The sequence below is a fragment of the Capricornis sumatraensis genome, chromosome 6, assembly GCF_032405125.1.
Source record: "Capricornis sumatraensis isolate serow.1 chromosome 6, serow.2, whole genome shotgun sequence".
Lineage (NCBI taxonomy): Eukaryota > Metazoa > Chordata > Mammalia > Artiodactyla > Bovidae > Capricornis > Capricornis sumatraensis.
This window is the reverse complement of record NC_091074.1, coordinates 72788449-72860537: the sequence shown is the minus strand read 5'-3', so window position 1 is coordinate 72860537 and position 72089 is coordinate 72788449. Positions and strand designations below refer to the sequence as shown.

The window sequence follows — 72089 nt, the reverse complement described above, 5'->3', positions numbered from 1 at the left end:
GCAATATGCTTTATTTCCCCTCAAAACTATATCTCCTTCATATATCAGTGAATAGCACCATCATCAACTCAGAAACCAAGCTAGAAACCTGCTACTCAGGTTTCCTGTGTCTTTTTCCTGGATTATTACAGCATTCATTCTTCCTAAAGTTCCAAAGATCCAGCTCAATAATACAACTATAATGTACCACAAAAGTCTATGGTTAATCTTCAATGTAGATCCGTATTAACCCTGAGAATATGGGGCAATAGATCTCCATGTTATGGGAGAAGTTGCAGCTAATAATGGGCTAAGATGAACAGGGAAACACACTTGCACAATAGTGGACATTGTCAGTGTGTTAGACCTGATGACAATTTTATTCTTTCCACAAATATTTATTAATTTCCTACCATGAATAGGAACTATGCCTGCAAGAGATGCTTCCAGGGAATTGAGTCACTGTGTACTTTTTCTGGGTCCTGCATATATATGCAGGGCATACAAAGAGATAAAAAAGTCATTATCTCTATGCTTAAAGGGCTCTCAGCTCTCTTCATCCATGACCCATGTCAAATGATACCTCAGATGGCCCTATCTAATGCTGAGCTCCTCCCACAGACAGTAAAATTCCCTCCAGGGCCTATTATTTCAAAGAATAAATTAATTTCAGAGGAAAATAAAAGGTCAATCTAGAGACATAAGTAAGCTGTTGTCCAGATACAAGGATTCTGGAAAACCACTGCGATTTAAAAAGCTATATGTGTATGCTTAGTTGCTAAGTTGTGTCTGATTCTTTGTGATCCCATGGACTGTAGCCCACCAGGCTCCTCTGTCCATAGGGATTCTCCAGGCAAGAATACTGGAGTGGGTTGCCATGCCCTCCTCCAGGGGATCTTCCCAACCCAGGGATTGAGCCCAGGTCTCCCGCATTGTGGGCAGACTCTTTACTGTCTGAGCCATCAGGGAAGCCTGAGAATACTGGAGTGGGTAGCCTATCCCTCCTCCAGGGATCTTCCCGACCTAGAATTGGACTGAGGTCTCCTGCAGTGCAAGGGGATTCTTTACCAGCTGAGCTACCGGAGAAGCCCAAAAAGCTGTCTGCAAGGATACTTTTTTGATAACATAAAGACCACCTCCTTGGGACCTAAGTTAAACTGCAAGCAATCTCAGTAATGAATTCAGCCTTGTACTCAGCCCATTTTCAGAACCTTTGGCATAATTATGAGAAAAAAAACCTATTTATTCTGGGACATCACCACTTCGGGATAAATTCCTGGAAGCCATCAGAAAAGCAAATGGAAGATCTTTCTCAGAGTCCCTTCTCTGGATTTCTGAGAAAGAAGTGTTTCATGTTTAGCATGTCAACTTGCTTTTCATTTCAGTCCATGAATTTGCCCTGTTTTGAATACTTAGTTCTCCCTGTCCATCCAGAGGCCTGGGTCTCCTATGAGAAGGTAATTCAACCTTTTCTTATGTCTTCCTCAGATATCATCTTTCTCTGAGCACATTCTTCATATTATTAGTCAAAAAAATAATGATATTTATATAGTACCTTATATTTCACAAAGCTCTTTCCATGTGTTTTAGTTCATTTAATCCTAACAGCATCACAAAGAGGCAGAGCCATGAGGAACCTGAGGCTCAGAGAAAAGAAACCTAAGATCACACAGCTGTTGGATGACAGACCTCACCAAGAACCCAGATATTCTAACTCATATCTTCTTTCAGCTATTTCTCCCTATATTCATCCAGTGACCAAACTCATTTCTAGTCCTGATCCATTTCAAAAGTATTTTAAAATCTGAATACAGCTGTGTTCATGAACACTGATGTCTTTCCTGGGGACTAGCCTTATTGTAAGGACCAGGAAGCCCCTCATGAGCCAGGACTCCCAGGACCTACTGAGGGCAAGAAAATACAGGAGTTCTCCTGAGGCAGTGGTTCTCCATTTTGGCTACACACTGAACACACCTGGGGATATTTAAACATTACTGAAGCCTAGGTTCTAGCCCCAGAGATTTATATTTAATTGGTCTTGTGGACAGTCAGGTCATTAGATGTTTAAAAGATTCTCTAAGTGATACTAATTTGCAGCCAAGATTGGAAACATTGCCATAAGGCTTCCACAGGTTTACCTGTTCCTTGCAGGACTTATAGCCTCATTCTCTCTCTCTTTTCTAAATGCATATTACATCAATCGTGTATGTTGAATAAAATCAAGAACCTACAATAGATAGGATCAAAATGGAGGAGTAGGAAGACCCTGGACTGACCTTTCCATAATGAACTCATAAAAAACTACAACCACGTATAGAGCAACTATTACTGAAAATGACAGGAAAACTGGCAGAATGACTCTCCTGTGATCAAGGCTATAAAGAAGCCACAGAGTCTGGTAGGAGGGAAGGAAAAGTGATCTAGTCGGGACTCACACCCTTACCTGGTGATGCAGAACAGTACAGGATATCACAGGCTTGGGGATCCTCCCTATGGAGTGAGGGCTTAGAGCCCCATTTTAGGCACCACAGCCCTGGGGTTCAACACTGGGAAGATGAACCAGTTTGGAAACCAGTGGGGCTGCCTGAGGGCTGTAAGAAACTGAGACTCCACTCTTAAAGATCATGTGCACAGACAGACTTGCTTGCTCCCAGTCCCAGTGTGGAGGCAGCAAATTGAAACCTGCCTGCCCCTCCAACCTGAGGGCCTGCCAACCGCCCCCTCCCCCCGCCCTGCCCCTCACCCAACCCACGGCTTCTGCTCCAGCATTTCCTGCTCCACCGCAGCTCTCTGTTAAGGCTGAGGCCGCCACAGCTGGTGAGTGTGCCTGCACTTGGAGGGAGATGAATCAGCTCAGTCCCCTACACAGGCTGGAGACTGCCATTGCTGGCCTGCACTTATGCCAGGGAGAAAAAAATCAGCTCAGTAGCGTGGCTCCAAGCACTTTGGCTCCAAACCCTCTGACCTCAACCCAGCCTCTAACCAAGCCCAAACACTGGGGACAAAGTGGAACCAGCTCAGTGTTAGTCACTCAGTTGTGTTCATCTCTTTGTGACTCCATGGACTGTAGCCCGCCAGGCTCCTCTTTCCATGGAATTCTCCAGGGAAGAATGCTGGAGTGGGTAGCCATTCCCTTTTCCAGGGGAATCTTCCTAACCCAGGGATCGAACCCACATTTCTCACACTGCAGGCAGATGCTTAACTGTCTGAGCCACTGGCTCAGAAGTGCCGCCCCAAGCCCTCAGGCCCCGACCAGGCGCCCAGCCAGGGTGGAGATCTCCTTTTGGCTCTTGCTCCAGCCCCTCAGGCCTTGGCCCTGTCCATAATAGGGCCATAGGGCAGGGACTGCCACGGAGCCTGGAGAAACTCCTATTGACACTTGGCTCTGGCTCTAGAGCCCAGTGACTCCAGCCGTCCCTCCCACCAAGGTGGTGACTGCTGGTGCAACCTGGGGGAAGATATGGCCCACAGTCTCACTTCAGGTCCAGCTTTCCCACTAAAGTCACTGGAGACCCACAGATCCCCTGGGGATACCCCCCACAAAAGGTCATGCCTTCAAGACCAGGATACGTAACTGTTCCACCTAATTTCATAGAGACAAACAAAGAAAGGTAAGCAAAATGAGAAAACATATGTTTTCATATGTTTCAAACAAAAGACCAAGATAAAGTCCTTGAAAAAATCCCTAATGGAAGAAGAGAGACAAATACTGATAAAGACTTTGAAGCAATAGTGATAAGAATACTAACTGAACTTGGGAAAAGTATAGATGGACACAATGAGGAATTCAGCAAAGTACTAGAAAATATAAACAAGAATCAGTCTGAGGCTAAATATAATAACTGAAAAGAAAAACATACTAGAAGGATTAAAGACAGATTAGGTGATACAAAAGAATGCATAAGTATCTGGAGGATGCCTGCGTGCTAAGTTGCTTTAGTTGTGCCCGACTCTTTGCGACCCTTTGGACTGTTGCCCACCAGGCTCCTCTGTCCATGGGATTCTCCAGGCAAGAACACTGGAATGGGTTGCCATGCCCTCCTCCAGGGGATCTTCCCTGGAGGTGGGATCGAACCGACATCTCTTATGTCTCCTGTGTTGGCAGGTGAGTTCTTTACCACTAGGGCCTCCTGGGAATCCTGATCTGGAGGACAGATTAGTGGAAATCGCCTAATCATAACAGCGAAAAGGAAAACAAATTTTAAAAAATGAATCCCTCTGGGACATCAAGCATACTGACATTAACATTCAAAATAGCATAGTGCTGGCACAAAAACAGACACAGGGATATTTGGAACAGAAGAGAAAGCCTAGAAATAAACCCATGTACCTATGGTCAATTAATCCACAACAATGAGGCAAGACTATGCAATGAGGAAAACAGTCTCTTCAATAAGTGGTATTGGAAAAACTGGACAACTACATGGGAAAGAATGAAGTTAGAATACTTTCTCATACCATCTACAAAAATAAATTCAAAATGAACTAAAGATGCAAATATAAGACTGGAAACCATAAAACCTTTAGAAGAAAACAGGTTGCAGTCTGACATCAGTCTTAGCAATATCTTTTTGGATTTGTCTCCTCAGGCAAGAGGTAAAAAAAGCAAAATTAAACAAATTGGACTTAATTCAACTTAAAAGCTGTTGCACAGCAAAGAAAACCATTGGCAAAATAAAAAACAACATACTGAATGGGAGAAGATGTTCTCAGATGATATGTCTGATAAGGGGTTAATATCTAAAATGTATAACAAGCTTGTACAGTTCAATATTTTTTTAAAAAAACTGATTTAAAATTGGGCAGAGGACCTGAATAGGCATTTTTCCAAAGAAGATGTACAGATGGCTAACAGATACATGAAAAGATGCTCAACATCACTAATCATCAGAGAATGCAAATCAAAATCACAATAAGCTACCACCTCACATGTCAGAATGGCTAATAAAAAAAAAAATGACTAGTGTTGGTGAGAATGTGGAGAAAAATGAACCAGAGTACACTGTTGGTGGGAATATAAACCATCATAGCCACTATGGAAAACAGTACAGAAGTTCCTCAATAAACTAAAAATAGAATTATTATATGACCCAGCAATTCCATTCCTGGGTATGTATCTGAAGAAAACAAAAGCATAAATTCAAAATGATATACACACCCTGCAGCTTTATTTCCAATAGTTAAATTTTCATCAACAGTGAATAGACAAAGAAGATATATTATGGATATATATAGAGATATATATATAATAGAATATGTGTACAGTATATATAGGGCTTCCCAGGTGGCTCAGTGTAAACAATCTGCCTGCCAATGCAGGAGACATGGGTTTTGATCCCTGGGTCAGGAAGATTCCTTGGTGAGGGGGATGGCAACCCTCTCCAGTATTCTAGCCTGGGAAATTCCATGGATAGACGAGCCTGAGCAAACACACACACAGTCCATGAGCTTCACAAGAATCAGACATGACTTAGCACTAAACCATCACCACCACCACAGTATATATAATGAAATATTAGCCGTGAAAAGGAAAGAAATTTTGCCATTTACAGAAACATGGATGATCCTGAGTATATTATGCTTAGCGAAATAAATTAGACAGAGAAAGCAAATACTGTATGTTTTCACTTGTATGTGGAGTCTAAAAATTAAAACAAATGACGGAATAACAACACATAGAGAACAAACTGGTGGTTACCAATAGTAAGAGGTGTGGAGTGAAGGGCAAGATACAGGAAAGGGACTGCTGCTGCTGCTGCTGCTGCTGCTGCTGCTAAGTCGCTTCAGTTGTGTCTGACTCTGTGCGACCCCATGGACTGTAGCCTACCAGGCTCCTCTGTCCATGGGATTTTCCAGGCAAGAGTACTGGAGTGGGGTGCCATTGCCTTCTCTGGGGAAGCGGACTAGGCAGTATAAACTACTAGATAAAAAATAAATAAGACACTGAATGTAATGCACAGCACAAAGAATATAGACAATATTTTATAATAACTTTGTGTGCAGTATAAGCTATAAAAATATTGAATCACTATGTTGTACATCTAAACTAACGTGATATTGTAAGTCAACTATACTTCAGTTTTAAAAAAGCAAGAAAAAGCAAAAGAAGTAAAAAAAAAATCTAGAAGATACAGATTAATCTTTGGAGAGTAATCATAATCATTCCACAGAGAAATACTGTTAACAATTTGTTCGGAGAAGGCAATGGCACCCCACTCCAGTACTCTTGCCTGGAAAATCCCATGGACAGAGGAGCCTGGTGGGTTACAGTCCATGGGGTTGCACAGAGTCGGACACGACTGAGTGACTTCACTTTCACTTTTCACTTTCATGTACTGGAGAAGGAAATGGCAACCCACTCCAGTGTTCTTGCCTGGAGAATCCCAGGGACGGGGGAGCCTGGTGGGCTGCTGTCTATGGGGTCGCACAGAGTCGGACACGACTGAAGCGACTTAGCAGCAGCAGCAACAACAATTTGTTATATATCTTTCCAGAATTTTTCTGTTTATGTACATGTATGCGTGTGTGTGGTTGCTCAGTTGCTTCAGTTGTGTCTGACTCTTTGCCACCTTATGGACTGCAGCCTTCCAGGCTCCTCTGTCCATGATATTCTCCAGGCAAGAGTACTGGAGTGTGTTGCCATGCCCTCTTCCATTTACGTATATGCACATAATTAATAAACCAGTGCTCTTTTATAATCAAAATTATGCATTCCATATCAAAAGAGTCAAATCAGTACTATTTTCAAAGCCTTTATAGCATTTATCTGTACCTCATTTAGCCTTTCAGGGCTTTCCAGGTGGCGCTAACAGTAAAGAATCCGCCTGCCAATGCAGGGGACACAAGAGAGGCTGGTTCTATCCTTAGGTTGGGAGGAGGAAATGGAACCCACTCCAGTATTCTTGCCTGGAAAATTCCATGGACAGAGGAGCCTGGGCTACAGTCCATGGAGCAGCATGGGACATGACAGAGCATGCAAACAGCGTTTAACGATAAATGAGTTATTAACAATAAGTCTTTGATGGGAAGTAGGTGTTTTCTTTTTATCTCCACATCCACCTCCTTTCAGACAAGGTGACACTTGAAATTCTAGAATCTAGTAAGAATCATCAGATTTTTGTTGTTTCTCTTGGCTTCCACACCAGCTCCAATTTACCTGGACTTTCAGCTTTAGCATCATTCCTTCCAAAGAACAGCCAGGACTGATCTCTTTTAGGATGGACTGGTTGGATCTCCTTGCAGTCCAAGGGACGCTCAAGAGTCTTCTCCAACACCACAGTTCAAAAGCATCAATTCTTCAGCACTCACATTTCTTCGCAGTCCAACTCTCACATCCATACATGACCACTGGAAAAACCATAGCCTTGACTAGACGGACCTTTGTTGGCAAAGTAATGTCTCTGCTTTTGAATATGCTATCTAGGTTGGTCATAACTTTCCTTCCCAGGAGTAAGCGTCTTTCAATTTCATGGCTGCAGTCACCATCTGCAGTGATCTTGGAGCCCCCAAAATTGAAGTCTGACACTGTTTCCACTATTTCCCATGAAGTGATGGGACCGGATGCCATGATCTTCATTTTGTGAAAGCTGAGCTTTAAGCCAACTTTTTCACTCTCCTCTTTCACGTTCATCAAGAGGCTTTTTAGTTCCTCTTCACTTTCTGCCATAAGGGTGGTGTCATCTGCATATCTGAGGTGATTGATATTTCTCCCGGCAATCTTGATTCCAGCTTGTGCTTCTTCCAGCCCAGCATTTCTCATGATGTGTTCTGCATATAAGTTAAATAAGCAGGGTGACAATACACAGCCTTGACGTACCCCTTTTCCTACTTGGAACCAGTCTGTTGTTCAATGTCCAGTTCTAACTGTTGCTTCCTGACCTGCATACAGGTTTCTCAAGAGGCAGGTCAGGTGGTCTGGTCTTCCCATGTCTTTCAGAATTTTCCATAGTTTATTGTGATCCACACCGTCAAAGGCTTTGGCATAGTCAATAAAGCAGAAATAGATGTTTTTCTGGAACCCTCTTGCTTTTTCGATGATCCAGCAGACATGACTGAGCAACTTCACTTTCACTTTCACGCATTGGAGAAGGAAATGGCAACCCACTCCAGTGTTCTTGCCTGGAGAATCCCAGGGTTGGGGGAGCCTGGTGGGCTGTTGTCTTTGGGTTTGCACAGTCAGACATGACTGAAGCAACTTAGCAGCAGCAGCAGCAGCAGCGGATGTTGGTAATTTGATCTCTGGTTCCTCTGCCTTTTCTAAAACCAGCTTAACATCTGGAAGTTCACCGTTCACATATTGCTAAAGCCTAGCTTGGAGATTTTTGAGCATTACTTTACTAGCACGTAAGATGAGTGCAATTGTGCGGTAGTTTGAGCATTCTTTGGCATTTTCCTTCTTTGGGATTGGAATGAAAACTGACCTTTTCCAGTCCTGGGGCCACTGCTGAGCTTTCCAAATTTGCTGGCATATTGAGTGCAGTACTTTCACGCACCATCTTTCAGGATTTGAAATAGCTCAACTGGAATGCCGTCACCTCCACTAGCTTTGTTCATAGTGATGCTTCCTAAGGTCCACTTGACTTCACATTCCAGGATGTCTGGCTCTAAGTGAGTGGTCACACCATTGTGATTATCTTGGTCTTGAAGATCTTTTTTGTACAGTTCTTCTGTACAAAAGAAGAACTTTTGTTCTTCTTGCCAAAGAGGTATTCTTGGTGTATTCTTGCCACCTCTTCTTAATATCTTCTAGTTACCAATTATTCATTATCCTTATTGAGAATCAATGCTCCAGGCACTGAACTAGGCACTTACTATAAGTCCTCTATTTGGTATCTCTCATAGAGCCTACACAATGGCATTATGATTCCCATTTTACAGTCTCAATAGAGTGCCTGAGTTCACTTGTTAAAACTTGGATTATGTCATGTTTTTATCCAGCGTTGTATAGCTCAGTGCCTTTTACTGTGTCGAGCAGAGAGTAGGCACTCAAAATATGGTTGATGAATGAAGGAATAATTAAATCCCATGCCATTTCATTAATTCATCTTATCTCTGGTTGATGCAGAGATTGTTTCTCCAGAGATTTACTTCCTGGGCCTTCATTCTTTGGCAATGATTGCTCACCAAGTAGGGATTTGACGGCTCACGGAAATGCGTCTATGTTTTTTTCATTATCTAGGGCAGTGGTTCTCAAACTGTGGACCCTGGCCCAACAGCCATGCTGTCACCTGTGAGCTTGTTAGAATTGCAAATTCATAGATCCCATTCCAGACCGTTGAATTAGAATTTCTGGGCATGAGTCTCAGGAAACTGCTTTAATTAGCTTTCCAGATGATTCCAATGAATGTTAAATTTGGAGAACGATGGGAAATAAATGATTTTTTTCTATCCAGAGACTTGCAATAATAGTATGGCTTGGCTGATTGGGTGGATGGAGGAGCCATTTACGGAAATTGGGAAGTCAGGAGGGAAACATTTGGATGCAGATTTGGGTTTCGTATGTTAAATTTGGAGTACCCATGGGTTATCCAGATACCTGGAGGCATCTGCAAGGACAGAGTAGAGATATAGATTCGGGAGTCGTGGTTGAAGCCACAAATAAGAGTGCTCAGGATAGTGGGAAGCACTGGAGAAGAGAAGAACCATCGACATACCTTAAGTAATAGCATTGCTTCCCAAGTGGCTCAGTGGTTAAGAATCTGCTTACCAATGCAGGAGACTCAGGAGACATGGATTTGATCCCTGGGTCAGGAAGATCCCCTGGAGGAGGAAATGGCAACCCACTCCAGTATTCTTGCTGGGATGATCCCATGGACCCAAGGAGCCTGGCAGGCCACAGTCCATGGGGTCGTGAAGAGTCAAACACAAATGAGTAACTGAGCTCACACACAAGCATTACTTAAGGAGAACAGGGAAGAGATGCTCAAAAAAAACAAGACTCTGAGGGCAGTCATTCTTCTTTGTGAGTGACTTGCATCGGAATGTTTGTCTCATCTTCCCCTCTGGATTATAAAGTCTTTAAAGCCCGGTACTGTGTAAACTTTAATAGGTCCCTCAAACAAAAGTACATTGCTGCACAGCCTGTGAATAATCAATGAATTCCTACCAGGATTCTGCTTTGCAGAAATCCAATGTGATCAGAGCCATGAGCAAGATGTTTCCCCAAAAAACCACTTATATAATTTCCCAATGGACAGTGTGGCAGATTAAAAATAAGTGAATAAATAGAGGGCATCATGTGTAATCCACTGATATCTATGCTAATCACATTAATCAGAGTGAATTAATTACACCTGAAAACAGATGCAAAGTTAAATTCCTTAGAAAATCAATTCATTAAACTCACATTGGAATGCACAGTCAACAACCTCCATGTTTAGAAACTATCAGCATGATTTGTGACAACTTCTGATTTACTAACGAAACTGCTTTAAACATTTTTAAAGGCAATTACAATTACTGTCTGGCATTTGATGGAAAGAAATCTTGTCAGCATTGTCCCTCGTGTGTCAACTGTCACAATTTTCTAAAAATTTGGAGGTGAAAAATAGGCAGGCTCTACTATTTGCTAGCCTCGATTAGGGTTAATTCAATGTGTGTCTGCAAATAATAGTGTTTAATGTAATCTCTCTAATTACAGATAAAATGCATTTTCAGTCATGCTCATCACTGACAGTATTTTGGGATAAGTTAAACTGACAGCTGCTTTCTACAGGGAAAGGAAAAAAAAAAAAAAAACCTTCCTTAGGGTTGTCTTGAATTTTTGCTTTTCTTTCTCTCTAGGGCATTGAAATTCAGAAAAATATGAAACTAGACACTTCCGCTCTAGACACCAACTTTGAAAATCATGACAGAGTCCATCTCTTGAAAATTTGATATGGTTTCTATCTCCCACCTCCATCAGTGAATATCTAACTTGAATTCACTCAGTAAGCATTTACAAGGGTTTGTGCTGAAGTGGGCATTGTGCTAGATACTCAGGATGATTCTACCAAAACTACCCTGCACAATGGCTTCATAAGCCAAGTCAAGCTTCCTACTGTACTGAATGTGATGGTTACAGTGCCACTATATTTACAGCTCTTTCAGATTTAAACTATTCAAGTCACAATACTTTCTGAAGGGTCAATGCATGTTCTTCAATACCAACAGTATAGTAAGACAGCGCTTTCCCCTTTGGTAACCATAAGCCTTTTTTTCTATGTCTCTGAGTCTGTTTCTGTTTTATAAATATGTTCATTTTTATCATTTTATAGAATCCACATATAAGTTATATGATATTTGTCTTTCTCTATTTGACTTCCTTTACTTAGTATGACAATTTCTAGGCCTATGTATATTGTTGCAAATGACATTGTTTCTTTCTTTTTATGGCTGAATAATATTCCATTGTGTGTGTGTGTATTTTATATATATATATATATATATATATATACACACATCTTATTTATCTATCTATTCATCTGTTGACAGATGGAAAAATACAACTTGAGCAAAGAGAAAACAAGTTGCAAAAGAATATATACATTATGATACAACCAATATAGAATTTTGAAAATGTAACTCTAAACAATAAGTTGTTTAGGAATATAAATATATATATATATATATATATATATATATATATATATATATATATATATATATATGCAATGATAAACCAAAATTCAGACTGTTGGTGAGAACTGAGGAATATTATTAGAGAATCATAGAGATTCCAATAGTTCTTGAATTGGGTGATAAGTTAACAGATGATTGTTATATTATTATTTTGTATGTAAAAATAATTTTACAATTTTTTTAAATTAGTCTTCTTTTGTGTATATATGAAATATTTTACTTTTTAAATCAGCTTTGTTTTTCCAGTTTTATATTACTTTAGTTTCATGTAGGCTCTTTTGGCAATGTAAGAAGCAAAAAAGCAAATATATAAGGATATACTCTTTATTTTTTTTAATAAAAAAACCTAAATATGTACATATGGACAGTGAAACATATGAAAGCAGCTATGAGAAGGCGATGGCACTCCACTCCAGTACTCTTGCCTGGAAAATCCCATGGCCAGAGGAGCATGGTAGGCTGTGGTCCATGGGGTTGCGAAGAGTCGGACACGACTGAGCGACTCCCCTTTCATTTTTCACTTTCATGCATTGGAGAAGGAAATGACAACCCGCTCCAGTGTTCTTGCCTGGAGAATCCCAGGGACGGGGCAGCTTGGTGGGCTGCCATCTCTGGGGTCACACAGAGTCGGACGCGACTGAAGCGACTTAGCAGTAGCAGCAGTAGCAGTAGGATAGTATACTCACATGTCTTTTTAAATATATACTTAAAAACACCTTTGTATAATTCTGAACAATTGATTAGAAACTAGCAGGAAAAAATGGGCAAGGGTGGAATAATCAGAGTGAAGAAATTAGGATTTTAGGAACAAAAGGTGGAAATTGTGTTAGGAACACATATATATTCAACATGCAAAATGAAGGCCTGGCTACTGGGAAGAGAACAACTCCGAGACTGTCAAGGACTGCCTGGTACTCTGCTTGGTATAGCACCCCTCTTCAGGGACACAGAAAGTAGGTTCTGGGGATGAGGAGGCTGCTCTTTGTGCGTTTAGTGATCATGGTCAGAAGGGGACAGAGAGGTGACTCTAGAATCTGAAGTAGGACAACTTTGAGGTCGTTGATGAGAGAGCCTGAGTGTGAGTTTTAAATCAACTGGAAATTGGGAAGTTGGCTGGGTGCAAAAGAGTTGTGAAGCGTTGAATAATTGAAGTCCACTCTGAGGACAGAGAATATTTGTATTTAGAGGGGGAAAGCACAAGAAAGGAACTCCAACAGTGGAGCAGAGCTTTCTTATCACAAGGCTCTGCAGTCTAAGGCTGCTGCTGTTGCTGCTGCTAAGTCACTTCAGTTGTGTCCGACTCTGTGCAACCCCATAGACGGCAGCCCACCAGGCTCCCCAGTCCTTGGGATTCTCCAGGCAAGAACACTGGAGTGGGGTGCCATTTCCTTCTCCAATGCATGAAAGTGAAAAGTGAAAGTGAAAGTGAAGTTGCTCAGTCGTGTCTGACTCTTAGCAACCCCATGGACCGCCGCCTACCAGGCTCCTCCATCCATGTGATTTTCCAGGCAAGAGTACTGGAGTGGGGTGCCATTGCCTTCTAGGCTAATGAGGGACAAAGTTCCTGGAGACAAAATGGTGGATACCTTGAGTCAAGGAGGCTGAAGAATTAGTAGGACAGGTGATAAGTTTGACAGAAAGAGAAAATGAGGTTGTGACAGAGTATAGGCTAGTAGCTCTGTGCTTGGGTAGAGTTTCTTACCACTTGCTGATGAGCGAGGAACTCGGGGTAAAAGATCTCTGTGCTCAGAGAGGAGGCACGGGTCTAAAGACTAAGCTCCAGGAAGGCTGCCAGAGGTTTTGGAGCCATATAGACACTCATTCAAATCTCATGGGGGTGTCAGGCAAGGTACTCAACCTCTCCTAGCTCCCTTCCCCATTTTAAGACAGGGGATAATGACACCTTCTCAGAAGCAGTGAGCATTAAGTGATGTCATAGATGAGCATTTCTATCAGGATAGCTGGCACACATAATAGATGCCTAATAAGCATTGAGTCTCCTCTTCTCCTCAAATCAAATACCCTTAGAACCCCAGCCTGGAGGATGACCAGCATCATGGCAGGTGCTCAGGTTAAGGGACCAGTGATCCCTGGGCTTTCTGTTAGAGCCATGAAATAGGCTGAGATTTTAAAAAAATAAAACAAAAATCACAGTGTGCTTGCAAAACTAACTGAATAGAACACACAAAAGTATTGTTTATAGTAATGTCACAATGCAGTTCAGGATGACACTGAAGAATAATTTTCTGAAGTATCTTTTGAAGAATTTTGTTCATGGTGAGGGGTATCAGATAATAGATGGCACAAGAACCACCCTCTTTGAAACCTGATGAGATTTTCAACCTATTGGGCAAAGTATAGGCTTTTTCAAATATTTGGACAAGATGATGGACTATTTAATACTATCAGATTTTAGTATTTTCTGTTTTTTTATTTTGTTCTTTTCCATTTTTCTCCTGGTCTTAGAATAAAAGTTTATAAGTAGCTTGGTTATGAAGCTACCTGATAGAAAAAAATGGGGGAGAGTCTGAAATCAGTGCCTAAGGCAAAAATATCACATATAATCAAGATTATCTTTGAAAATAATTTGCATTGTGCTTTTTATAAGCTCAAAAGTCAACATTTAGTCAAAAGATTTGAAAGCAAAGTGTTGAAAAGATAATATTTGTACATGCATGTTCACATCAGTATTACTCACAATAGTCAAAAGGAGGAAGCAAATCAAGTGTCCATTGACACGTGACAAGGTGTGATATATTATTTGTTATGGAATATTATTTAGCCTTAAGAAGGAAGGAAACTCTGACACATGCTATAGCATGCCGAATCTTGAGAACATTATGCTAGGTAAAATAAGCTAGACACAAGAGGACAAACACTGTATGAGTTCACTCATATGAGGTACCTAAGTAGTCAAATTCATAGAAACAGGAAGAAGAATATTGGTTACCAGCGCTGTGGGAGGGAGGAATAGAGAGTTATTGTTTAATGGGAACAGAGCTTCAGTTCTGTAAGAAGAGTTCTGGGGATTGTTTAAACAACAATAAGTGGTCTTAACATCACTGTACTTTTAAAAATGGTTAAAATGGTACATTTTATGTGTGTTTTACCACATTTTTTAAAGTCAATTAAAATTGTGCACAAAAATAACAATCCTTGTGTTATCTTTGTGCATTTAACCTATGGAAATTCATCCATAGGCATATGTCCCTTATCTAAAACTATTCTTTCTTGCCTCCTTCCCCACTCAAACCAGACTTTTGCCCCTAGAGTCCCCAAAGAAAGAGCTTCTCCACTCCCCTTCTCTTTTATCCCTTTGGTCCAGGCATTGACATTTGAATTTGTATGCAAGATGGTGCCTTACTCTATCTTTCATTCTCTTCTTACAATATTTTATAGTTGAGGAATGAAGGTACTGGCAAGAAGCAGAGAGAAGTGTTTGGCTCGTAGACCACACACAGCACCTAGATGTCACAGAAAATACTTAATGTATGAACCAATAAAGAAAATCATGAGAACTCACACATTTCTGTTTTTGAGCTACCCATGCATGAAAAAAATCCATATTTGGAACTGTGAGGTTAGGTTTGACATAAATACACTTCCATGTGTAAAACAGATAGCTAATGGGAATCTCCTGTAAAGGGAGCACAGGGAGCTCAGCTTGGTGCTCTGTGATGACCTAGAGGGGTGGGATGGGAGTAGGGAGGGAAAGCCAAGAGGGAAGGGATATATGTATACACATAGCTGATTCATTTCTTTGCATAGCAGAAACACAACATTGTAAAGCAGTTATATGCCAATTAAAAAAAAATTTGTTCTCATTTGGAATACATATTTGGGATATGCTAAGTCATTTTAGTCATGTCCGACTCTTTGCAACCCTGTAGACTGCCAGGCTCCTCTGTCCATCAGATTCTCCAGGCAAGGATATGGAGTGGGTTGCCATGCCCTCCTCCAGGGGATCTTCCCCACTCAGGGATCGAATCCGTGTCTCTTAAGTCTCCTGCATTGGCAGTCGGGTTCTTAACCACTAGCGCCACCTGGGAAGCCCGTATGTTTGGGCCAGTGTTGAATAAAAGTTGTATTTGCATTGCCCACCGGGGCGTTTCTAAGCAATGTAGTAGGTAGTAATGGCTTCAGCAAAAATGCAGAGTACCAATCAATCTTTGAGAACTCTAACCCCGATTCTTATAAATTCTGGTTCACAAATGACTGATATCCCATTAATTTGAAACAGAAAGAAATCCTTTACATGCCTAAATGATATTTTTAGGCAACAGATTGTTAACTCCACTATATACAGTTGAAAGCAAAAGCTTCATACACTGCATGTTTGTATCTCCTCCAAGCACCCAATTGTGCTTTGCTTGCAGGAAGTAATCAATAGATAGTTATTGAATTTAGAATGTCCCTCTTCCCAATCAGTGAAGTTTAATATATTTCTGATTCAGAATGCCTATTAATTTTTCAGCACTAGTAAGCCTTTAAAAAATCCATTTAAGATATGTTTAAGAGTTCACATGGGGTTGCAAAGAGTTGGACATGACTGAGTTACTAACACTTTCACTTTCTTCACTTTAAGAGTTCACAGCAAATACCATTATATAAATGATTAAGAAAATACCGTTAAATGAAGCGTGCTTATTCAACAGACCATAGCCATTGATAAAATGTAATTTAATTTAATCATTTAAATTTACATTGTTAATGTACAAGAGCATTTCTTTCAAACACAAGGTTAACACCCACTAAAGAGCAATGCTGTTAGAGGAGCAGAGACACTTTGGAAAACTCTGCTGTCTGAAATGGAAGCAAGGCACTCTCCATTAACAGCTGGTGGATTCCTGATTTCTGCCCACAGAAGGCATATTAGCACTGAGAGAGCTCTCCCACAAGGGAAGAGCACCTGCTTTAATTCTTCGCTGTCCTCTTCTGAGCTAGTTCGGTCATCCACTCTGTATAAACTTGTGTGTCAACATTAAGACCAAAAAAAAAAAAAAAGAGAGCTGAATTGATAGATGACTTGGTGGGGGTTTGGGGGGCTCTCATAGTTGTGCTAACTATGGAAGACAGAAGAACACTGGCTATAATCTTTATTTTCAGTACTAGTGTCTGGACCTATAACTAAAACCCTTCTTCATTCCTTCCAACCAATCAATGTCGACTAAAAAGTCTTTTCCTTAAATCCAGTGGGTGTAAAAAAAAAAAGGGACAGCATTTCTCTAGGGCTCTGGTTTTTTGTTTTGTTTCTCCTTTACAGACATGACAAAAAACAAGGATTAATATTCTAAGACTAACAGTGCACAAAAGGGTTATATGTATGCACAGCATTTCTAATTTATTCAAATTCAACTTGAATTTGGTCTGAAGCTACCTTGTATGAAATGTCAGCTTTCCTGATATTTAGTAATGTCTATTGTGTCTGCATATAAACTCAAACAATTACTGCAAAAGTACTACTTTACTCATGGTAAAATGTAAGTATTAGTGGTTATTTTTAAAAGCCTGTTTTCCTGTAGATGCAGTAAATTAAGTAAGAAGACCACGGAAAGAAGAATTAGGTCCTAGTCTTGATTTTGTTACCAGCTGTTTGATCTTGCATAACTCTGCCTTTTGCTGGGCCTCAGTTCTCTTCTCTATGAATTTCAGGGAGGGTTGAACTAGTTGACAAGTCAGGCCCCTTCTAACATTCCAAGATCCTAACATTCCAGATCCTATCATCTTGATATTAATATAAAAATAATCTCTCACAAAAGCTCACACAAACATAATACAAGATCAAATATCAGAATGACACTTGGAAAAAAACATATACGATTTGCTATCTGGTCTCTCCTTTGCAGCAATTAGGCAATCATTTGGCATTTGTTTGATTGTATAATTTAATGACAATATAAACAGCATAGTTTTGTTATGTTTCCTTTAAAAAGACTAAAGCAAAAATGATTTAAAGCTAACAAAAACTACTATGACATCAGTTTGACATTCAAAGTTTGTTTCTTAGCAAAATGGCCAAAGATATTTTGACTTGATACAGAGTATATATATATAATATAAAGTTACTTTTAGACCTAAAAATCTTCAAACATTATTTGAATTTAGCAAAACATAAGCAAAATTTTAATATCAAAGTGCTAAACAGTACTGCCTTAAAAGTCACTGCAAATGAACCATAAAATAACCGCATGGAAAGTAACATTTATTTTACAAATGGTTAATAAAAAGACACATTATAAATATATATGTAACCTGCTATATTTATATATATATTTGCTTATTTAATTTCTAAGTGGTGTATCCAAGTTCACCGTGAACACCCCATTTAAGTACTCTGTAACTCAGCTTCCAGGAGCTGGTGGTCTTGCAATAAATACAGGCAAAGCTATTACAATATAACGTGCATACAAATGTTTATACAAATAAGGACACTATGCAACAAATTATCTCATAATAATATGGCATTAACAGTATAAACATACAAAAGGGAGTACGAACACGGAATGTTGAAACGCAGCCCACTAATTCTTTCTAGTACTTACATTCACACTATTTTTTTTATAATAAGACTTGCCTGTTCTCCAAAATTGTCTCATTAACCAATAACAAAAATTAAATTATATATACTTTAAAAAACCTTATTATCCCTGGTGCTTACCCTGTATGATCCATTCCTACTTATTTGCATGTTCTCATCTAGGGTTCAATATACTTGAAACTTATTGAATGCTCCTGGGGCTTCTGAATGAATGCCAGTCAGTTTCTATAATTGAAGCAAGTTTAGGGAACTCTGGCAGGATTTACAAAACATGACAAAAAAGACGCTGTGTGGCAATCCGTCTTATAATCTGAGCCCTCTTTAGGACAGTTGGACAGTTTTAGGGCAGGGGTCTGGATCCATCAAGAATGGCCTAAAATCTTGGATGGACCAAACCTGAGAAGGGTTCTACAGGGCAGGTGGACAGAGCCTCTGCTAGGGAAATTAGCATGTGTCATTTGCTAACATGACTGCCTCCTTTCTATTTCCATACAAAATAAAGGAGAGTTAATAAACAAGACTTAGTAAGACAGCACTTTAAAAATTGCACTTGTATATGGAAGCGAACAGCCATTATCATTTTGCTATGTCTGATGTATAGGTAATCCTCCATCTTTCACCATTTGTTAAAATAAAGGAAGAAAGAAACTAAGAAGAGGAAATTTCTGCTTTGTTGCACCACATACATACCCTTGATACAAGAAGTGTATTCTAAAGGGATCAGTCTCAAGACACATCCTACCCTGGCGAACAACCCTTGGCTGTTCTTGTTTTTAAATACAAACCAACTATAATTGTATCCCCCCAAAAGAGTTTTAAAACAGTTATATTATCCTTTTTTTTTTTTTCCTGCTGGGATAGCATTGTCCAAAAGTGCTTTGTTAGCAATTTCTTAGAAAACCCTCATGAGCTATACCCACCTCCCACCCCAACCCCAAAACCTAAATATAAAACACAACCCCAACACAATACTCTGCAAGTTTTCTGGCTTTCAGATGTAAGGAAAAGTGCCAGAAAAAAAAAAAAAAGTCTTTCATTTCGACAGGAGCTTGTTTTCTCTCTTAAGGAAGGACAGAAAGTGGTAGGTGTCCAGACCCCCTCCCTCTGCTACTTAGCAAGCGGCTGCTAGCAGATGAGGCAGCTCCCTGCTCAGGCTGCTCCTGCTCAGAAAGGCAGGGTGTCCAGGAAGAGCTTGTCGATGATGGAAGGTGGGGACACCAAGTCTTCCAGCTTCAGGTAGAAGATGCGCTGGAGGCCCAGGGTGCAGATCTTCCTCAGTTCTACCAGGGCACGCAGGACCTTGGGCTCAGTGGGCTCCAAAGCCTGGCCCTTACTCTGGTGCTCTTTTAAGCTGCTTGTGATCTTGTTGCATAGCTCCTCCACTCTCTTTGGTTCTTTTAACCCATGTCGTTCTGTACAGGGATAGAAAAAGGAAAATTTAGGAGACAGTTATATCTTAAAAAACCCTGAACCCCTAACGGAGGCCTGTGTCCTGTTCTGCCAGTTGAGGTGGCATTTTACAGCCACAGTGCCCTCCCTCTTAGAGGTAGTTCATGGCCTTTAGTATCAAATGCAGCTTCCCAGGTGGTGCGAGTGGTAGAGAACCCGCCTGCCAACGCAGGAGACATAAGACACGGGTTCGATTCCTGGGTTGGGAAGATGCCTTGGAGGAGGGCATGGCAACCCATTCCAGTATTCTTGCCTAGAGAATTCCCATGGACAGAAGAACCTGGTGGGTTATAGCCCACGGGGTCGCAAAGAGTCGGATACCACTGAAGTGACTTAGCACGCACGCACACAGTATCAAATAGCACTAGGGACTGAATTTCAGTCCTGTCACTTACTCAGTGTCCCCTAGAGTCCCTTAACTTCTAAGCCATGATTTCCTTACAAAATGAAGATAATAATCATACCCAATTCAGACTTTCTAGGAGGACCAGCTTGGGCGAATAACACAGATGAAGCACACAGTTCCCAGCACAGAGCCACAGTGAATGAATAACAGGGTGGTTACTATTTTGCACACATTATCTGACTGAGGTCTTACAAAAGCCCCACGAGGAAGCAACTTTTTTCAGAGTAACACAGACACACATCCAGGTAAATGAAAAAATGTTGCCATCCTGACAGACTCACTTGGTAGTGGGGGCTGTAATTTTCCATTTGCAAATGCAAAAGCTGCCCCGATACAAAGTGCATTCTTGTGTTTTCATGCTAACCAGCATTGAGAAGAATCTAGATTTTTTCTTTATCCTCTCCCTCCCCACTCCCATACTCCTACTGACCTATACCTGGCACATGTTTCTCGTCTGTGGAGATGGAAAAGTCAAAGAGAAGAAGAGGAGGACCTGAGGAGGTGATGCAAGCATTTCATAATGTGGCAAGACATGAACACCAGTGATCTTATATTTTATAAAATAATATATAAAATTATCCCTATGTTAAATAGTATGATCTCTTATTTTGTATAGATGGTTAAATGGTTTTCCCAAAGTCACACAACTGCTAAGAACTGGGATTTGAACCCAGTCTTCTGAGGCAGCCTCTGTCCTCTGGCTCCAGAGCAATGTTGCATCTCCTATGAACAAAAAGGAGCCTGACATCCAGTGACAATCAGCTTGCTCTCTCTCAGTGTGTAGATTTCAGAGCCTCTTTCCTGAAAGAAGACGTTGGCCTCTGTTATCTCAAAGTTTTCATCTCTCAGTATGTGCATGCTAAGTTGCTCAGTCATGTCTGACTCTTTGAGACTCCATGGACTGTAGCTCACCAGGCTCCTTTGTTCATGGAATTCTCCAGGCAAGAATACTGGAGTGGGTTGCTATTTCCTACTCCAGAGGACCTTCCTGACCCAGGGATCAAACTCACGTCTCTTATGTCTCCTGCACTGGCAGGCAGGTTCTTTAGCGCTAGCGCCACCTGGGAAGCACTCTTTCTCCCAGTATGCTGTGCTGTGCTGTGCTTAGTCATTCAGTAGTGTCTGGCTCTTTGCGACCCCATGGACTGTAGCCCACCAGGCCCCTCTGTCCATAGAATTCTCCAGGCAAGAATACTGAAGTGGGTAGCCATGCCCTTTTCCAGAGGATCTTCCTGAATCTTCCTAACCCAGGGATCAAACCCAGGTCTCTTGCATTGCAGGCAGATTCTTTACCACTAGTGCTGCCTATTGTCGACCTCAAGAGGAAAAAATCTGGCTGCAAACTTGGCTGCAAATTGCAAAAGCTATAAAATGTTCATAGTCTCTGACCAAGTAATCCCACTCTTGGGAACTTGTCTGAAGAAAATGTTGAACAAAAAGAGTAAGACTGTATGCATGAAGACACTTGGGGTGGCATCACCTGGAATCTAGAAGATTTGCATAGATGAACTTATTTGCAGGGCAGGAGTAGAAATGCAGATGTAGAGAACTGGCGTGTGGATGTGGAGGATCGGGAAGGGGAGGGTGGGATGTGCTCGGAGATTAGGTTTGACATAAATACATTACCATATATAAAATGGATAGCTAGTGGGAAGCTACTGTATAGCATGGAGAGTTCAGTTTGGTGCTCTGTGATAAATTAGAGGGGTGGAATGGGGGTGAAGAAGGGAGGCCCAAGGGGAAGGGATATGTGTACAAATGCCTGATTCACTTTACTGTATGGCAGAAACGAATACAACACTGTAAAGCAATTAAAAAAAAAAAAACAGAAAAGGGTACAGTGAAGAAAAATAGGGAAAGTGTTGAGTAAAAAACAGTATGTCCTCATAATGGAAGATTCTGTAGACATCAAAAAGGACATGAAGGCTGTGAAGCAACATGGCGAAATATATACATTAAATGAAGAATGGAATACAAAATGGTATCTAAGTTGTGCTACCATCTATGCAAAAATTATTCTGATATCTAGAGAAGGGTAAATGGAGTGGGAAATGGCAACCCACTCCAGTATTTTTGCCTGGAAAATTCTATGGACAGAGGAGCCTGGTGGGCTACAGTCCATGGGGTTGCAAAGAGTCAGACACAGCTGAGCAACTGAACACACACAGAGAAGAGTGAGTGGAAACGGAAAAGTGAAAATATTCATGAGACTGTCAGATCACTCTTTTCTTTTAAAATATCCAGGTTAATGGTATTGGTAAAACAAACAATGTTAAAAGAGAACAAACTGGGATTTGGTCCTTTGTGAAACCTTTTCGTTGCTGTAACATGATCAAACAGTCATCCTGCTGATAGTAAATTCTATTAAATCCTGAGATATATCAAATTAGGTTCATAATGCAGAGAGAGATGCTTTTCCCAGAATAAAATACCAATCCGTTGATTTAAGCTTTCCCTTCCCTTCCGTGCCTCATGTCTTGCACTATATTCAGGATCCTATATTCATTATCGGAAGAAAGAAACTGAGCAATGTGTGGGCTGGATTTCAGGAGGGGGTTGATTATGGAACCCTGTAACCAGACTTTCTCATGGCCAAACTCACAGAAGGTGCCTCAGAGTTTTCCCTGCTCTCCAACCAGTTGTGACTGCTCGATAACTATGGCAACCATTATTTATTCAGTGAATTCAAGTGGAGATCGATACCTCCTGCCAGCTGGATCAACCCTAGGCCTGGAATTCCTTGAGGAATTCAGAGACACTCCTGTTAGAAGCCAAAGGCACCTTCTTTGTTGTGTTGAACAGCTACTGGATTTGTGGCTTCTTTACTCTTTCAAAAGGGTTGAAATAAAATTCAGTCTCCAGGCAAACTACTGCCAGCAGTCAGTAAGATTTTTAAATCACTAGGGAGTCACTAAGTGTCTGAGACCTTCCCAATAATCTGAAATTCCTTAAAACCCCACTCGCTGACATTTTAGTTTAAGGGAACCTCCCTTTCTTCTTGCAGCTTGGTAAACATGGCTGCAGAGCTTATATACAGAGAGTTCATAAATTGTAGGGGAAATTAGACATTTGGATTTTCCCCCCTTCCTATATACAGATTTCAGTTTAAGATCTTTGTCCACCATTAAATAAAGCAAGCTTCTCAGTATTTCTTGCATTTTGATCTACATCATTTTTATCCAATATGTATTTTAACTCAGCTTCCTGTATTCAAAACTTTAAAATACAGATTCTGTAAAGAATCTGCCTGCCAAAGCAGGAGATGCCAGAGATGTGGGTTTGATCCCTAGGTTGGTAAGATCTCCTGGAGGAGGAAATGGCAACTCACTCCAGTATTCTTGCCTGGAGAATTCCATGGACAGAGGAGCCTGGCAGGCTCCAGTCCTTAGGGCTGCAAAGAGTCAGAATGAGCATGCATGCCCACACATATGGATTTATGTGTCATAACCATAGAATATATGAATTGGAAAGCATTTGAGTCATTTAGTTCAAACTCTCTCCTAAGACAAGAGTCTCTACTACAAGATACCACAAAGAGAGTGCCTGACACCAGCCACACTGGGAGTTCACTTTTACACCCTGATAATAAAAATATATTTAATAGTACTTTACATTACATTCTAAAAACTTAGATTATTTTATTGTTTTATTATTTTACTCACCATAACTCTATGAACTAAGCAGGGCAGAGATAATTTTTATTCAATGAATAAGAAGGTTAGGGCACAGAGAGTTAAGTGATTTGCCACGGTCAAAGTTAACATGTGGCTAATTTTTTTCATGCCAAGTTCAGAGATATTTCTATTATACCTGGTTGCCTTGAACATTGTTAGAATGTCCCTTCTCTTCCTGAGATGAACTCAGCCTCCCTGTACCTCCCTCCTACTTTCTGTGTATCTAATTAGCTAATTGACTAATTGCTTCTTTCAACAAATATTTGAGTATCTGTTCTGTGCCGAGCAGTGTTATAGCCACCGGGGTTAGAACAGTGTACAAAGCCGAGCAACAACTTCCCTGGTGGCTCAGACAGTAAAGAATCTGCCTACAATGCGGCAGACCTGGGTTTGATCCCTGAGTCAGGAAAGTCCCCTTGAGAAGGGAATGGCAACCCACTCCAGTATTCTTGCCTGGAGAATCCCACAGACAGAGGAGGCTGACAGGCTACAGTCCATGTGGTCATAAAGAGCTGGACGCCACTGAGCAACTTTCACTTTCTGTGCCAAGCAGAAAGTTATAGCCACTGGGGTTAGAACAGTGAACAAAGCGAACAACAACAGATTGCACTCCTAACCTGCCTCATGTTAGTATCTAAAGACACTGCTGGATTCCTATGCATTCTAGCTAGCCATGCAGTAGACCTCTCTGCTCGGAGAGAGGAAGGCAGGGAGGCAGGAAGGCAGGCAGTGGGGAGAAGGGAAGGGAAGGAGGGAAGGAGAAGGTTTCGAAACAGAGAGAGATGGGGAGAGACTGATTGAAAAAATGAAGCTATTTAGCTTTGTGCTCCTGTTCTTCCCTCTTCACCAGGTTAACATGTATTCATCCTGTAGATTACAGCCCAAACATTTCTTCAAGGAAGCTTCCCTTTTTACTCCCAATCTAGATCTTGTTCTCCTATGGCATTTTCTCTTTTTTTTTTTTTTTTTCCCTTTGAAGGATATAACAGGTTGAAATCAGATTTTTTTTGTGACCAGTGCCTGCTTCTTCCATTAAATGTAAACCCCATGGACTGCTGCTCACTTTCTCACTATTGTATGGTTATTATTTGCAGTTTAACAAGAGGTCCAATAATTTGCATGCACGTGAAAGTTGGAGAAGCTGTTGTTAACAGTCAATCCCAGTCCCCATAAGATGTTTGATACAGTATACAACTAGCGTTCATTCAATCTCTGTACATCTCACTACTCAAGGCAGGAACTCACTCCCCTTGGCTGCTTATTCCAATTTCAAATAGTTCTGTCTTTTAGGAAGCTTTCCTTAAGTTGAGCTAAATTTTGCCTTCCTACAGTTTACAGTTCTGCCTCTTAGGCCCACACAAGAAATGCCAAATCCTCTTCCTCATGGCAAGGATCGGGGGTAAGGAAAGGAGTGATGGTACCATTAGCAGCCTCAATAAGGAAAAGTAACTTCTTTTGACTTTGAGCAGGTCTTGGCACAGGCCAGCTCAGTAACAACAATAATATAGGCCCAGCCAAAAGGGAAGGAGAAGAGAGCACCTGGGGAGAGATGTGTGTGTAACTCAGACACCCACTAACAAACAAGACTTCCTGCTCGGAGTTCTACTTCTTTCTCTGGGAAGTCATCTCGCTGCTACTTTTCATGTCAGAACATCCTTTCCTGACGGGCAGTCCCATAGACGCTGAGCCCACACTGCTCAGGAAACCACAAGTCAGTCAGCACCCTGTGCTCAGGCTATAATAGTGCATTTCAGGCTGTCTTTGATTTATTAGAGCAGGTGTCTGTCTCCCCAGTGAGACCACAGACTCTTCAAGGATAAGGGATTTTATGCCTGGCACAAATCAGATGTTCAATAAATATAGAGTCACTCTGAATTAAAATAAGGTAGTTCTCAGGAATTCTGACTATCTTCTAATAACAGAGTGGTAGACTAAAAATAAATAACACAGATTTTCCTAATTTGGGACACTTTCTGCTATTCTCAATTAACCCATTCATTCAAGCAATATTTATCTTATGCCAGATACTTTTCAATGCTAAAGTAATTATAAAGATGAATAAACCTCTCCCTTCCCTTAAGAAATCCTGAATCTAGCTGGAAAAGAAAGACACAAAGAAATTGCTTGATGTGATGTGCACAAATAACTGTAGGGAAGCATCAACATTTTGGGGGGCTTCAAAGGTGGTGCCAGTGGTAAAGAATCCACCTGTCAATGCAGGAGACATGAGGGATGCGGGTTCGATTCCTGGGTTGGGAAGATCCCCTGGAGTAGGAAATGGCAACCCGCTCCAGTATTCTTGCCTGGAAAAACCCATAGACAGAGGAGCCTGGCTGGCTACAGGCCACAGCGTTGCAAAGAGTCAAACACGATTAAAGTGACTTATGGATTCTTAGAACTGCCACCTCTTCTTGGAAGTAAAACGTGTGCCACTTAGGGTAATAATAACAAAGATTTGTCAAATTTTTTTTCTGTAAAGTACACATTAAGTCATTGAATCTTTATAAGAAACCTACACGTAGACATCATTATCCCTGTGAAAAAGGAGAAAACTGAGATTCAGAGAGGGTAAGGAACTTGCCCCAAATTGCAGTTAGGAAGTAAGCATGGTGAAGACTTGAACCCAGTCCTCCAATCTCCAACTCCCATGACATCTCTTTCCACTACTGTTTTTTTTTTTTTTAATATGATCCTGCCAAGTTTTACATTTAGTTTTCCTTGCAATGTAGCTGATGGCTATATGTGACAGAAAAACAGAGTAACCAGGTAACCAGTTTGAGTGAACAGGGGAGCTCTGAGAAGACAGGTGCTACTGGGTTCTGCCATGTCACTGTTTCACTGCTTTCTGCCCCCTCCTCAATCTCAAGTTCACGTTCCCATAAGACAAAAGAGAAAGACTACAGAAAGAAAAGAATAGTTCCTACCTGATGGAAGACATGAGTAGGGAATGAAAGCCATGGGGAACATTGATTTAATGTGGTGTCTTGCAAAATGGCATTTGGGCACTCAAGATTCTCTCTACTATCTGGTCTAAAACTGCCTTTCCAATCTTCTTCCCTTTTCAGTCTATGTGCTGTGCTTAGTCATTTAGTTGTGTCCGACTCTTTGCGACCCCATGGACTGTAGCCTGCCAGGCTCCTCTGTCCATTGGATTCTCCGGGCAAGAATACTGGAGTGGGTTGCCATGCCCTCCTCCAAGGGATTTCCCAACCCAGGGATCGAACCCAGGTCTCTTGCATTGCAGGTGGATTCTTTACCATCTGAGCCACCAGGGAAGACCACAAATCCTGGAGTGGGTAGCTGATTCCTTCTCCAAGGGATTTTCCTGATCCAGGAATTGAATCCAGGTCTCTTGCATTGCCGGAGAAGGCAATGGCACCCCACTGCAGTACTCTTGCCTGGAAAATCCCATGGGCAGAAGAGCCTGGTAGGCTGCAGTCCATGGGGTCGTTAAGAGTTGGATACGACTGAGCGACTTCACTTAAACTTTTCACTTTCATGCATTGGAGAAGGAAATGGCAACCCACTCCAGTGTTCTTGCCTGGAGAATCCCAGGGACAGGGGAGCCTAGTGGGCTGCCGTCTCTGGGGTCACACAGAGTCGGACACGACTGAAGTGACTTAGCAGCTCTTGCATTGCAGGTAGATTCTTTACCAGCTGAGCTACCAGGGAAGCCCCTTTCACTCTATGGGAAATGCATTTTACTCTGCGGTTAGGTCAAAATCATAAGCCATAAGATAAATATTACATAGAATCAATATTTGTCCCTGAAAATTCTTTAAATTTTCCCAGAGTATAGGACATGCTCTCAGCTCTCACCATCAGAAGCAGGGAGTCCTTGGCCCAAGTGGATTCATGTCTTCTTTTTCATGCTCTTTCTAAGATATAGCATCATCAAGTGCAGTAGCTTGTACTCTTTTAGTTTTTCTGTTCTTTCTACTGAGATTACATATAGGATTTAAAAGACCTACTGTATAGCATAATGGCCTATATGGGAACAGAATCTGAAAAACAGTAGATATATGTATGTGTATAGCTGATTCACTTTGCTATACATCTGAAACTAACACAACACTGTAAATCAACTATGCTCCAATAAAATCTTTAAGAAAAGGAAAAAAATTAAAAAATACATAATGCAACTCCAGCTCCTTGCTTTTCCCCAAAATCTGAAGAGTGCATAGCCATGCCCCTGCTATGCAGTTTCCTCCACTGCACAGCTGAATGTCCTTCCTCTAAATGGTCTCATTTCTCGATGCCATCTCCTTGGGAAGCCATGCATGACCAGTACCTCCATTTTCCTTTACCCTCAAAGTGCTAGCAGTAATCTGAACTTCCCCTGCCCTGAATCAATCCCTTTTAAGCACCTGAGCACTCATTAACATACACTGAGTTCACTGTATCAACACATATGACTTCCTAGTAGACCATACACTTTTCTGCTGTGAATTCTGACAGCAGAATTCACACATGGCTCATCTTTGCATCCCTAGGGACTGTCACCATGCCCCACATATAGTAGGGCCTCAATATTTATTTAGTGAACAATACTTATAAAATGGTAATTCTATACTAAGTTTTTATTTGGGCGGGGGCTTCTTATTTATTACACATAATTAACTGCAACTAGCTATCACCTCATTGGTATTCTATCAGAAGCAAAGTATTTCCATTACTCCTATGTCAGGAATATAGGAGTGGTTAGGGTAGATAAAGTGAGGACGTAAAAACATGTGACAACCACAACTGTGGGGAACTTCCTTTTACTGTGCGAAAGGAGAGTGATCTGAAAAAAACCATTTCCTGCCCCACCTTGCCACCTAGTTTTTTTATCAGGGCACAGAGACAGAAGTGGAGGAAGAGAAAAAAAATAAAAAGAATTAGGAAGAAATGTCATGTTTGTACAAACTACCAATGTGGTACAGATTCTTAATAACTTTTCCTGGAAGCAAGACTGGTTAAATGTCTAAAACCCCACTTCCTTTTGATAAGTTCTGTGTGGTTTGGAGCAGACAATTTGGGGACAAATTTTAACCTGCCAATAGCCCAACTGATATTCCACAATCACCTTTTATGATTTATGGAGCTTTCTCAGAGGTCAAGATTTCAGGGAAGCCCACGTTCAAATGAAAATTAATATGCATGACAATGTGCACTGCTGGTGCTCAGGCACTGCCTTTTCTGCCATTTCCTGAAGTTTTCACACATTTCAACCCCTCTCCCAACCAGCAAATCACAGAGTTCTGCGAGATCCAGAAATGAGAGAAAAGGCTTTGTTTTTCTTGTGTATTATAACTACAGCACCTATAACAACCAGCTCTGCACAGGCCGTGGGACTGACAGCAGGACCTGGAAGCACCCCATCAAGGACTGGGCCCTTTGTCAGTGCCTGGTAAGTGCAGCCGAATTTCCTTAATATCACTGTCTTTCTTCAAGCCACTCTCCAGCATCCTAGGAGATATTCACCAAACACACTGCCTTCTAAGGGTACCATCTGTTTCCTCATGCTGCCCAGTTTGATTTCGGACTGCTGGGGTTTGTGGAAAGGGCAGGCATGTGCCTGATTTGAGGGAGTCCCTGTCACCATCCCTCCAGGATGGAAGATAAATGGAGAGAGCACCTGTTCTGAAACCAGTTTGGCTATATCACAAACCTAGTTATCTGTCATCCTTGCTGCCACCAGAGGGAATAGATATTATTATCTCCATTTTACAGATGGGGAAACTGAGTTCAGAGAAATGCATTTCTCAGTAGCATGCACTTATTAAATACGTGATCCCAGATTCAAACCTGGGGTGGTGGTCTCCAAAATCCTTGTAATTTCTGCCATGCCAACCTGTTTCCTCCCTGAGCAAGTCTCCACATTTACGGGCAGAGGCTGAGCAGCTATAGGTGGCTCAGTGGCAAAGGATCTGCCTGCAGTGCAGGAGACGCGAGTTTGATCCCTGGGTTGGGAAGATCCCCTGGAGAAGGAAATTGCAACCCACTCCAGTATTCTTGCCTGGGAAATCCCATGCAAAGAGAAGCCTGGCGGGTTACAGTCCGTGGGGTCACAAAGAGTTGGACACAGCTTACTGACTAAATAGCTGCAGCAGCAAAGCATCTGTAACTACTGTACACACAGCAAACTGCAGGCAGAGACGGGACTAGCACCACCTTCTCCTATTTCCTAGTCTGTGTTCTCCACACTGAACTGCCAATCTCTCCAGGCTGGGATCGCCTGGCACCCACATGCTGTGACCTCACTGTTGTCTATTAATTTCTACTTAAAGGGTGAAACAAAAAAAGATGTCAGCCTCAGGACCTCCTCTTAAACCAAACTTTCATACCTGGACTGGCTTTTTCCCTCTTAGTCTCTTTCCTGCTAAAATCTGTGCTCAAAACCAGCTGTCAGGGTCAGTTCAGTTCAGTTGCTCAGTCGTGTCCGACTCTTTGCGACCCCATGAATCGCAGCACGCCAGGCCTCCCTGTCCATCACCAACTCCCAGAGTTCACTCAAACTCATGTCCGTCGAGTCGGTGATGCCATCCAACCATCGCATCCTCTGTCATCCCTTTCTCCTCCTGCCCCCAAACCCTCCCAGCACCAGAGTCTTTTCCAATGAGTCAACTCTTCACATGAGGTGGCCAAAGTATTGGACTTTCAGCTTTAGCATCAGTCCTTCCAAAGAACACCCAGAACTGATCTCCTTTAGAATGGACTGGCTGGATTTCCTTGCAGGCCAAGGGACTCTCAAGAGTCTTCTCCACCATCACAGTTCAAAAGCATCAATTCTTTGGCGCTCAGCTTTCTTCACAGCCCAACTCTCACATCCATACGTGACCACTGGACAAACCATAGCCTTGACTAGACGGACCTTTGTTGGCAAAATAATGTCTCTGCTTTTGAATTTGCTGTCTAGATTGGTCCTAACTTTCCTTCCCAGGAGTAAGTGTCTTTTAATTTCATGGCTGCAGTCACCATCTGCAGTGATTTTGGAGCTGTCAGGGTAGACTTTTCTAAAATGCAAGCCTGGCCATGATGCTCCTCTCTGTGGATCCCCACTGCTCTCAAGATAAACCCCAACCTTCTCATCCAAGTGTGAAAGGTTCTCCATGCCATGCCTCACCTTAACCTATCACACCTGTCTCACTTCCCATCACTCTGGTTTTTAGACCTGAAATGTATGACAGCCACATTTTCAATGGCTTTAGCAAATTTATATTTATGCCTAGAATTCTCACTCCTTCCAATTTTGCCTGGAGATATCCTATGTTTTTATCAAAGACCAGCTCATGCTGCCTCTTTTTTTTTTTTTTTTTCTGGTTTGGATATATTTACATCTTAAAAAAAATTTTTTTAAACGAGTGTAGTTGATTTACAACGTTGTGTTAGTTTTAAGTGTACAGCAAGTTGACTCTGTTATACGTATACATGTATTCACTCTTTTTTAGATTCTTTTACACTACCTCTTTTGAGATGACCATCTCCCACCATGGGTCTCTCAGCACTTGTACCCACTCTCACATCCCCACCTTGGCACTCAGCACTTTGTATCACATAGATTCTTTTGCGTGCTCTATCTCTTCCAGGGATATGTGTTACCATCTCTGAAAACCCACTGAATTGCAGCACAGTGCCTAGATCAGGGAATACTTGTCGATGAACTATACTCAAAACCCATTCCATAGAGATGTGCAATGTGTTGGCTTTATTTACTGAAAGCAAAGGTTAGCTGGCTCTGGTTTTTGTGTCTGTTTTTCTAAATTAACTAAATTTCATACTTTCTAGCTTTGAATATTTAACTGTCCTAGGAAGAGCTGAATGATTTTAAAACTGAACTGGAGAGCTTCAGTTGAAAGCTAGCCTTTGAACCAGGTTCATTCCAGTCCTGCTGGAGTGAAACGTTTGTGCCTTCAATGTGTTTATTTTCTTCAGGTGCTCCCTTATGTGTGCTATTTGAAAGACCTCTTAATCAAATCCATCCTCTTGGAGACTGTTTTTCTTTTTTTTTTTTGGTCAATGGTTTCCTTGGAAGCCTCTGGCAGGGAGACTTCTCATTCAGGACCAAAGACCAGGAGGAGTCACTTTCCACTTGGAATCCTGAGGGAACTGGTGTCCTGTTCCTCCCACTGCACACACCTTTACTCTTCTTGGCCTTTATGTAAACGATTAGATGATGAACCAGCTTAGTCTGTTAATGTACTCAGACACATCTCACTGTAGCTAACAGGAGATGTCCCAAGGAGGTGTATGTAAGCATATTTCTGATGCATCAGAAAAAAGGGCCCATGTGGCCCCCAGTGAAATGCATCACCAGCCAAAAAAAATGTTTTCCATAGCCAAGAGCGTGTCAAGAATCTGAAACTTAATCCTCAGTCCAATGACCTAGCCTGTACTTGAGTCTGATGAAAAGGATGGGAGGTGAAACCCGCTCTGGCTAGCCTCTTCTGGAGCCTCCATCTACTGTCACTACCTCACCAGGCCCCAGTTTGAACAAGAAGGATGAGATCGAACAGGAAACTCTGAAAGTATGAAGAGGGAGAGGGAAGCTGGGGCCTCAGGCAGCTATAGGGAGATGGTGTTCCCTTTCTTATCCACTGTGCCTTTGTTTTTCTTTGTCATTCTGCCTTGGAATCATTTATCTCCCAAAAGATAGACAGGAAGAGACATCTAAGGGGAGAAAGGCATAGTAGAGAAGCTGAATATGTTCTAGGCTTCTGGTTTAAACCCTTAAAGTAGTTGAGTTGAACCAGTTTTGCTGTATATGAATACCCATTTTCCTCAGTCCTCTGCCAATTAAAGTTGCTAAATAAAGCTGTAAATAAATAAATGTGTGTTTTATGTGCACGTAATTCTTTGGTTTTACTTTGGGTTACTACCTAAGGATGGGGGAGAAGCGAAGACCTACCCCTCTGCCCCACAGGACCAGGCTGGTTAAGGTAATCTTCCTTCAAAAACTCCTGTAAAAGTCACCCTGAAGCAGTGAGTCCAACTGTCCACAGTGACCCTGTGGAAATTTAGATTTTCATATTACTGGGTTTCCTGACAATAACCAAACCCACTGGGAATTCTCCTTTCTGGAAGTTCATGACAATAAGTTGCAGTTGTGTGTCTCCTGTTTTAGACTATGATAAACTTAGTGGGGGACTTCCCTGGTGGTTCAGCGGTAAAGAATCCACCTGCTAATACAGGAGGCGTGGGTTTGATCCTTAGGTGGGGAAGATGCCCTGGAGAGGGAGACGGCAACCCACTCCAGTATTCTAGCCTGGGAAAGCCTATGAACAGAGGAGCCTGGTGGGCTACAGTCCATGGAGTTGCAAAGAGTCAGACATGACTTAGCGTCTAAACAACAAACTCAGTGGATTTCAGCAAAGTGGGCCAATCATTTCCAAAGCCAGAATCAAACATAAGCCAGGAAAAGAGAGAGGGGGAGACACAGTCCCTTCATATCATGTCAGGGTGGCGCTTACCTGTGACCATGCTCAGTGCTGACAGGCAGGCTAAGGCTTGGATATCAAGGTTCAGGCTCTGCAAACTTAAGGAAAAGTCTTTAATGGAGTCGAGCCACTCCCCAAATCCACGAAGGCACTGAAGTCGATGCAGGACAAGTCCATTGCAGAACACAAACTTATCTTCAGCAGTGTTTGACCTACGAGAGAAAGTCGTCGGAGGGTGAGGATAGAGACACAAAAATAGGTCTGTTCAATCTGTCCAGTGGGATAACGTCATAATGCACTGGTACCCACACAGCTTTGGGCAGCCTTCACAAACCCAGCATGGTGCTGTGAAACCTGCCCAGACACCCTCAATGAACAACCCTGGGATAAACAACCACTGCTAGTGGTCTGCTGACTTCCCTGGTAAGCCTCAGACCTGGAGATGCTCGGAGTAGGGCGTCTGCTCTCTTAGGGTTAGAAGCAGTTTCTGGCTTGCCCTGAGGATGCTGGAAGTGAAGCCCAGTGCCCTGTCTCTCTGTGCCTTGAACACGAGACTGTTCCCTTCAGTGCTCCTTCGCCAGGACTTCTCTTTCATTTTTTTAAATGTCGAAAACTGATAAGGCCCGAGGTTAGACACTACAATTCCATTATGCAGACTCTAAAAACACCAAGTCCTCTCAAGCGCCAGAAATCAATCATAAACTGAACAATGGTCTAAAGTAAAAAGGGTCCTTGTTTTCTACTACATTCTCCGCTTTTAGCAGTGGGGCTGTAGAGGGCTATTTCTCAATCCATCATGATAGTTTATATTATGTCCGCAGTGATCCCATTCTTTTCTCATGAACGGAACCCTGGGACTTCTAGTTAGCACCACTTTACTGTGGAGCCTTGGGCACTCCTTTAATCTTTCTGGATTTCCTTATCCTTATCTATAAAACAGGAATTCTAATTGCTACCTCCAAAGAATGTTGTGGGAATTAAATAAAATAAAGAATTTGAAAGTCTATGCACAGTGCCCGAATACAAGAGGAGCCCAACCAGTGTTAGGTATAACTAATTCGGAATTTTAGATGGACCTTAACTCAATCTTAACTCTCCTTTAATTTTCAAATCTCTTGCCACATATTTCTCTCTCTTGACCCATTGCAGTAACATGTTAATGTCTTTTTAACAGTGTTTTTTAGAGAAATAACTTCATTCATTCATTCATTCACTCAGCAAGTATTTCTTGAGCACAAAACCAAGGCCATTCCTTAGCTGGACACTGGAGAAAACCTGATGAACACGGCCTACATGGTGTCTGCCCTCATGGAGCTGATTACTGACTTAATCCTTTGCTGCCTGCCTGGTAGATAATAGTCATATTGCTGATTCAGCTTGGCTCCTGCACATGCAGGATTGGCTATAATTATGCTTACTGGCAGTCTAGTTGTAACTCCACTTTGGTCTCTCCCACAGATCCCTCCACACAGGCATGCATGCACAGGACAGAATGATTCAATCTCAGGGTTTAAAACCTGGACCTCAGACCAGTGGCATCAGAATTGCTAGAATATGACTTAAAAATGCAGATTTCTAACTTAATATGTCACACTATGATTATATATATTTTTTCTTTTCCCTCATATTTCTTCTGATTTTTGCTTTATGTATCTTTGTTTCTTTGTTGTTAGGTGTCTAATGGTTTATGATGTCTATCTTCTTTGTGAACTGTACATTTCATCATTAAAAATATTCATCTTTCATTTTAAAAAATTAATAAATACATTAAAAAATGCTGATTTCTAGACTTGCTTCAACGTAGATCCAAACCAAAACAGCTGGGAATGAGGCATGGGAATTTGCATCTTAAATGAGAGTTTTTGGTAACATGATGTGAATACTGGGGAGTGGGCAGCAGGGAAGAGAAAGAGGGGAAAAGTGATGGTTTTTCCTATAATATTGGTAAAATGTTGGCACCGTCTCCTATAAATATATAAATGAAAGGAAGCAAGGAAGCTAGAATTTAAAATGCTACATGTGAACTTTATGGCAGAAGCTTAGATTCCAGGTTCTAGCTCTTTGAAAAATCAGTTTCTGTTTGTTTTTGATGTCACTGAGTGCGGTGAGGTGAACCAAATTTATTGATCCAGAAGCTACTCTTTTAGAATAAATAATGGAGGCTGCAAAGCTGTGGGAACTCTTTAGCGCCCCCTCTGGTGTATCAGAAAGTAACACTAAATAGAAACCTGGGAGGTAAAGGCAATGCTGAAAACACTTGCTCCCAGGAAATACCTTATGTACCATGAGACTCTTCCTGGAATCACAGAATGATGGCGCTGCAAGGGGCTTTGCTGTGTGTCGTGTTTAGTCGCTCAGTCGTGTCCGACTCTTTGTGACCCCATAGACTAGCCAGCCAAGCTCTTCTGTCCATGGAGATTCTCAAGGCAAGAATACTGGAGTGGGTTGCTATCCCTCCTAGAGGAAACCTTCCTAACCCAGGGATCAAACCCAGGTCTCCTACAGTGCAGGCGGATTCTTCAACAGCTGAGCTACCAGGGAAGCCCATCAATTGCCAAATCCAACCTTTTCATTTTATGAAGAAGGAAACTAAATTTCTGTTGAAGCAAGTGACCTGCTTAGGGTCTTACAACAAGTCTGTTAAAACTAAGACTAGAACCCAGGAGACCTGGCTACCAGCCCAGTGTTCGATCCACTGCTCAGTTTTTTTAATGCCTGGTCATATTACATATGTCTTTCTTGAGCAAACTTTTCAGCACTGACTTAATTAAAAATCCAGCAGGTTTCAAACTTCTTCAAAGGAAGGAGTGGACTAAAGGAAGATAAAAGAATAGTAATTACCTGATGGAAAGTCTGAGAACAAACAGCTCCAAAAAGGCTGATTCTATAAGTAATGTCTGATCTTCTTTGGGAAGATCAGTAAATCCGGGAATCTTTTCTGCCCAGCTTCTGGATACATCAATGGAAGCTGTTAGAAGGTTGTAGAACTGTTGTACATGCTCAGCATCTGTGCCCGCAGCAGCCTGGTCAGTGGGACAGTACTAGAATGCAAATAACAGAGAAAGAGAGCAGCGTTATCTCAGTCCAATAGGGCTGACAGCATCATTTGCTAATTGGCTCTTGCAAGATTGTCAATGCCTTCTCCTTTCAGGAGGGCTTTCTTTGACCCCCAGAGCCCACTCTTACTGTGATTGACAGCAGAAAGTGCTAGAAATTAGCATCCTCCCTGGAGAACCTCAGTCAGTGGGTTGGTGGATAAATAACCAAGGTGTGTATCCCTTGGGTGGGTAACTACAGTTCAATGCAGGTTCTACACTGTCTCCTAGAGTCTTCCTTTGGGACCAAGTGTCAGCCGCCCACACGGTGTTTTATGTGATGCTGCACATTTCATTGCTTGCTTCTCTTAGTCCTCATCCCCCTAATTTCCAGCACCTTCTAACAAAACAATTTGCACTAAAAAAAAAAAAGATTGTCAATGCCTAAATCTTTACTCTTGGGTCCTAGAGTTTATAAAACCTTTTTGCACTCATAGTCTCATCAGATTCTCATGGTAGCGCTGTGACATAAATAGAGTGGACTCTGTTACCACTTAATAGGCAACGAAATTTGCTTAAATCCCATGAGTGCACTGGTTTTCAGTCCTGACTGCAATCATCTGGGGAGCTTTAAAAGACACTCATGTCGGGTCATATCCACAGAGATTCTAATTTAACTGGTCTGGGATGGGGACTGGTCATCAGGAATTTTTAAAAGCTCCCCAGGTGATTCCAAAGGGCTGCCAGTGTTGAGAGTCATTACCCTAGGGGGTTGTCTTTGTGAGCCTCCAGGATCCACAGAGTCCCTAAGGCATAGCTGTCTTCAAACAAGATGTTTAATTAATCCCTGGTTCTCAAACTGTGGTCCTTGGACCAGCAGCATCAGCAACACCTGGGAATGTGTTAGAAGCAAAAATCTCCAGCTCTGCCCCAGACCTACAGAATCAGAATCTCTGTGGGGAGTAGCCCAAGAAACTGTTTTATCAAGATCTCCAGGTGAATTCTCCTGCACAGTGAAGTTTGAGAATCTTAGAATTAACCAGTTCGAGAAGATGAGTGCTTACTGTTGATGAATTTCTGAGAGATAAAACAAAAAAGGAGGGAGTGGGGGAGGAATGAGTCCTTGGCACGGCCCAGGCAGTAGGGTACCATTAGACTCAGGACTTGTGGCTACTTAAATGAGTGAAAATCCTCTATCACACTAGCCATATATCAAGTGCTCAATAGCCACCATGTGGTATAGAATGTGTTCTGTTGGACAACACTGACCTAGAGGGCTCCAGGAGAAGGAAGGTGCAAGCAGGATTAAAGTCTCTACCCAGCTTTTAGCTATGCTGGTGGTGTCAGCATTTTGCTTCAATCATTGGAGGAAAATCTTTCCTGCTCCCGGCAGAAAGATTGACACAGCAAGGTAATAATCCAGGGACATCCAACAATAGAGACTTAAGAGATATGCAAAAACCTTCATGTAAATGTGCATCATTGCCGTCACAGAAACACAGCTGATGCTGCTTTTGTGTCTCCTTTCTCAGTTGATCTTCCAGGGGCATGGATTTTAATCCTTATTTTACAGATGAGGAAACTGAGACTCAAAGAAGCTCAGAAAGGCGATTAGACTTTCCCAACTTACATAACCAACGGTGGTACAGCCAAGACTTAAACATGCCTCTGTCATTTCCAGTCCCACACCTTCTGGCTATTAACAGTTCTGATATTATTAGCTGGTGGCCTAGGATAGTTTTTAAAAGTATTTTGCTTTGATCAATGGAAGACTAGAGTATATGTGTATATGAGAATATACTCTGTAGTAAACCTGGCACTTCAAAAAAAAAAAGTATTTTGGTCTTCATGTATATATTCATCTGGTCTCATATTTTGTCACCACCGTGACTGGCACATAATTGACTCTCAGTGACTAAACGATAACCATAACAAACCATTGTTGAATATTGTTCAGTGAAAGAACAGTCAGGGGATGGAGGACAAAAAGCCAAAGAGCAAACAGGCGCTCACTGTAGAATTCCATAGGTCTGAAGAAATAAGGCCCTTGTCTGAATTGGGTCTCCCCTCATCCCACTGTGTTTTCCCAAAAGGCATCATGAAATAACAAAAGAAACATCAGACAAGGAGCCCAGTTACTTCAATCCTAGATTTCTCTCGGCCCCTAATTTGTGAAATAAGGTAGCTCTGCTGCTAGAGTTATCTAGGGTAAATTACTTAGCTTTTCTGAGCCTCAGTTTTCTCCTCCGTACAATGGTGGTACTATCTTCCTCAACATTTTGTTGCAGTGATTAAATGTGATAACATATGTGGTAAACCTGGCACATAGAACATATTTAACACATGAAGACAGTAATGATACTGATAATGATTTTGATATTTAGAATTATCACTGTTCCTCAGCTCCCATATTATAAGATGAGGGATGAGGTTGAACTGGAAGGTTCCTAATTTTCAGCCTGACTTTCTAGGATCCCATAATATCAGGTCCAGTCCAAAGTCCTGGCTCCTCTATTCCCAATAATCTGCCCAGGGCCAGGATTCTATTAATATGAAGCCCTGGATGTTCAGAGTTGGAATGGGAGGAAAGTAGGGTAGAAGGAAGCAGTCATCTCTCCTTTCCTTGGATATTTAAGGATGACAGCATGATCTGGTGTCACACGGACACTCCCCACCACCTCCTTTTAGCACATGTACTATTAACTGGAGGAAAGTGGGGAGAAAAAGATTTTAAACTTTCTCTTCTTGCTAAGTCACTTCAGTCGTGTCCGACTCTGTTCGACCCCCCGTCTCTGGGACTCTCCAGGCAAGAACACTGGAGTGGGTTGCCATTTCCTTCTCCAATGCATGAAAGTGAAAAGTGAAAGGGAAGTCGCTCAGTCGTATCTGACTCTTAGCGACCCCACGGACTGCAGCCTACCAGGCTCCTTTGTTCATAGGATTTTCCAGGCAAGAGTACTAGAGTGGGGTGCCATTGCCTTCTTCGTTTCTCTTCTTACATGAATCTAATTCCAAATGTTCCCCACAGGCAGCATGAAATTCAAGGCAGCACCATGTTTAGAGAACTGATAGCACTACATGTGAAACTCTCAGGTAACGGAGAGTTGAGGAAAGAATGTCGGATCAGACAGCAAATCTCGGGTGCCTCCTCCAGGCTTTGACACTGACTTGCTGTGAAGCCCTAGATTAGGCACTTAGCTTCTCTGGGTCTGTGTCCGTCTCTGCAGTAGGAAGTGACTAGACTAGCCAACCTCCAAGATTCCTTTGGCTCTTGTAGTCAGTTGTCTTTCTGTCATTGATTTCTAGTTTAATTCCAGGGTGGGTTTGATGGTAGACACTGTATGATTTCAATTCTTTTACAGCCCAACCATCATCTATCCTGGTGAATGCTCCACATGATGGCTCTTGCATTCAGTGATTCCAAATGTTGCTAATCACAACAGGTATGATGGTATTGCCTAGAATTTGATACTAATTCAGCCTTATTGTTTCAAAGTAGGGTGTTAAATGGAGAGAAAAAAACTAAAGAACATCAAGGAATGGGACCTAACAGCTCCCTCCTGCACTGTTGTCCCTGAAAGCAGGGCTCACAACTCAATAATCTCCCTGCTTCCAATATTTGCTCAGAAGCCCCCAGAGCACTTAGCTTTCACCCAGGGTCCTCTGCAGGCCTCTGCCCCTGCTGGGCTCACATTTCATGCATCCTGAACACAGGGAGATGCAGTGGCTGCCTGTGTATGCAGTTTTTTTCTGATGGAGTCCAGCAAGGAGGAAAGCCAGCAGGCCCTGTGTGCCAGACTCCAGCCAGATTCTCTGGGCTTCACCTGCAGTGATTCTGGTTCACATTCCAGAATTCTGGAGCCAAACTGGATTCAGTCTGAGCCACCAGTAACCAGTAACTAGGAGGTGACTGAAGGGTTAGCATCAACTTCTGGGGGTGAAAAATAAAATCAACTGTCCCCTCTATTGAATATAAAGTTTTAAAGACATAGAACAAAACATATTAGAGTCTCTCTCTGTCTGGGCTAGCAGTTTATAAACACCTTGCCATGAAATGCTGAGCATGGAGTTGGAAGAACCAGACCCCAAACTCTGCTTCTGTACTCCCCTATATCACTCCATCTCTGGGCTAAGCAGTTTGGGGTTCACCAAAGAAAATCTGGAATAATTTGTTTATTGATCATTCTAATCAGATATAGACCAAATAGAGAAAGACCTTAAAAGTGAATCTTTTTTCTTCTTTATGCTAACGTTGTATTCCAGCCTTTATGGATAATTGATCCATCAATAATCAGATTTTACCACTACTCAAAGACACAGGATTGCATTTACTGATAGCTAATGACTAATGCAGATTTCTCTGAAGGACTTAGATTGAGAATCTAGAACTGCAAGCAACAAATATTATTTAAACTAAATGAGTTGACACATTTCAAATGGTAATACCATGTATGTACAAGTCAGATTTCAGCCACAGCCAGGCCTAAAATAAATTACGCAAGACCTTTGGTGAACACCAGCCCTAAAATTTAGCAATGTGATGTTTTCATAGCAGAGTGGAATCTGATACTCACTCTATCTCACTGTCAGTCGAGGCTAAATATGTAAAATGTCTTAAGAACATTTTATTTTCCCTTACAATGTTACTTTTCCCTGGGTCCTTATGTTTCAGATGTTACTATTTTATGAGCCAAACTATGTATAAATAGTCTTAGGATCTTACACTGTAAAAAGTGACACTTTAAAAACAGGCAATTAATACAGTTTTCCCCAAATTTCTTCTTTTCTGATCTAATTGCCTCCCTTCTCTAAAAAACAAAAACAAAACCCCCAAACCCTCCTCTCTTCCCAAAATGGCATCACTGCAGTTACATATGGGTTTATTTTCTGTCTCCCTCACTGGCCTGTAAGCTCTATGAAGACAGGAGTTGCGTCTTGTTCAATAATGTGTCCATTGCTCTGGAAGAACTGTTCAGTGAGTCAGTTACTTTCTGTTAAATTCATGTCTTTTGCTCATTCCTTCTCAATGGCCAGGCAGGTTGGGAAATAGGAGATTAGGGGTAAAATTGAATTTTTCTTATTAAATTATAATGATGGTTCTTAAACCTTAGTGTGCCAAGGAACCATCTGAGGCCTTTTTAAAACTATAGATTCCTGCCTGCTTTCCCCGTCCCCCAGTTCTGAGTCAGTAGGCCTGCCTGTAGCCCCGGGGATATCTGCATTTTAAGCAAACACCTTGGCTCCTTCTGATACAGGCAACCTGGGTATCACACTTTGGGAAATGGAGACCTGTACTGATAGGGGAATTGTAGCAGGTATAATGGTCACAGGGTCAGGGAATGAGAAGGCTGGAAGGGATTGTGGCACTGCATTTAGTCCAGTCTCCTCGTCATTCATATGAGAAAACTGAGGCCCACCGAGGGGCAGAACTGGCCTGAAATCATCCAGTGGGTTAGTGGCAATTTGAGAGGGTCTTTGAAGTAGCTTTAAGAAGGATTCTGCAGAATCTTCATGTAGTTTATACTTTGTAGGTCTAACAGGTGCCAGCTACATTGTCTCTTAGGCTATTTTGTTAACATATTTAAATGCCACTTGCTGGTGCCTGGTTGTATCTGTACTGTATCTTGTTTTTGGAATCTGTTACAGTGCTAAGTGATACTCTTACCAGAAAACATCCTAGTTTGCTGGCAAATACTTAAAATGACCAACAAATGAGGATGTGAAGTACACTTTCTCATTAATAATTACACAGGCTCTGAAGTCAAGTCTGGTATCTATATATACTTGTAATGCTAAATTAAAAGCAACTGTGGGGTAGAGAACAGCAACATTTTGAGGCGAAACAAATCAAATCTGACATGTTTTGACTGCAATGATATATAATGATCTGAGCTCACTTTTGAAGGAGAGAAGTTTGGCCCAAAGGAGAAGAGAAGGTCTCAGCGCCAGGAACGTTTCACAGAGTGAGGAGCAATCTTTCTGGCCTTGAAAACACCCTTCCCTCTGTGACTTGGAACAAGTCCTCCACCTCCCTGTCCCATAAACCAGGAAAACACTCACTTACTACCTTAAAGGCACATAGGCTGGGACAAGAAGATTAGAATGAACCTGTCTGGCAGATGTTTTCTCATTTCTCTGATTCACTGGGGGAAGGTAGCATCTTTAATAAATTGTTTTGGTCATGTTCAACTGTCTGACTCAAAACCGACAGTGAATATTCTTATTTAAAATGTAATAAATTATGTCTACCACTATCTTATGGTTTAAGCAGAAATAAATGAAGAAGATACTTTCATTTTTCACTTGATTCACTTTTAAATGGTTTGCCTTTTTCAAACCATGAGTATATGTTATTCTTATTGTAATTTTAAAAATCTAATAAAGACTTCTATTTGAAAAAAAAAAAACTAGTACATTTCCATTACACAGAAAGGCAATATGGCGAGAAACATACTCTCTTGAGGGGTGAGATTTGGGTCTAACTGTTTGCCACTGACTTTAGGTAAGCCACTTAATCTTTTTAAACTTTTATTTATTCTTCCGAAAATATGAATGTTGGATTAGATTACCTCAAGATCACCTCCAGTTCTCTGAATTCTTAAATAAAAACTTTAAAGAGAAGGTAATATGAAAACTGAGTTACAATGAGTGATATTTTAAAAATGACTGAAACCATAAATTATACCACATAAACTAAATATATGTGATGGTACCTGGCTCAGAGTAGACTTTCAATAAATTCATTTTGCTTCGTTCACTTTATGTTAATTTTTTTTAAGAAAATGAACAAGCAAATTCAATCTTGTGAAGTAACAAGTTACTTAACACACATTCTCATATGTATATGTATATCTATTCACTTGCATTTAGGGACGATAAGGTAGACCCTAGAATCATGAAATCTTAGAGCTGGGAGGAACTTAATATCAGCCAAAACAGCCTGTCTCCTTGTGAGGAACCCTTAAAGAGTTCTCCTTAAGTTTCTTCACACTTCCATAGCAGTTCTTGGAGCCAATAGAACTCTTTCTTGTCCTCAGAATGGACTGGAAAGGCCACTTCCTTCACCCTCTAGATCTGCCCTTGGGAGAACAGTCCTCTTGGTAACATGGCAAAAGTGTGACCTAGTCCCATCATTCCTACTCTCTTTCTGTCTACATATTACCATTTCCTCCAACTATCCCTTTCAAGTTTTTAAAAACAGTGTATCCATTGCCCTCTTAATTCCCAGCTTGGAACTGAACTCCATCCTTGAAGTGTGGACTGACAGCACAGAGCCCATGGGGCACCACCAAGTTAGTCCTGGTCCTATCCTTCTTCTGCAGAGGCCGAAGCTAATTTAGCATCCCTCCTTCCACCACCTAAACACACTGGTGGTTCTTACTGAGCATAGGGAATAAACTCCTGAGATCTCTCAACATGAACCACTGAGAAGCTAAGTCTCTCCCATTTAAAAAAATTCTAAATGCTGAGCTTCACGTTTATTTTTGTTAACTTTCTCCATGATGGTTTCATCCATCCTGTTCCAACCTGTCGAAATCACTCTGAATGTTGATGCTGACATCCATCATATTAGCGATCCCTCCCAGCTTTCTGTCATCTGCAAATGTGATCAGCATGCCTTCTATGCCTTCATCCAAGTTTTTGATGAAAACTCACTGTATTTTTTAAAAAAGACTTTTAATTTAATTGAGTTGAGTCCAATTTTTGATAATTTTGTAAAGCTATCTCAAAGCAGGAGAATCCAAGCTATGAGGTTCGATCTGATTCCAAAACAATGCAATTAAAATGGATATGCTTTGCAAAATTGAACCAGGCCCCAAAGGTAGTATCATCGTGACCCAGACTCTGGCATGGTCAATCTGCTATTTTGGACAAAGCTAACAATTAAATTGGATAAATGTTTGTTGATGAGGATGATGACTCTAGTCTAACACACTGAATGGTGCAGAAGCAAGCAAACACAGTGGATTGATTTTTCAGTGTGGAGACAGTTCCCAGCTGGGACAACTCAAAGTATGGGACAGGGTTCACCACTGAATAACTAATTAGGCCACGTAGACCAATAATTGGATGATTTGTGCCCCCGCCATCATCACTTTGTGGATTAAATTCTTTGGACTGGCCATAGTCATTACCAATGCCCTAGAACAAGGTCAGATTGTGTGTTGTAGCCTCAGGGAAGGCAGTGCCAAGAAGTTTCATTAATTCAGATAGCTTGCATAAGGGAAGGCCAGAGTTGGTTCATGGAAAAGTCTTTATTCCCAAACACTTTTCCATCATCCATTCTCACTGAAACCAGAGAGGCAGGAAATTGTGGTCTTAGGAGCACAGACTTTGTGGGGCAAATTGGACCAATTGGCTTCTAATTCTATCTCAGATACATATTAGCTAGGTGACCTTGGAGAAGGAAATGGCAACCCACTCCAGTACTCTTGCCTGGAAAATTCAATGGATTGAGGAGCCTGGTAGGCTACAGTCCATGGGGTTGCAAAGAGTCGGACAAGACTGAGCAACTTCACTTACTCACTCACTCATGTGACCTTGGGCAAATCAGTTCTTTAGGCTTTCTCACTTTTAATCTCTTCATCTATGAAATGGCAACCATCACACTTACCTTAGTGGTTTTGCTACATAGCACCTGACATATGTAGTATCTATACTCATTAAAGCATTCAACAAGTGACAGAATAACGGGTATGGTCAAGGAGATAACATACAGGGTACTGAGCTAAAGCTCTGACAAGTATCTTATTTAAATTTTATAAAAACAATCTTGGGAAGTAGATATTATCATTATTATTCCATAACACAGATGAGGAAGGTGAGATATTAAAAGATTTAATCAGTTGCTCAAGGTCACCCAGCTTGGAATGTATTGGTCATTCCAATACATGACGGTATTGGAATTTTACTTGAAGCCTGCACGGTTCCAAAGCCTTAGCCCTTGAAACACTGCATTATTCAGTTAAACTATTATTTGAGACTTGACTGCAGTCAAGAGATGCTACTTGTAATCAGAACAAGAGTCCTCAACCTTTGATGCTAAGGACCTACCACGCTTCTCATAGGGAGTCTTGTGCTCCAGAGTGCAAAGGAGGCCTCACAGCCTAAAAGGAGGGAGGGGATGAAGGGAGGCAGATCACAGCAGGTAGACCAATCACCCTTTCATTTCCGTCAACACTACAACCTAAGAAGAGGGCAACAGCAGACACACTCACACTCTTAGCCAACACTTCAACCAGAAGTTCCAGATACTGATTGGACCTGGGGAAGGCAATCTGGTAATTGCTACCAAGCCAAATCAACCAACTGGGGATCCCTTGACTGGTTTCTCTCTCCTCTGTGTGGAAACCGTGTTTGTAAGTTTTCTTGTCTTAGAGTGGGAGTAACTATTCTTACAGTTTATGGTTCTTTAAATGGTTGTTAGATGAGACAAAGTACCACAATGTCTAGCATGTAGAAATGGCTGAATAATTATGATCTTTTTCTTTTCTTTCTTTCTCTGGTGAGACCCTGCCTTACTAGAAGTTTGCTTTTCTAAGTCTCTTTTAAAATTGTCTTCCAATAACATTTATACATTTGCTCAGAAAATCGTTCTTCTTCATGTTATCCAAATTTCTGGGAATTTTCAGGTTTCAAACTGATGATATTTCACTATATCCCATATCAAATAAAAGTGTTGATATATTTTGGTTGACATAACAACACTGGTGGTCATTTACAGTTTCAAATGTTTTCTCAACCATTGTTCCTATGTGACTGATGTTCAAAACATCCCTCTGAGGTTAAATATTGTAATCTCCACTGTAAGGATGAGAAAGCCAAGAGCAGGAGCAAGGTGACCCAGGCAGGAAGCAGCAGAGGCAACATTCCATCCCAGTCCTCCTGACACCTCCTGATGTCAAGGCCAGAGTTTGCTCCTCTCCATCAATGGTCTAATCCCTCTCCATAAGCAGTAGGTCAATCAATGCCAGTGCAACTGGGTAAACTGTTTAAGGATAACTTGAGGCTTACCCAGCTGGTTTGGTCACAATATGAAAAACACAGTAGTCATGTTGTCTAAAGCACGAAAGAAATGTACAAATTGTAATTCACCTGTGCAGATTTTCATTGCACAACCATCAGGAATCCCGCAACAATGGGTATGACAGGTGCAGCACTGTCAGGGTCATTTGTTAAGGCATTTAGAGATTCAATAAGGCAAAAATTATTTGGTGCAATGGATGCACTGGAATTGCTAAGTGAAGTGAAAAAATAGAGAAAAGATATGAAAATGGTTGAGCACAGTGCCAGACACAAGTCATTCAATCCAGGCTTATTACTAGCATCATGAATAGAGACCCTGATCATGCACTCAAAAGCAGGATATCATAAAACTTACTCTGGAATAATCAAGATCTCTGGGCGTTGAGTCTGTTAAAGCTCGGACAAGGGCATTCATCATACAGATCGGAGGAGAAGGTGGAGAGGGCTGAGAAGCTTCCTGCTGTAATGGGCTCTTTGGTTTGGAAGGCAGCCGACCTCTCCTCCCTTTCAGACTGTCTGTACGGACCACTGATACCAAGAGAAAAAAAGAAAAAATGTCTCCAAAGATATCCACAAACAGCCATAAATCACAGAAAGGAAACAAAACACTTTACAGTTGAGCAAATCGTTAATGAGACTGACTGTTTAAAAGTGGAAAAAGTTTGGAGTAATATCCCCACAATGATTTAATGAGAGTTGAAACAGCCAGCATAACAGCCACCCCATACGTACATTTGGTAATGAATTAGCCCTAAAAGTCTCCTTCTCAAATAGAAGAAAGATGTATGTACACAAGCTCTCTATTGATTTTGAGAAATTAGAATAAGCAGACCTCTGCTATTTTTAAATGTAAATACACCATAAAAATAGAATGCTGAAAGGAAAGGGAAACTAGGAAAATTCACCATCCCAAATGTAAATATTAACTTTTTTCAGGGATATCTGAGAATATTTACAAGCAAGTTGGATAAAAAGCATTATACCCATACCTTCTTTAACCATTCCGACACTGAGACACTTCTGAAATCGACAGTACTGACATCGGTTTCGACGTCTCTTGTCTACAGGGCAGTTTTTATTTGCCAGGCAAACATATTTTGCATTTTTCTGCACTGTTCTCTGAGGAAATACAATACACAGATAGTCAACTAATAGTTTCTGGAAAGAGGTAGGACCTGACAAGATGTATTTTAATTACAATGTGAAAAGCGACAGTGCAATTCGTATAATTAGATAAATTTAATTTCCTAACACACTAGCCTGCAGGAAAAACAATTTTATTAGTGTTAGCTGCTGACAATGAAAATCATCTCGGATTGTTCTGAAGCAAGTCTCAGGAGACATCCAAGTCTGAATGATAAAATCATATCTGAAATTACCAGGTCAACATATCATACCTTGGAGGATTAAATTATCTTCACTTTTAATATCCCCTTGGGAACAATTTTCTACTTGGTCCACTCCCCTGATTATTGCTGACCTTATTAAAATAAAATCAAAATTATCTGGGATATACTTTGTTGCCTATCACTATTGTAAGTCAAATATCACAGAAAGCGGCTTTGTCCACCAATAGAGATGAAATCATAAAGAGCAAAAATGAGGACTTCTCTAGGTTTAACATATAGGAAATAAAGTTTTAATGCAAAAACAAATCACTTAATCAGCCTTTGCAGTGTATTTTATTTTTAAAAGGATGGTAAACTGTCCATTTCTGACTTTTCAAAGAAAAGATTTAAAGCTGGATACTAAAAACCACTATCACATCCAAGAAAAAACAAACAAACAAAAAAGAATGAGATAAAGGAAGGAATATGAGGGCCATATATTTTCAATGAAAATTCCCATTAATAGGTTATGTCATAAATGACTATTGACATGAACAAAATAGCCATATTGTAAAAGATGCAACATTAAACTTGGGTCTGGATATAAAATAATGTTGTATTCTTCAGAATCACATACAATTTTAAAATGAAACATGAAATAATAAAAGATATTTTATGCTCCAGATACAAGAGAATGCTTGATTTAAAAAAATAAAAATAATTTGTGCAAATGGATGTATATTCACCACTCATTCAGAAGTTACCTGAATCTATTCAACTCCAAATAGAGCAGAAAGGTGAATTTATTTGGTAAGCCTGGGCTACATGAAAAAAAAAAATCTAGGTAATCTAGGACTGGTGATCTATTTTGTGTCTAAAATTCTAGATTTACTTTCTATCTTTTTAAATTTTCAGCAATTCTCAATCCTCTTGTATCTGTTTTTACTCTATCACCTTTTAATTTCATTTTAAGGGATTGTTTCTAAACTGCTTATATAAAATTTAAAGCCAGATACATTTTCCCTGCTTTAGCAGGTGATTTTAGTTCAAAATGAGAAATTTCAAAAATACAACGTACTTCTGATGTTTCCAGCATTTACATTTGCAGCAGTCTGTAAGGGTAGGAAACCTGTGTTTCCAGAATGAAGCTCTCTTTCATTGTAATTAAAAGCTCTCTTTCAAAGTAATTTTAGAAAACTGTATTTCTTATCATCATCCGCAAGGATATACCAATTTGAGTGCTGGTGGCATTTTGCTTCAGGTATATGTTTTCCCAATAACCTGAAACCTTCCTAACATTTGTGTGTGGTTGCACAACTGTTTAAGGACAGGGAGAGATCGTTATGGTTCAATCACTGATTTCCCATCATTAACTGCACTTCATGTCACATTTTTAAAGAATTCAATTTAATGGTAGAAAGCCACTGGGTAAAACCTGCTCCTGCTCCCTTAATTAACAGATCCGTGTGTGGGGTGGTTCTCCCCTATCCTACCCCCACCCATTCAAGTATAGATTTGTTTTTGAGGTATTGCTATAGAAAAAGGATGCTTGTTGGGGAACACAATTGACATTTCTAGACCAGAAATGTATTATCACTCCTGCATTTAGGTCAACTCTCAATTATTCAGGGGTGGTTATATTTATGGATTACTTATACTTCTCATAATTGTTTTTCTTTCTTTTCCCCCTTCTGGCTGCCTGTTTCACTGCCTTTTAGCATTTCCACTGAAACACTGTAAAAATCAAATCTGCTGAAGAAATGCAGTTACTTGACAGAAAAAAAAAACGGATAAACTGACGGTTCTACATTTAAGACATCATAATCTAGCATACCTCTTGTATGGTGCTTAATATATTGTAAAATCTTTCCACAAATATTTTCTCATTTGTCTGCAGAATTTAATTAATCATATGATTCCTATCTCCAGATCAAAAATAACTGTTGCTTATTGGTATGTATACCAATGTACACATGTGCATTTTTCATAAATATTTTGTAGTTTTCATTTACAATGTACTATTCTTTTATGACCCTTTGAAAATTATATTTTCATAAATGTTTTATCTCATTTAAAACTAACATTTCTTCTCTGCATTGTATTCACTTGATAGGGAAACTGAGGTCTGGAAGGAAGTGTCTACCCAACATCATAAAATTGATAGGTGACAGATCAAGGATTCCTTTCTGGTTGTTCTGACTCACAATTCCAGCATGCTCAAAGATCCAGCCTATTGGCCTCCCAAATCCTCATTACCCAGTCAGCATCCAGCTTCTCCTCTCTCTCCACCCTGGCCAGCGCTGGAGCTTAGGAAGTGAGAATTGTGGGAGAACATTCTTGGATTTGCAAATACCTGATGCAATGACCAAGGCAGTGAGAACAGGGAGGGTGGTGCAGAATTAAGTGTCTGGGGTTCAAGAGCAAAAGTAGAGCAGTAAGAGAACAAGGCCTCTTCTCTCTGAGTGGTGCAAAGAGCACTGAACTCCAGAGTAGCAGAAACTACCTGTAACTGTCCCCATGTGCCACTAAATCACCTCTTTAACCTTCAGTATCCTCATGGGTAGAATAAGGGGGAGACTGAAGACCCCTCCCACTGTAAAATTCTCCTTTGGGTCTATGAGCTAATGAAGAGTGTCCACACTTGGCCTTGTGTGTGGCACAGAAGTGGAGCAGATTGATGAGACTCCAGCTTCTCTCTTCTGCAAGGGGAGCTGCCCCAAGCTTCATTCCCCAGATGTCCCTGTCTCTTCTTCAGCTGTTGAACTGTGAAGAAAGCATGCACTTTGGGGTCAGGCAAACACCAGTTGGCATTCTGCCTCCATCTCACTTTCTGAGTGTGTGTCTAGGGGCTGTTGAATAACTTCTCTGAGCCTCCATCTCCTCATCTATAAAACAAGGATAACTAATTTAAACCCTCAAGATGCTGTTCATAAAACTAGCTAGTGGGTGGCCAAAATTCAATCTCAGTTCTGTCTGATCTAGAGTCCTAGCTCTCACTAGGAGGATTAAATGAGATACAAATACCCAAGGCCTGGCACACAAGGCTCTATTCCTTCAGACATTTGGAATGGATAGAAGAGGAATACAGAGAGATGTGTGCATTTTTGAGATCACAGATCCCTTTGTGAATCTTCTGAAAGCGCTCTCCAGAAAAAATTGCAGCCGGTCAGGAAGTTCACAGTCTCTGCAAGCCCACCAGGGGCAGCCTCCTGTGATGGACATCAAGTCAAAAGGCCCCAAGAAAGTGGGTGTGAAGGTGTTAGTAAAGGCTACAGGAATGCGCAGTGACATCACACCTCTAATGGTCAGGACCGGAAGTACCCGCTTAGATGCTCTCAGCGGGTGGCTGGGGAGGCTGGCAGTGGAGGGGAGGGACCCGGGAGGAGGCGAGCGGCTCACCTTGAAGAAACCCTTGCAGCCCTCGCAGGTGCGCACCCCGTAGTGCTGGCAGGCAGCGTTGTCCCCGCACACGGCGCACGTGCCCTCGCCCGAGGCCGAGCTCCTGCTGGGCGGCGACGGCAAACTGGGGCTCTCGCCCAGGAGGCTGGACGCGGTAGGGGAGGCCGTGAGGCCCAGCGGCGGGAAGGCCAGGGCGGGTGCCCTCTTGGCCAGCGGCAGCCCGTACGGGTGGCCCTCGAGCCCGGCGGCCTGGCTGCCCGCGGCGGCGGCTGCGGCGGCGGCTGCGGCGGCGGCTCCCAGCGGAAGGCTCAGCGCGGCGGCGGCCGTCGGGTCGTAGCCCAGGTGGTGGCCGCCGGCGGGGCCCGGCGCGGGCGGGTGCGGCGGCGAGGGCTTGAAGTGGAAGAGTGGGAAGCGCGCGCCGGCCACCGTGGGCACCGCCTTCATCGGCGGGTCGAGCAGCGTGCCGGGCGCGATGCAGCCAGGCGCCGAGGACATTGCGTCGTCCCACATCGCCCCAGCCTGCGAGGGGAAGCCCGGCGTGGTGGGGGTGGACGGCGGGGACTGCTTAAAGTACATGGAGGTGCTGGGTAGCACCTCGTCCTCCGGCCCGGAGGGGGGCGGAATGGATGGCTGCTGCTGCGGCTGCTGCTGGTGGTGGTGGTGCTCGTGGTGATGATGGTGGTAACCGTGCGCGCGATCCTCCTCCATCTTAATCAGCGGCCGTGGCCCCGACGGCTGCATTTGGTACAGGCAGGAGGGCTTGAGTTCGTAGTTGCTGGAGTATCCCTCCATGAAGGTGCTGAAGCTGGGCAGGGACGTGGTGGCTGTGGCAGTGATCTCGGTGCTGCCAAGGTCCATGGTCAGCTTGGCGTAGTCAGGATTCATGATCTCCGTGGTGTAATCCGAGCCATATGTTTGTGCTGCATAACTGGAACCTGGCGGTGAAGGGCTATACTGGGCTTGCACGCAGGGCATATCTGCAGGGAGAGGAAAAAGGAACTCTCAGAAGCGTCTTCCTAGCTAATGGGTGGCAATGGATTCGTTGCTCTCTAATATGGTAACTAGGAAATGACAGTCTTTCTACCTTTCTAGCAGCATAGATTCCTTCCTTCCCTCCTTCCTTCCCTCCAGTGCTCGATCTTTCTTTCATTCCTTTTTTATTTCTTTCCTCCTTCCTTCCTCCCTCTTTCCCTCTGTCTTCCCCACTGTCTTCCCCACTTTCCTCCCTTCCTCCATGGGCAGAAAACTGAATCTTTCAGGAACTGCCAATGGAGTCACAGGCTGTAAAAACCTAGCCTTCTGGGGACCTCTGTGTCCACCTTCCTTCCCTTGCCCTGTCCTCCATTAGATCTGGGAAATTTTATGTCTTCCCTCAAAAGCCCAATTGTGTTTTAAAAAGTGATTTTGAGCCCTGGAAATTTAATGGAGTGACCTCAGCTATCAATTTAGGAAGACAAGAAGAAATCCAGTGAATGCCCTGTTGGTTTATTTTGGGAGAAAGAGACCACTACTCCCCCACCCCCCAAGTCAACTCTGATTTGTAAACAGAATGTTAGTAAAAGAAAGCAAAATAGTTGTCCTACTTGGGACTTACTGGCCCAGTGACATTCTAATATTTTATGAGTGCCAACTGAGGCTACCCACACACTTTGTGGTTGCTTTCTCCCACCCCCTCCCTACTCCTCCAAACATGACTGGCAGCCTGCTCAAACTGGACCCCTGTTGATGATTTCAGCCAGCTAGGTGGTGAGGTGGGAACGTAGGCCCAGGAAATGGGCTCGAGGGAGTTTGCACCATCTGCAAAGAAAAAGATCAGCAGCTGCAACAAAACACCCACCAAACCTGCTCTGTGCCATATATACCTATATATGTGTGTGTGTGTGTGTGTGTGTGTGTCTGTGTGTCTGTGTGTATAGGTTCCCAGGGGGTACTAGTGGTAAAGAACTCAACTGTCAATGCAGGAGACATAAGAGATTCGGGTTCGATCCTTGGGTCAGCAAGATCTCCTGAAGGAGGGCATGGCAACCCACTCCAGTACTCTTGCCTAGAGAATCCCATGGACAGAGGAACCTGGCAGGCTATAGTCCACAAGGTTGCACAGTCAGACACGACTGAAGCAACTTAGCACATATATGTAAGCAAGTGTCAGTCACTCAGTCGTGTCTGACTCTTTGCGACCCCATGAACTATAGACCTCCAGGCTCCTCTGTTCATAGAGTTTTCCAGGCAAGAATACTGGAGTGGGTTGGCCATTCCCTTCTCCAGCACTATATATAAATGTATATGTAAAAATGTATATGTAAATATATATATTTCTCCATCTAAGTAATAAATATATTAATAGCTGCTTAATAACTACAATTTGGTTATAATAAGTGAGTTATCTACATATTTTCTTATGATAGAAAAGTTAGGACCTCTAGAAAAGAAAACATTTTCTTAATAGATTTAGTTTCCCTCAGCCCCAAAGCACTGATATCTGGAGTACTTATTATTGTTCAGAGAGGCTGAACTAATGAGAAAGCCCTAAGACATATTGGATCCAGTGGATAATGTATCTAATTATTTCCTCTCTTTTATGGCTAAATAGAAATAGTAAACTGGGCAGTTTCTGGTGGTTGGTTTTTCTGAACCAAAGGAAAACCATGTGCTTAACGTCTCTTTGGAGTCTACGGTGTAAAAGGTGTGACTAATAGAAAAGCGAATACTTCACATTTCCTTTGACATCTTTCTCTTACCCACATTTCCAAATCTGATTGAGTCATACATGTATGGGATGAAATCTTGACTTGAAAAAAGGTGTTGAGGGCCTGTTGGAAGAAGCAGTGATGAGGAGAGGCCAGTTCAAGCCTCTATTTTCCAAGCAAGGCCCTACAAATGATCATTAGTTTCAAGTTAAAAGAGCACTTACCCTGTGAAATGAAAGGCTAGTCATTAAAAAAAAAAAAAAAGAACGTTGCCTGATGTTTCATTTGTTCTCTTCCCTTGGATTTCTCTATGACTCTTTTCTATCATTCTTCACCAGTCCCTACCTATTGTTGTTCTTTGTGACTTTCTGAAGTTTCCAGATAGAAGATGAGCTTGCTGGGACTGAGTTCTATCTCTTTGGCTAGGCACCTGGTATCCCCTTGTTGTTTAATCGCTAAGTCCTGTCCAACTCTTTTGTGACCCTATGCACTGTGGACCTACTAGGCTCCTCTGTCCGTGGCATTTCCCAGGCAAGAATAGTGGAATGGGTTGCCGTTTCCTCTTCCAGGGGGTCCTCCCAATCCAGGGATCGAACCATGCCTACTGCATTGGCAGGTGGATTCTTAACCACTGAGCCACCAGGGAGTCCTTTACCAAATGCAAACAGAGGTGCTACAAGCTAAACCTGCAATCCTTTCTTTTGCCCAACTCAAATTTACTCCTTGGTTTTCAGCTCTTTCCCTCTGAGCTTCAATAATCCAAATGTCTGCACTCAAATGATTTTGGTTTTATACAAACAAAAATGCTTTGTATTGTCCGAAATGATCCCATAACTCTTAAATGCCTTAGCATTTAAAGGAAAGCAAAAATGAAGACATTAAAATGTATAAAGAGATCCCAATCTATTGGTGTACGTGCATTTTTCTTAGGAAAAATATCTTTGAGAAATGCAACGCTTAATTTAATCTGGCTGCTCCACTAGGTAGCAACAGCGTGTGGTATCCAGAGGAGCTTCGTGCAAAGAAGCCACCTGTGCCGTGAAATTCGCGGCCAGCAGTCACTCACTGTCCTGGCGCTGGGTAAGTCCACCAGCCTGCTTGTGGGTGTGTGGCTCCCCCACCCACATCTCCCAGCCCGGGAAGAATAAGGGGTCGTGCCTTCAGACCTACCTGGAGGATATCTTGCGCGCTGAATGGTGGGGCTGGGGGTCTCTCCAGCGGAGGCTGAGAGTGGAGGAGGCGGGGACGTTCGGCTGGGTGAAGTGGCTGCGGTGCTGCCCGGCTCCGCTGAGGGTCCAGTCTCAGCGATGGGGCTTGCCGGGCTGCGCTCTTCCGCAGTAGGCTCTGAGGGGACGGGGGGCGGGCACGAGGAGAAAGGATAAAGGTCACAGTGAGACTATGCTGGGTCACCGAGGCCTGGACTGGGCGTACGGGGGTGGGGGTGGTAGGGATCTCTAGAAATGACAAAGAATTAAAAGGCTAAGAAAGCTATGTTTAAGGTGACCGGAGTCCCTGGGCAAAAGGCATCACAGAGTCGTGGGGGAGCCGAGGAAAGGTTGTCCGCACTCACGGCGGTTTTGTGGTTCTTGAACCCAGGCTAGAAAACGCGCAACCAGTTGTGGCCCAGAAGTTAATCTGCCTGACCCCCCAAGTGGTTCCGAGCTAGCGATGTCAGGAAAACCGAAGAATGGGAACACTTGAGGAAAGAGTTCCGCCGGAATCGGAGTCTGTGAGTGTGTAGGAGCGGAAAATATTTTCCAACTTCACCCGCCCCCACCCCTCAAATACAAATTTTACACGTTGCGTAGGAAATGCACAGGGTCCGGAACGAATGCATGAATGCCCCGAGGAATTAAGAAAGTCTGCGCTTTTCATTCTAAATGCTAATGGAGCTTCGCTTCTATTAGCGGCGAGTTTCGGGGTCCAGGGGTCAAGCAAACAAAAGGGCGCAGTGGAAATAGGCTGGCGCTGGAAGCACGGCACAAGGCTGTCGGCGTTTGCCGCTGCTGGTACCAGCGGAGGGAGGCCCCCTGCACCCACGGGCGGTATCCCAGAGAGTGGCGACTTCGAGGTCGGGGTCATACGGCGACCCGGAGGGGGCACGACCCGGAGGGGGCACTCTCCAGAGGCCGCCGAGAGCGGCTCTGGGGCAAGTGTCTCTGCGCAAAGCCTTAGCGAAACTTTGTACCTGGAAGCGCATTTCGGTGGGCCTCGGGAAAGGATCCCATGGCCCCAGTTCAGTTCAGTTCAGTCGCTCAGTCGTGTCCGACTTTCCGGCCTATAGCGCCCCCTTTGCCCGGACCTACTCATAGCTATAAGAATGGGAACCCGCACCCGAAAACAAACCGCCAAAATCCCAAAAACCTCCGGCGTGCGCGGACCGCGGGTATCGAGTAAGTTTTGTCTCCCGCCGCCCCTGCGCCCGCGGCTTGCCTGAAAGGAAAGGGGATCGGAGCCCCCAGATCCGGGAAGCCCTTGACAGCCAGGAAGTGCGGGATTCCCTTGCCACCCCCACCCCCACCCCCAGCTGATACTACAGAAAGCTTGCGCTCGCCCTAGCGCAGGATCTTCCCACGGCTGTAACGTGCGCTTCCCGTCCTTCCGCATCTTCAATGGGAGTCTCCAGCAACCTCCCACCACCTCCTCCAGGTGCCCACGTTCCCGCCCTTCTTTGGGGTCTTTCAAGCGGAGTCGTTCTCCAAGGATCGACCTCTGGCTAGGGTGGGTGAGGGAAGCGTCTCCCCAAGGAAGGGGAGGCTTCCCTCGCGCGCCCAGCGTTCGCGGGGGTGGCGTGGGGTGGGCCCAAGCCACACCACATCTCCTACAGCCGAGCCTAGTGCCCCTCGACTCTCTCCGCGCCCCTCTCTCCCCCCGCCCCGAAACGACTGGTTACCTAGGCAAAGCCTCCGCGCCTGGAAACACGTTGCTCCGCTCCCGCTCGCGGCCGCCGCGGCCGGGAACACGGAGCCTCGGGGTTGTAAATTAGGAAGAAATAACTACCTCTGTCAAAGCCCCTTTCTTTCTCGTAGGCAGACGAAAGGAACACCCCCGTGTTCCCCTCCCCGTGGTGGAGTGTGTGAAGGAAACCGTGAAACGCACCATTGTGACCGGGGCTCCTCCACGGAGTTTCCAACCCTGGGGAGCGGGGGCGGAGGTGGGGCGGGGGCAGCAGGAGTGGAGGAGAGGTCGACAGAAAGGGAAAGATAGAGATTCTCAGAAAGACCGAGGGAGAGGAGGCAAACCGCGGGGGAGAGTTTCTGCGAGCGCAGGGTCTGAGGGAAGGGGGTAGGGTTGGGTGGGTGCGGGGGTGGGAGCGGGTGTGAAGGCTGCTGTGGCCCAAGAAGTATTTGATAGTCACATTATGAGCATCTTAAGATAAGAGAACTCTAATAAACTCAAACTTCATTGACTGTGCTCAGAAACCATGTTGGGCAGCTTTTCCTTTACCCAACTCAGTTCTGTAAAATATCTCTCCTTCGTGGGAATAGAAGACTCAGGATTGGGTTCGCGATGAAATGACTGAACGGCGCTCTGTACCTCTCTCCCGGCACTCTAGGGCTCTGGGATAATAGCCTGAGATTTCTGATTACCAAACTTCTTGCAGCTCTTCCCTTTAGACAGTCCGTGGGCACAACAGATAAATGACAATCTCCAAGAACGTTCTTTAGAATCAAGGGACAAACGCCTTCTACCTCACGATTGCCCCAAGCTTCCATCAGGTTTGAGAGGTGCCCTTGGAAGTCAGTCTGCGCAAGCTGCACTCGCTTGACCGTTCTCCTCTTACCACCGAGAACTTTCATTTCTATAAAGAGTAAAACACTCCGAGCAACTTCTCCAAAAGCGCGAATTCTGTCAGTTAAAACATGTCTTACCCATACCAAGTCAAGGCCCAGAGGAGGGGGGGACACCGTCTCCACGCATGTTGGGGCACGGGGGTCGGCAATTACACCCGATTACCTACGAAGGGAAAAGTGTACACGGGCAAGTCGGCGACGCCAGGCAGACGTGCCTGGTGGAGCCCCAGGCTCATTTCAATACAATAAGCCACATTCCTACAATTACGCCCTCTTTCCTGAGATCCTCCGAACCCGGCTGCAAACTCCGGCCAGGTCCCCTTTCCTCCCAAGCTTCCTCCCAGTCAACCATCTCGGAGTCACCATTAGGTAGATTAACTTGGACCCACTGGAGCCCCTATTTCCAATCCTAGTTAAAAGGCAAGAAAATTACTGCCGTTCATCACAGGAGCTGCAACTCCCTGCCGCTGCCGCCGCCGCCGCCTAGAGCATCATTACCATGACAACTAGAGCCGAAATACCCTGAATTACATCGCTGGAGCTTGCTACTGCACAAATCCCGGTCCTCGTCTTTGTTAGAGGCTTTTCGCCTCTTCGGGTAAGGAGAGGAATCCCACAAGCTCCGCAGGCCCGCTACCGGGAGGGAAAAGTTTCAGATCAGAACCCACCGGCGACTCCGCGAGCAAAGCCAGAGCGAGAAGGCTGGGGCGGGGGGGAAACCCCAACTCAAAAAGTTGTCAATTTCAGAAGCTGAGTTCCCAGAGCGCCAACTTTTTTAACAAGTCCCCCTATTAACTGAGCGAATCTCATACGTACTTGAATGCTGTGGCGGTTCCGTCTTTAGTGCGAGTTTCTAGAAAGCTGCCCCGAAATCTGCACTGGGGGGGAGTCAATGTTGCTGTCCCGGAAGGGCTGCGGTGTACAAGTCCAGCGGCTCCCAGAGGCAGTGAGCTGCTGGCAGGGGATGCTGCTATCCCGACTCATGGGAGAGCGCCGCCGAGGGGTTCCGCGGGCGTCCCGTCTCCGGCCGCGACCAGGGGATAGGATGCCGCTTCTGTTCCCACCTCCACGGCCACCGCCGGCGCTGTCAGCGTTGCAAAGTGAGCCCGGGAGGGGAGTCCGACTGCGGCGATGCGCTGCACCCGCGAGGGTGCAGGGCGAGAGGGGTGTGAGCGCACGGGAGAGAGTAGAGCGTGTGTGAGGAGCGTGTGTGCGCGCGTGTGTCTGTGTGTGCGAGTGAGGGAGCGGGTGTGAGCTTGTCTATGTGTGGGGAGCGGAGGAGGAGCAGGAGCTGGAGGGGTGGGGGGCGGGAGGCAGGAGACTCCGCTCTCCCGGCTGCGCGTTCGCTCGCTCTCTCGGCACGTCATTTATGCCACAGGAGCCCTAGCGCCCTCTCCATAGAGTGCCTGGAATGCGAGACGTCAATGTGACGCCATGGGACGCTACGTCACCCTCCTCCTCCCTCCTCTGGCCCAGTCGGTTCCGCGTGTGCGAGGGAGGGGGTGTGTGTGTGTGTGCATGTGCGAGCACGCGCGCGCGCGTTCCCCGGCCATTCGCAGGGCAGCACAATGGAAACTGTGCGGCGCAGCCAGTCCTGGCGCGGGGACCTTTCGGACTAGTGCTGCCAACCCCTTTGCAACCGCGCGGCTCGCCCGATCGCGAGTCGGTAAGAGGGTGCAGCGGCCCGCCCGCAGGTCAGGCGGGACCGCCCAGCTGTCAGGCTCGGGTGGAGTAGAGTTGGAGGAGTGCTACTGGCACGCCTCCGAGGCTGCCCCGGGGCAGGGAGCCAGGGCGAGGGGGTAAGAAAGAGGACAGCTCTTCCGAAAGCGAAGGCTCCGCCAAACAGCTTCTCTGAGTGACCTGGCAGCCAGTGCAGGAGTCAGGCACCAGTCCGAAGACTCCCTGAGGTGCAGTTGCGCTTTCCCCAAGCAACAGCCTAAAGCTGTTTACGTCTCTCGTCTCTCTGGCTCTCGGTGCCTAGGCTTAATCCCTCTCCTCCTCCGGTCATTTGCTGGGTGCGTGTTTTGCACAGAGATACCGCTGGCTCTGGGAAGATAAGGTTTTCTTTCTTTACACTTAAGGTGTGAATTTCCTAACTGGACCATATAACCCAATTTAGTGCACATCCACCATCCGCGCGTGCTGTAGCAGCAACTACTTAATGTGTGTAAAACAAACACGTGTTGAACAGCTGAGCGGGTCTGACTGCTGCAAATCACCCTCTCCCGTCAGAAATGGAGCTCTCACTTTTTGCACTTTCACTTTTTGATGGTTGTAGATGGGCCTCTCCTCCACCTCCCAAATTAAACATTTCGAAATCAATCAACAGGATTTATTAGTCAGTCCTTCGTTCGGGGATTTGTTCTGGTCTCCCGAGACGCGTTTGTTATGAAATGGTGAGCTGAAAGCCTGGGAGATTCTGTTACGGAGAGCAGTTTCTTCCTGGAAGTGATGAATAGAAGTGTGAATTTCTTGCTGAAAACAATAACAACATTTTATCAGAGTTAAAGTTCCCTAGCTCCATAAGTTGCAGCTGGATGAAAGCAACCACTTTAAGAAATGAATTTTTGAGGAGGAGAAAATATTTGAGTTAAACTATGCAGACAAACATGGTCCCAATGTGGTCCGCTTGAATCAGACGTGACATTTATGTTTCTGACCTGTCACAATCTTTGCGTTTGTGTTGGGGGTAGGGTGGGGCGGAGCACACAATTCAGAATCGAAGGTTCGAGCTAGCACAAGAAACTTGAAAACAAAACTAAAGTTTTATATATGATCTGGGTATATTTCTTCGCCTCCACTTCCACTTCAGACAGGGTGGTGTGGAGAAGACCTGGAAGGGTGCTACGAAAGTTGACCTAGAGGACAGGAACAGAGTCTCTGCACTGCCACAGGTTCCAATCCAGTCTCGGAAGGAAGGAGGGCGCTGCTACACTGCATCCATTCAAAGACTGGCGGGTGGTGGGGGGAGCAGGACCTGGAGCCGCGCAGCACTGACGCACGCAAGGCGCGTGATTGACGCAGGCGATGTTACTAAATTCGGCGGTTGGCCCGGCCCCGCCGCCGGCGCGCGCCGCAGATAGCGGAGTAGGTTCCCCTCGGTCACCCCCGCCCCTTCTCCATTCAGCGCAGCGCCTGGGCGGGGAGGGGCGGGGCGGGGCGGGGCGGGGCCGGGTGCGCGCGGGGGCGGGGCGGGGCGGGGCGGGGTGCGCGCGGCCGCGCCGGGATCCGGCCGCACCAAATATAGTCGGGCCTGGCTATTTTTAGCCGGGCCTCGGGCGCGAGCGCGCCGCGTGAGGGGGCGCCCTGACCCCGCGGGGAGTGCGGAGGGGGCGGGGGTGGAGTCGCCATCTTGGACTCGGCTCGACCCCGTCTGGTGACCGGCGACGCTGGGCCAGGCTCGGCGCAGGGGGTCGGGGTGAGTGGGTGTGAGCTGTGGGAGAGAGTGGGGCGCGCGGGCTGTGACGGGAGCGGAGGGCGAGTCAGGGCGCGGAGACCGCCATGAGGGGTGACTCGAGGGAGGGCCCGGGGCGCGCGGCCCGCGGGGCGTGCTCTGTTGTCGGCGGGTGATCCCCGTCCGTCACGGGCCCGGCCTTCCCGCCACCCGGCGTCCTCGCCAGCCCAGAGTCGCGTGGGGGCGGAGCCGCCCGCGGCCACCACTTCCTGAGAGCCGGGGATACCCCTCCCGGACGTCACGGAGGAGCCGAGGCGGCGGTGGCGGCCCGGGGCTCATCCTGCACTTGCATCACGGGTGCAGCAGCAGCTGCTCGGCTCCTTTGTGGCTTTTTCCCCTGTTGAGTAACTGCTTTGTTAACTGAAAATACCATGACGGGCCAGTGTGATCACCAGCTCCAGACCTCAAAGAAAGTGAAGTTGTCAGGCAAAAAGAGGGAGACTCCCCTAGCCGGCTGCGATGGTATCTGGTGGGTGGGTGTGTAGAGAAGCACTCGACAGTTTCCACGTATTACCTCTTGCCTAACTTTTCACCCCAGGAAGGTTTAAAAATACTTTTATTTCCATGCTGTAAAAATTTCATGTATTCTGCACCCTACCCATTCCCCCTTCAATTTGGAATCGCGTGCAAGACTGGAATCACTCAAAAGGACAACTGTTAGGTACAGTTTTTAGGAAATAGGACATCTTTAAGTGAATTTGTTGAGTAAACTACGTTTTGTAAATGTTAATGTGTAAAACTTGTTAGTTAAGTTTGTTCCTACGACTTGGATTTCCTCCGTGACGGTTTCGATATTTTTATCTTAAAAAAAAAAAAATCCACCCCTAGCTGAATGTCTCCAGGTAAAGCATTTTTATCTTTGACATGTTGAGTGGATGTGAGTTTCTGGACTTTTACGTTGGTTAATTATGTTCTCTCCTCGTCCCCTTCCCCCCTCTCCTGCCTTTTACATCCTTTTTCCCCTGAGTATCTGGTCACCAATCTTTGTTCCTTGACTGCTTTGAGGCTGAGGCCTGTTGTCTGATTGCTCTGAACCAATCAGCTGTCTTAGTGCTCCTCTGGGTAGGAAGCTGAACTGACTGTTGGAGAGGTTCCAGTGGTCACTGATAAGTGGCAACATTTTTGCACTCAAATGGAAAGTCATGGAAGCAGAGACTAGGCTTTCTTACAAACTGGGACACCACACCCTGCTTAAACCTAGGGCCCTAATCATATGCACTTCTTCAGATGACCTCAAACCAAGTGAATCTTTTTAGTCTTCTTTTTCAAATATCTGTTCCATACTGTTTCAAAAGTCTGATTTACTAAAAAAAAGGCATAATTTTCTGTAAGGCTTATGTAACTTAACCATTTTGGCGTACCTTTTTGATGACTTTTAAAAAAATAAAACTGTACTTTATAATTAAATCTCTTCTTTTGGGAAATCCAGTAGAATAAGACTATCTTAATCTGTGAAATGTTGAAAACTTAACCTGGTTTGGTCCTTTTTCTAGAAGAGGGACATTCATGTGTGGCCCAGTTTATACCCAAAGCAAAGAAAGCAGTTTCTGCTCTCATGATACTTGGTGGCAGCCAATCTGTTAAAAAACTCTATGGAGTAACTATTACACATTCACTGGATAATTACGTTTTGTTTGTTTTGATTATGTGGTTGTAGTCTGCAAGAAAGAAAGTGCTCTTTCTCTTGGAAAATAAAATATGTAATTTGAGGGAAATTTATTGTGTATGACATAAAGCAAATTCTTTAACAAAATAGGATTTAAAAATTGCTTTAGGTGCTCTTCTGATTTAGCACTGATATGTATGTACATCTTGTTGATTTTGCTAATATGTAAAGATGATAAGGAGTCTTATTGATAAAAAACTTGAGTGAGGTAAAGTGAAATAAAAATTTCAAGCCAGAATTTGTTACTAAGGTGAAGATAGGAGGGAAAATTAGGAGACTTGTGTGTAAGTCCATGTTTTCCTGAATCATTATAGACGTTCTATACTACATTCAAGATACGTATATAAAATGTGGTAGCTTAGCATAACATTGACTTATCAACTTAAATTACTCGGCTTATGAACGTGGGACAATTGTAGTATTCTGTCTGACCTGCCTGCATACTATCCCTTCTCTGTCAATTCTATTATTGCCAAATTATTCTTCCTCAAGTATGGCTTCTGTTACATCACTTTTTTTAAAGCTTATGCTAACTAACACCATAGGTTTAATAGTCTCTTCCAAATATATGAAATATAGGCCTTTGTTATATCACCTCTGGGTTCAAAAGTCTTCAGCAGCTGGGTATTGTCTCCAAAACAAAACCCCAAAGGCTGCACACCTTGGTTTTTTTATTTCCATGTAATTTTCCTGTTCTAGTCAAACTGATATCCTCTCTGTGCTTCAGACATCCTTTTACCCTGCCACATTGGTTCATAATTTTCTTTTTTATGGAGTTCTCTTTGTCTCTGCTTATTGAAATCTTACCCTTCCTCTAAAACTAGCTCAAGAAATGAATTCTGATTGTGCTTTAGTCTTTCATAAAGTTCTTGTTTCACTGCTTTCTTTTTGTACTCTTGTGTATATTGCTTATTCCCCTGTCAAACTGTAAGCTTCAAAAACATGCCTCATATATCTTCGAAATTCCTGTGGCTCCTAAATCTAACAGAGATAGTAAATACCCATAAAATATTCCCCATTTAAATTTGAATATGAATAGAGAACAGCTATAATATAAGTAGCCAATTATATGGATTAGGATATTCTAGGAATGAATGGACAAAATGATATCATACATTGGTTCTTTTCTTTACCTTAACTTTTAACACTTTTAATTGAATATACCTTGTCAAGATGCTCACCACAAGGCCAGACAGCTGCATGTTGATACAAGGAAATTGCAGCTTGACTTGTGTTATATCTGTGTAGGAAGATTTGCTATGATTTTTTTTTCCTGACAGACTTTTGGTTTGAGTCTTCTATCATTTTCCCCTCTATTTGTACTTTCTCTTGTGCTGCTTCCTCTCAATGAAGAATGGACTGCTGTAGGTGAGGAAATATTAATATCAACTTCTTTTGGGAAAATTTCTTAAGGTTCAGGAAACAGAACCATGGCACCTATGTATAGCCAGTTAAACATAAAAATTCTTGAATTTCTTATCTTTTCTAAAATATATATAAGTAGATTTGTGTGACAGTATGTATATGTTGAAGTAAGCTAGGCAAAGAGATTTTGAAATTTTGGTTTCTTAGAAGTTTTAGAAAGAGGCTCATGGGAATTCGAATATTAATATTTAACAAGGAAAAAGTAAATAATAAATCAGCATAGACTTTCTGTTATGGAAAATTTCAGAAAAGAGTAAAAGCCAGAGATGGAATGATTACTAATATTTAATCTCATTAAATAATATTTTTCACAGTGAGTGAGTGAAAGTTGCTCAGCCATGTCTGACTCTTTGTGATCCCAGGGACTGTAGCCGGCCACATTTCTCTGTTCATGGAATTCTGCAGGTGAGAATTCTGGAGTGGGTAGCCATTCCCTTCTCCAGGGGATCTTCCCAACCCAGGGACTGAACCCAGGTCTCCCCCTTTGCTGTCGGATTCTTTACCGTCTGAGCCACCAAGGAAATCCCATTAGTACTAACAGGACAGGCTTGTTTGAAAAGATAGTTTATTTCTTAGTCATGTTTTTCGCCAGTTGCTGGTAAACTCTGAAAGCCCACAGTAATTTGGGGGAAAAAAGTTATTACTCATGTCTGATAAATAAATTCAGGATATTATTTAGGGCTATGAAATAAGATCTGCATTTTATCTTAGATTGATGGATGAAGTAAGTATCTCCCCACTTGTAACTACATAGCCCTTTACCATCACCCAACTCCAGGAAAAAAAAAAAAAGATTGCCTCACATGTACAGGCATATTCTCCAAGAGTGGGATGCTGTATTTTACAGAGAGTATTAGATTGCTTCTCAGAGGCCTGGGACTGGTTCTGCTGCTGTGAAAATGCCCATCCTTGGGTAAGTTAAGTAATCTTTTGGGGGACGTAAGTGTCATCATCTGTAAAATAATAATGTTGGGCTTACGATGTGATCTTTAAGGATCTTTCAGTTTCTGAGGTTGAATGCTTGTGTTAGCTCTGACCTAGCCTCTTGTCACTACCTGATTGCTGTAGTCAGGTGGCTCAGAACTCTTTTGTATACTGTATGAATAGTAGTAGTAGTAGTAGTAGTAATAACATCGTGCTTAACGTTTTTGGCCTATGTGGTAAATAACTGTAGCCATTGAGTGAGATCTTGGTGACCTGAGAGAGTTAATGGACTGCCAGCTTCACAGCCTTATTTTGTCCACAAAATGAAAACAAGCAGAAACCTGGATAGTCCAAAAGTCATTTTTATATTTAGCTTTGAAATTTGTTTTTTTTTCATTCATTTGAATATGGATGAATCACAAATTGACTTCATACAAATTAATAAACTTTCATTGGAATAGACACTGTTGTTTGCTCCTCCTGTTCCTTTCTGATTCTTACTGCATGCTAAGCATAAATCATTTCTTCTTAAATGTAGTAGCTAAGGCGAAACTGTCCTTTTTGCTTTTTCCTAGAGAAGGACTGGTGTTGGTGGGCTTGTAAATCTTTACATTTCCTTTTAGAGTGTAAATAGATAAAGTGAAATATTGAGAAAGCAGATCAAAAGTAAAGTACCACATAGGTATTAAGTTGGAAAAATGTTAGCAAATCAGGCAGGAAGAATTCAATAAATTCTGTTTGCACACTTGTTAGATTTTCAGTTGGATACATTTTTATGGATAAATATACACACACACGCTAAGTCGCTTCAGTCGTGTCTGTCTCTGTGCGACCCCATGGACAGCAGCCTACCAGGCTCCTCTGTCCGTGGGATTCGCTAGGCAAGAATACTGGAGTGGGTTGCCATTTCCTTCTCCCTTATGGATAAATAAGAGCTGACTTTATAGGCATTGGGGAATAGCCAAATTTTAACACATTGCAGGTTTATGTATTATCTGAGTTAGCTTTGAATAGTAAAAACATGGTTTGTCCATTAATTTTAAATGCCTCTTCTACGTCTTTAGGTATCTGATTTACTACTTGAATCGTGTAATTAGTAACTAATTCTAATTTTTACCATAATACATTTTTCATTATTTCCTCCTCATGTTTATAGTTCACTACTGGAAAAATTCTTTCCTGACATCTGTTCTGAATTAGTTCCCTTTTTAAGTTTTCTTATTTTATCAATTGTAGTGATGAGAATATGAAGCCATATTTTAACTTTAGTACAATTCCTCATTATTTATAATTTCTAAAAATGATTGTCTTATTTAAATTCACAAGCTGTCATTGATTTCACTTTTTAAAAAAATAATAGGATAACCTGTATACATTTTGAAATCTACCATAGTTTCGTAGCACTTTATAGTTGTCAGTTAACTTTTAGCGACTTTTTCTTTTTTAAACTTTTAAGCTTCTGTTTATCTCAGAAATCTTTTAAAATGCCATTTTGTTTAAATTATTTTGGACATATTTATTTGGGGGGATGAATTTATTGAGCCCGTGGAGAAGTTCTTGGCACAGATAAGGTGTTCTGTAAACATTTGATGAATGAATGAAAGCAGTTTTCAAGAAACTTTATTCAAAATACTGTTTCCTTTATTGTAACCAGCCTTGTGGCCTTATTTGCTTTTCTCAGAGGGTTTCACTTGGGATCAGCCTGTGAGCAGCAGAGAGGCCTGCTGTTCATCACTGTGCTGCTGCCTCGGTACTGCCCTTCCCGCCATTGCAGCTGCCCACCTGAGGGCAGCACCCCTGAATCACAGCACTCTGTGACATCTGTGTTTGAACTGACAAATTCAAGTACCCTGTGGAATTATATCACCTTTGATCCTGAACCGTCTCAAGAGTTAACCTCTGGCTTATCTCTTTATCTTGATGTGACACTTTTGCCCCGATCTTTCACACGATAGTATCCTTCCCTCTTTTCTTTAGTGTCTCTGCCTTGGTTTATATAACCTGTTCATTGGTAAGTTCTTCATTTCTCCATATCATATTTCCTTCTGTAGCATTCATTGTGCTTTGAATTTGAAGTTCAAGGCCTCAGTCACTTGTCTACCATCTATAACCCGTAAATGGAGGGGTGCGAATGTAGAATATTATCTAGTAACTCAAGCTATATTTTCTAAACGTTTACTATATTAAACTTTAAGATTTAACTTTTGCAAAGGAAATGCATCCACATGAGTCTACAATATGTTTTAAAATAAAAGGTTTCTCTTCCACTTCTGTCCACCATCTACTCAATTCCTATCCTTTCAGAGTTTTAAAATTATATCCAAGTCAATACAAATATAAATTCTGTTCTGCTTTCCTTTTTTATACCAGTGAAAGCATGTTCATATTATTCGGCTCTTTTCACAAAACAGGGTGTTTTGGTGTTCTTTACATAACAATGGAGAAATATATGAAGTATATTTCACTTTAACAATATGTCTTAGAGATCTCTTGCATGTTGTGTGGATATAGGATCAGTACCATAATGATTGACATTTGGGAAATTTTCAGTCTTTGCTATTAGAAACAGTACTGCAGTGTTACATAAATTATTTCACACTTGTGCAAGTATTTTTGTAGGATAAATTACTGAAAGTGGAATTGCTGGTCAAAGAGTATATCTCATAATAGTTTTATAGGTACTGCCAATTTGTCCTTCACAGAGGCAGTTTATATTCCCACCTGAGTCTAAGAGCACCATGCTACCTATCTTCTTGCCAACAAAATGTGTTCTTGAACTTTGGGATTTTTTTCCAATCTCATAGGTGAAAATTATTATCTTAGTGTACTTTTAATTTTATTTCTTTTTATGAGTGAGTTTGAATATTTTTTCATATGTTTGAAATATTTTTGTATTTCCTTTTCTGTGAAATATCTCATATTCGTTGCCTTTTTTGGGGGGAGTCATTTGAACATCAGTTTGTGGTTGATGTTTATAATATGGAGGTTTGCAAAGTGAATTGCAATACCCCCTTACCCCCAGTTTGTTATTGGTCTTTTTTCTTTGCTTGTGGTGTTTTTGTCAGGTAGATTTTTTCCTAAGCCGTAGTTGAATTTGTCAGTCTTACCTTTGATGACTTTCGGATTTTCTGTCCTAGTTAGAAAAGCCTGTCCCTTTACAAGGTTATAACTGCCTTCTACTACTGCTTTTATGGCTTCTATTTTACACATAAGTTTTGTGGTGTGTTTTTCTTAGTGTATGGTGTGAGAGATAGGTCCAGATTAATTTTTTTTTTCCAAGAGGCTACTCACTTGCCCCAATACCATTTGTGACTAGTCCCTCTCTACGTTATTTTACTTCTTACTAGAAACAGATTGATTCATACGCCTTGTTTTCTCACACCTGCTTTGCTGTGACTGAATGTAAATGCAGTTCTCTGGTTTCCTTCCTAGAGAATACCTTCTTTAATGGCAAAGATGTCTTTGCCTTCCACCCCGCTACCTCTCTACTTACCTCAGCTACACCAGCAGCTTGGCAGCCAGTTAATACTTGAATGAATACAGGTTTCTAAGAGAGCTCTCCAGGATTTTCCATTGAGCAATAATGGACTAAAAAGAAATCTTAACTATAGTCGGGTTCCTTTGAAGATGTTCAAACCAGAGAGGGCTAATCAGCTGTTCCAGAAGTTGAAACCCACTACCTGGGTATTTTACTCCTGAGGTAGTCCAGTTCAGGTTGCTTCTTTCTGTGCAAATTCACATCATTTGCCACCTCTGCTTTTTCTGACAGTTTGGGATATTACTGTCTATAATTTGGGAGAGGGAACCATAATATGCCCAGGAAGTGGTTTGGATTCCCCGTCATGCAGTAGTCAGCTCCAGAACCTCATTTACTGGGAAAGTGACTGTGAATGAATAATTTGGGGAACATGCCTCCTCAGTTTGAACCCCAAACAGATTATAAAGTTTTTTATTTCATCTAGGGAACCTAGGGAAAATCCAGTATTGTTCCTAGGGGAGCGTGTCCAAACAAGCAGCTGAAACTGAATTTACCTGATATGCATACTAGCACTTTCTGAGTTATTTGGGCTAGTTTTATAGCTCCTTGATAGACGTTTCCTTCTACTTTGAACCATTGCTCTTGGCGATGTTTCTGTTTCAGACTTGCCTGTTCTTATTAATGAACCTTTTGGGGAGCCTATTTCTTATCTCTGCCTTCAGACTTCCCCCCTAATGCTGGTAGTATACTCTGTCCAACACCAATTTATCTTAAAATCATTTTGGCCAAAATCAGTTTTATGCAAATACAACTTAGTTGAAAGCAAACTAGTCAACTGGAAAATTTGGTTAAAACAATTATTTAGTAGAAAGTGAATATGCTAAGTTAGAAATTTTTGAATAGTAATACTTTTAGTATACTATGAGTTGTTTAAATACTTTTGGTTGTTTTTCTAGAGATTTTTCTAATTTTTCTTCTTTTATATTTCAAATTAATTTTCAACTGCAGGAGCACTATGTTGCTTATGATACCAAAAGATTAAAACAACCTAGCTGCCCAACAATAGCATAGTTGGACAGACTTGATCTCAACTGAAAGTCAGTAAGAGGTTAATTGGAACAATCAAAACATTGAGCGATAAGATAAAAACATGTTTCCTTTATTGCTTTTTTCCCCTCATTAAAATGGCAGTGCGTATGTGGTACAGGACACTCAGAAAAATGTAGATAAGGAGTAGAAGGACAAAAGGAAAAAAAAAAAGCCATAAATTATTATTTACCAAAGAATAACTACTGTTGTCCTTTCCTCTCTTTTCAAGTGCATTTTATATCCATAAACTCTGAATGCTGCTTGTAATTCGCCATTATTTAAGCATTCTGCAGCTATTGGTTCGTCACCTTTGTCCAGTTTTAGACTTTGGTTCCTTTCTGCCTTTTGACCTGCAACTGTGGGCCAGTCCACCTTAACTGAAAATAGACTGCCATTCTCTTTTTCCTTCAGTCCCTGAAGCCTGCTGAGGTCTATCACTAGCCTGGGCCCCAAAGACCCCCCCTGCTTTCTTTAAGTGAGACAGTTTATAAATTAAGCGATTCTGTCCATCATTTCTGTGTATTTACAAAAGGGTCCCTGTGGAACTCTGATCATCTACAAAATAATTTTCGGTGTTCATGCTTCATGCTTACTGTATATTATGTGTATATATGTAAACTAGATGAAAGTTATAAAGAGGAACTAGATTGGGTCCTGACTAAAATAAAGATAAGGCAGAGAAATCCATTTATCATTGAAGGGAAATTATTTAAATAGATTTTCTCTAAATCAAGGCTGGCAGATACATGTTGTGTGTTATGCCCAAACTCTAGTACATAGTAGACATCATTGATCAGTCACGGTACTGTTACTCATTGGATCCAAATTCAGCTTTGGATCTTTCTTGAAATGGGATTCTAGGTAGATGTGCCTACTGGAGTTGCTGTAACAAAACTACCATTTTTGCTATAAGATAATTGCATTGAAGTTTTTTTTTTTGAAGGACAATAGCATGTGCCTTTATTTATAATGGAAGGAGGGATGAATGTGAAAAAATGCTTGAAATTGGTATATTTTGCATTGATGACATTCCTTAAAGTCTTGAGAATGTAGAAAAGAATTCGGCAAAAATCACTGTGTGATCCATGGGTACTTCTTCTTTAATAGAGAAGAAATTAACCATTCATACTTGAGAGACTACAGAAGGAAATTAACTTAATCTTGCAATTCTAGAATCCTTCACAATAAGGAATTCTTAAGTTCTCATAGAGTGAGGGGGAAAAAGGGGAGAGAGAGAACATTTAGAACAGTGTTTTCCAAATTTGGCTATTTTCAGAGATGTATTTTTGGGGGAGGGGGATACAAATTTTCCATGCAACATTTAAATTTTTATGTTTTTCTTTTGTCTGTAATCTAAACAATACATGCTTGTTCAGGATTCTCTGGATACCATCTGACGTAACATTGTTTCCATATGATCACGCATCTAGATTTAGACCTCTGATCCCTGTAGCACAGAGTGTGGACCAACAATGTCTAACTTTTTATATGGCATCTCTCAGATTGGGTGCTCAGCCCCCTCACAGAACTGTTGAACGTTTCCTATGAGATCTGTGAGTTGTCAAGGTTCAGGACAGTGGTTCACAGCAGTGACTGTCAAAGTAGGAGGCGGTGAGGTGGGGTGGGGGTGGTGGCCTGGGAGACACCTTTTGAAAAAACACATTCAAAATACCTATTGATTTCATAATACAAATTCTAGGAAGTCAAACTCAACAAAATAATTTTCAGGCAGTAGCGGAAAACAAACTCTAGCTTCATCCTCGGGGACCTGAGATATACTTGGTTGAGAAACACTGGAGTTAGAGGTAGCAGCATCCCAGCACAAGGAGAACACTTGCTAAGAACATGTGCCACAGAGATTTGGATCAGTGAGTGAATCCTAAGCATATCTTGTCACGTCCCTTTGGAACCCAAAGGCCAATCCACATCCATCAGACTGCTCAGACCTGTTGTTTTGGGCAAGTTGGTCCATTTTTAAATACTGAGTCAAAATAAGCAGTTTTTTGCCTCCCAAAATGCCCCTCCCCCTTTACTGAGGTTAACATTTCAGAATTTTAAGTAAACCATTGCTGTAGCTGGGTAAAGTCGCCCCAGGTCCATCCTCCAGGAACTGCTGCCGTTATCTGCAGTGCCATCCATCCCTCAAGGGGGTTATCAGCCTGGGTCTGCTCTGTAATTATTGCAGAGCTCCAATTTGCTTTAGCCATGTCAGCAGTACCTGTCTCTCATGCATATTTACTAGATCAATGCATCCACCTATGTACTCTTTACCAATGAAGACCCGAGGTACCGTTCTGGCTCCTGTGAGCTGTTCCAAGTAATCTTGAATTTCGTTGATGTTACCGTTGGCTGTGATATCAGCAAATTCCAAAGGCCCTTGTTTGAAGGGCAGTTGGCTGAGAAACTCCTGCGTCCTTCTGCAGTAGGGGTAGGTGGGCTTGATGAACATGACCACCTTCCCAGGCTGGATCTTGCTGTTCACAAATGCTTGAGCCATGCTGTCAGGCTGCTGCCTCTCCGGGAGGACACCTCGATTGCAAATATTGCTTGGGAGTGAAGGTTTTTTTTTTTTTTTTAAATAGTAGATAGACCACGAAAATCATCATAAAATGTTTTAAAACTGATTAAAAAATTTTATGATGGCAGGTATGGAATGTGAGCAAAGAATAATTATTCGAATTTTGGGCAAAGCACATGCCT

The 72089-nt window shown here is 42.7% G+C and overlaps 1 protein-coding gene and 1 pseudogene across 1 annotated transcript; both read right to left on the bottom strand.

The window, feature by feature from the left end:
- Positions 1 to 19233: 19233 nt before the first annotated feature.
- Positions 19234 to 53641, bottom strand: NR4A3 (nuclear receptor subfamily 4 group A member 3). The gene is made up of 7 exons (XM_068973677.1): positions 53611 to 53641; positions 50873 to 51849; positions 47135 to 47264; positions 46501 to 46673; positions 35926 to 36125; positions 33118 to 33296; positions 19234 to 19548 (listed from the first exon to the last, which is right to left on the bottom strand). Exons 1-7 carry the CDS (start codon positions 53639 to 53641, stop codon positions 19301 to 19303), a joined length of 1938 nt encoding a protein of 645 aa, XP_068829778.1. The 3' UTR covers positions 19234 to 19300.
- A 17924-nt stretch (positions 53642 to 71565) lies between these two features.
- Positions 71566 to 71886, bottom strand: LOC138080631 (glutaredoxin-1 pseudogene; annotated as a pseudogene).
- Positions 71887 to 72089: the final 203 nt, after the last annotated feature.

Excerpts from the sequence above, each read along its gene's own strand:
- NR4A3 (XM_068973677.1), bottom strand. The coding sequence starts at position 53,641 with ATGTATGACTCAATCAGATTTGGAAATGTGG. Across the intron at positions 33,297-35,925 it reads GTTCTCAGACTTTCCATCAG|GTCAAACACTGCTGAAGATA; the intron begins GTAATTACTATT and ends TTTCTCTCGTAG. Across the intron at positions 19,549-33,117 it reads AGCACTGAGCATGGTCACAG|AACGACATGGGTTAAAAGAA; the intron begins GTAAGCGCCACC and ends ATCCCTGTACAG.